This window comes from Arvicanthis niloticus, chromosome 12, assembly GCF_011762505.2.
Source record: "Arvicanthis niloticus isolate mArvNil1 chromosome 12, mArvNil1.pat.X, whole genome shotgun sequence".
In the NCBI taxonomy this organism is placed as follows: Eukaryota; Metazoa; Chordata; class Mammalia; order Rodentia; family Muridae; genus Arvicanthis; species Arvicanthis niloticus.
In genome coordinates, this window is record NC_047669.1 from 39,945,320 (window position 1) to 40,017,052 (window position 71,733).

General features: G+C 36.0%; 1 protein-coding gene across 1 annotated transcript; it reads right to left on the bottom strand.

Annotated features, from left to right (window-relative positions):
• Nucleotides 1-23,139: 23,139 nt before the first annotated feature.
• Nucleotides 23,140-60,701, bottom strand: Zpld1 (zona pellucida like domain containing 1). The gene is made up of 10 exons (XM_034515767.2): nt 60,596-60,701; nt 46,397-46,617; nt 43,064-43,245; nt 41,500-41,572; nt 36,938-37,035; nt 35,751-35,831; nt 30,848-31,019; nt 29,603-29,711; nt 23,709-23,738; nt 23,140-23,315 (listed from the first exon to the last, which is right to left on the bottom strand). The coding sequence occupies exons 1-10, from the start codon at nt 60,699-60,701 to the stop codon at nt 23,140-23,142; spliced, it is 1,248 nt and encodes a 415-aa protein (XP_034371658.1).
• Nucleotides 60,702-71,733: the final 11,032 nt, after the last annotated feature.

A 71,733-nucleotide genomic window follows, 5' to 3' on the forward strand; every position in this document is an offset into this window, starting at 1 on the left:
ATTTAAAAAAAAAGTTCTGAAGAAAGACAGCATTGTTTTTACTCTGGGGGTCTAGAAAGGTTGCTTTGTTTTGTTTGGTTTGGTTTGGTTTGGTTTGGTTTGGTTTGGTTGCTTTGTTTTGTTTGTTTTGTTTTGTTTTCCTTTCCTTTGCTTTTGCTTTTACAGAAGAGCCATATGAAGCAATAGTTCTAACAGGTAAGTCTGGCAGTGTCATTTAAGATGGACTGGGCTTCACAATGCCTAGAGGTAGGGATGCCAATTAATCACTCAAGTTCTGGTTCTTTTCAAGGAATGCTAGAAATAACTAAAATTTTATCAAATTTAAATCTGACAAATCATCTCAAACACGTTCTCATTTGACTAAGACCTGACTTAATAGGGAATAGATATGAGCCCCCAGAGCAGCGGTTTTCAACCTGCGGGTCATGGCTCACAGGGGGTTAAACAACCCTTTCCCAGAGACCACATATCAGATATGCCACATACCAGATATTTACATTATGATTAATAAGAGCTGGAAAATGACAGTTATCAAGTAGAATTAAAATTGTTTGACACTTAGGGGTTGCCACAGCTTGAGGAACTGTATTGAAAGGTCACAGCATTAGGAAAGTTGAGAACCACTGCTCTAGAAAAACTAACTTGGAAGACCTGTTTATTATTAGGTTATGAGGAATTAGTCAGAAATTTCATCCTTAGTGGCTCAGCTTGATCACCAATGACATACCCAGGATGCACTGACAGACCTGGTGCTAGGAGTTTATACCAAATAACCTCAGCAAATCCTCTCCACGACTTCCACGGCACCTCTTGTTGTAGGTGAGGAAGCCGAATCTTCAAAGATATAAAGAAGTTTTCCATAACCACACACCTGGTAACTGGCAAAATCAAGACCTAGCTGAATCTGAAGCTGGCAAAACACCCTCCTATACAGTGTCTTCTATGACCCTAGTAGGTAATGAGAACCAAAGCAATCTCTTTAGGAATATCTTCACATGTTTATGTAGACATGTGTGTCTCTGTTTATATCTTCATGTTCTAATAGGAGATATGCAGATCTTCCAAAAAAATTTTAATTTGACAGCCCATAAATTATTCATTATTTAGTTAAAGAGAAGTGGTGTTTTGCTCTTAGCTACAATCAAGGAGCTGTCAGAGTTAATGATAATGATAGTAGGCTCCACCTAAAAACACATGATGATCTCTGGCCACCTTCTATTTGAATTACTATGATGTGCATATACTGAGAAACCTCTTGTCAAGATGCTGGAGCATGGAGATAGTCACTTTCACTTTCAGACACTGTTATATCAAACCTCCCAAGACCTAAGTGACCAAAATCGTTGTCCTTTTATCAGTCATTCACATGTGGCAAAATTTGCACCAAAGGCATCAAATACAGTCGAAGAAAAGGTTTCCAGTGCACCTGACTTTTAACTTTGCTGCATAAACTGCCACGGGCTAATGCTCAGGCCATTGGGACCACTTAGAAGGTCACTGTGCACCAAGTGGGCCAGAGGTGGCATGAAGTAATTAATGAGGTGTCCAAATGGCCTGGTAGCAGCCTGAGAATGAGGGTCTCCTTTGTTCCCTTTTCTACACTGTGCTTTTGTGTGGATATAAATGTGCACCTGGCCAACAGTCTCTGTATCATACCCATCTCCACTACAACTGAGACCACAGCATAGCTTCTGACAATTCTTTTTCTTTGCTTCATCATTATTACTGCATTTGATTATAGAATAACAGTTTCAAGAAAGGATGTATTTAGAATGGGCTCTAAAAAAATAAAGACTGAATGATCTTCAGTCAAATTTTTGAGAATGAAGACTCCTACTTCAAATGGAAAGGCCACATAAACACAAACCTTAAAGAAACAGTGAAGACCTTTGTCTTACAAATGAGCACTGCCCTTTTCTTATCTCTCTTTTCTCTTGTCTAACCCTTATATGGATGTCACTTTATTTAAATCATTTATCTGTCTAAGGGACAGGCCGATAAAACTGTTTCCCTCCCAGGGAAGCACTAACAGAGGAAATATCTATTTAATGCATATTGTCTCTATGGTTAAGCAAAAAATGAACTTGCTACAAAGAGTTGTGGAAGCCCAGTCTGATTGAACTGATGGTGATTAAAATCTGACGATAGAATCCAACCATTTAAATTGTAATTTAAATTGGTCAAATAGGATTGAAACCAAGCACTTGACAACCTCAAAATGGGGCTATAAGAGTTTCGCTGTGTGCATGTGAAATGTTTTACTTCCTCTCAGTTGAAATTAGCCTTGCAGGATGAAATGAAACCATTTCTAAATTTATATGACTTTTCATTAGTAATAAAAGGATACTTGTGAAGATGTACAACTTACAATGTGTAATGATAAAGAAAAACAGGCAGAAAATTAAAAGCTTTAAATAACAAGCAAAGATAATTAGATCTTTTCTCTTTATGAGATGTTGTTATTCCAGATTTTGTTATTATATAGAGCCTGAAAAAAAGTGTAACTTGGTAATTTAAAAGCTAGTAAGTGGCTACTAAATTATCAAGTTACATTTTTTTTTTAGCTTAAGTTCATGTAGGTCAAAATGTAACTCTCAACCCAAGCACAGAAAATTTAGTTACAAAATGTATAACCTACATGCAATTATACTATTTTTATTAAAATTGATATTTTAATGTATATTAAAATTATTTAACAAAATAAGTAGAATAATAATTCACACTTGTACAAAAATTAATAAAGTTATTAACAAGGTCTCTAGTGGAATTTTGGAGAGATTAGAATTTGCCAAAGTAAAAATAGCTTAACTTTAACTTTTTAACTTTCACACAACAATCTTTCTAGTAAATTACTCATTCCAACTACTGAGAACATTAGCAAAACTGCTTAGTGAACTGTTCTTCATACAGACCACAAGGTGTCCAATGTCACTGATGATATGATCCACTTTACATTTCTGTCAGGCTCTGTCATGTTCCAGAAGGCCACCATGATAAGTTTATATTCCTCACTGTTCAAGTAATGTCTAGATCTCTGAACCCAGCAATGAATAAATCGCACTGATGGGAAAACAGTTAAAATAGCATTAATAAGAGACAAATTCACGGGGCTCCGTGGTTGAAAGTGCTTGCTGTCTGTTAGAGAACCCAAGTTCAGTTCCTGGTATCACAACCACTTGTAACTCCAGCTCCAGTAGAACACACACCTTCCTCTGGCCTCTGAAGGCACCTGAGCATTTATGCATGCAAACACACAGGCACATACACACATACACACACACAATACAATAAATCTTTGTGTCTTTAAAATATATATATATAACCGAATTTGTATATATGTCAACAGCTTTCCTTCTAATTGAAATGATTTTCTGAGAATTTTTGAGGAGTTATAATGCATTTATATATTGAACACATGCACATACATACACACACACACACACACACACATACACACCCCTTTTAAACATCTGTAGTTTTCTGAGGAGTTTGATTCTCAGAGAAATGTGTATTTAATTCATATTAAGAAATTCATAGTGAGCCAGGTGGTTGTGGCACACATCTTTAATCCCAGCACTTGTGAGGCAGAGGCAGATGGATATCTGAGTTCAAGGCCACCATAGTCAACAGAGGAAGTTCCAGGATAGGCAGGGATATACAGAGAACCCCTGTTTTTGCAAAACAAGAAGGAGATGGATTCATAATTACAAGAAAAAAATCACTATTCCAAAAACTATACACAAAGAGGAAAAGATGGTAAGAAGGAACCCTCTGCTTCCATTCTTCAGCTTCCCTAAAAAAAATGAAGATAAGCAGATGTTCATAAAAGACAATGGATTTATGTATTTTTCCATGGAAGTCCTGTTAAAATTGAGAGTCCTGTTCTTGACAAGACTTGGCATAAAAGTAAGCCTAGCTTAGGCCAATGGTGCTATAAAAAACAACTATAAAATTCTTCCATATATTTAATAGTAAAATTATGCTTAGAGACCAATAAAATGAGCATAAATATCTAATACGCATGGATTATACAAGAAGGTACTCTAGGCTATAAAGTATACATGCTGCACATAAATAAAGCTGTATTATCCTATAAATTAAACTACTTAAAATTAATATGCTAGCTATAATAAAGATTAAACATTTAATTAACAATATTTTTGCTTGCCCTCTTATACATTTTATGACTTGAATGGCCAGGGTATCTTAACTTGATGTCTAGAGGAGCTTGAAAAGATTTCTTTTCAAAAGATTCCCTGTCTCAGTCACTTAGTTCAAGTAGATAGAAGCTGTGAGCATGCCCATAGACCATGTCAGAAAGGAAACAGAGATTCAGTGTGTAGAGGAACACCACACACTGGCAGGATAACAACACATCTAAAATTCCAAGCCTAACCCTACACAGACTGAGGTGGAGCCTAGACTAGCATAAACTTCACAGCAAATAAGTGAAAGAGATGACTCAAAAGAGTCTAACATTAGTGGCACGTTTCATCTGCCATTCATGATTCCAGCTGGGCACCATCTGATAGACAAAGACAAATGAACAGGCTAGGCAGGTTGTCATAAAAGTGAATAAGTCAGGGATCAGAAATGAAGTTATGACAGGTGACAGCACGAACGAGTTCATCTTGATGGACCTGCAGAGGCCCAGGTAATTCCAAGAGACCCAGTGTCAATGGGTCCAGAGAGAGAGCAAGGTAAACAAATGTAAGCCCCTCTCATTCCCTTTGGTAGAGAGAACCCTGAAACATAATTAAATCTGTTTTTTCACCACTGACTTTGCAATAACCTTCAGCTAGGTAGCTCAGAGCAGAAGCAGACTGACATATCCTCCAGACAACTGGAGCTCAAGTATCCAAACTTGATGATCAAAACAAATTATTTTCAGCATCTAATCTTTATAGTAGCTTATCTGGTCTACCAGAACAAAATAAGATAGCAAGTTGTATGTTATATAAGCAAAAGAAATATATTTCTCCCATTTCTGGAGACTGATCACAAAGATCTAAGTAAGCCCTCATAGATTCAGTGCCTGCAGAGAGTAAATCTGCTTGTTCTTAGCTCCGTCTATCTTAGTTCTCACAATTGGGAGAGATAAACATGAATATGAATATGAAGACCTTATGAGAGAAGATCTTCCAGGTTTGGAGGCTTGGAATTTAGCAGAGCCATATGCTGCCTGCTTAGAGTATATGAAACCCCAGGTTTAGTCCTTGGTATAAAATAAGACAAGACAAGACAAGACAAGACAAGACAAGACAACACAACACAACACAACACAACACAACACAACACAAGAAGAATCTTCCAGTTTTGGCAATACACTAATGAAGATCAAGACGGAGTTGCTTCCCAAACCACCTGGTAAAACCTCACTACTCATATTAAAATTGATTTTCTTTCTCTGTTGCTATGATAAAATACCTTGACAGAACTAAGCAAATCCGGTCTCCAATTTTGTATTTCTTTCAACAAGTATCTACCTCTTAAAGGTTCTACCATCTTCCCAAATAGCACCAGCATCTGAAGATCAAGTATTCAAACATAATGAGGGGGTGGTGGGTCATGGGAGGGAGACATTATTCACTCTAACCATAATAATATTAATTTCAAAAGTAAATTTCAACATATAAATTTTGAGGGGGACACAAACCTTCAGACCACAGCAGTCTTGGAGGTTTCTAAATGTTCCTCCTAACAAATAACTTTGGTGATGATAATCAGCACTTTGAAGTGGTATCTCAAATGTCAGTTTAAACACATAAAAATGTTCACACCTTTGTGAGCTTGCTCTTTCTAATTCGTTTTCTTGTTTGAGAGGTCATTTGTTCTTCCCTCGTTCCATTAAGAGTGCAAAGGCTGCCAGACAAATGCAAAAAGCAGTGTGGGGTGCATATGGGAAGGAGGGTCCCTTAGGCTTCTCTGCTTCTGTGCTGTATGATTTGCAAAGATGGAGCAATTGTGGGTCTGGTTTGAAGCTTGTCACTTCTGCATTTGAAATCATATTCATTACCTCATCTTATTTACTGAACTCTACCATATCCCTTGAAGGAACTACCATTCTATTTTACAGATTAAGAAACTGATTTGGAACATTTGTAAATTATAATTGCAAATCTGGGCTTTTGATCAATGAAGCAAGTGATTTCTGTGCCCAAGTCCTCTCACACAGTAGGTCTGCAAAAATACATGTTGAATGAATAAATTATGGGGTGATTTTTTTCCATCAATGGACCATGTTCAAGAGCACAAATAAAACAGGGATGAGAAGTGAATTAACATGAGAGTTAAGAAACGAAGGAACCAATGAGAACCCACCTTCATTACACATTTGTAACATTCTGGTGTCCTGATAAAATGTACTACTAATGTCTTAGATGACCTTGCAAAATTCAGGAGTAAAAATACTCCTGTATTTTTTTACTTGCTACATACAAGTAAACCATACGATATGCCTCAGCCAGAATTTAAACGGTGCTAAACAGACACCACTCACATGGTCTGAACACTCTGCAATACCATTTAGATTAACTAAGAAGTGACAATAGTGACTCAGAATGGGTGCAGTAGTAAGAGGAGATCAGGAAGTGTAAGGTTGTTATCGAATGTGTGCTAGGTCTTAAACTGGCTAGCTAGATCATCTTTGGTTTTCATCCTAATCCAAAATGCTACTATGAATCTTTCATTTCATAGGAACATTGACGTTCAAAGAAGCTTCCTGACTTTCTCAAGGTTGCACAGCTAACAAAGAATAAAAAGGTGAATCAAACAATTTCCAATTCTAAATCAATGCCCCTTATCTCTCATTTGTAATATTGTTAGAAGCCAAACTACACTGTCTAGAGAACCACAATTTTTCATTGTTGGTAGAAATTTGTGTCTCTAAGCCATGTGTTAGAGAACAGAGAAATCCAAGTATTTATGTTTTGGTCAGTGGAGTTTCCAATCTGAAAAGTTGATTCCATTAACCGAAAGTATGCCTTGGAGCTTACAAGAATAGACAAGGATCCCCAAGAGAACACTCTTATCTTACCAGGTCAACTGAAACAGCCTTGGTGACCAAGAGGTCAAAGGTTAGTGTTATCAATAAGATGAAAATGCTGTGCAAAAATAAAAAGTAAATGAATTTCATAATGAGGACATAGTTCCAGTTTTGGACAACAGGTAGAATATAACTTTCTGGATAGTTGAGAACACACAGATGATGCCCATTGCCTATTGCCTATGGTGGTCTCCTTTAAATCTCTGGAGCTATTGTCATCCTTGTTTTAGAAAGTGCTCCACAAGTTCAGGAAGTCAATAGAATTGTGAATGAGTGCAGTTGGACAACATTTGGGTGAATGTAAAGGCAAAATAAACATGGCCAAAAGATAAGAGCAGAAAATGATCCATTTAATGTATCAGATACGGAGTTACTTCCAAAGCAATGTCCTCCCCTCACAAAGAAAATAAAGCCAAACTGTTAAATATTCGATAGAATTTTCATTAGGAAGTCTATATGTACTCATGTTGGAAAGTACTTTACAGACAGGCACCTTCCTCAGGATGTCTGGCTAAGTACATTCCCTGAGCATGTTAAGTTTAAGGTTATAGTTAAAGAATGTAAGATAGAGATGCATGCTTCTCTCAATAACAAGGAACAAATATGTTAAAGGCTGACATGGAAGTCAGGGACACTTTGAGGTTCGGTTTATATCATAAAATGATAGCCGGGAATGTACTAGGCATGTTCCAAATAGCTTGAGTTGAAAATAATAAAATAGGGGCCTGAGCACTGAGCAGATCCTGAGAGGCAGCTCTGCCCCCAATCTCACAGAACCCAGAGGAAATAGGCCTCCCAGGAGCTCTAACCTGGGAAGTATCTTAGGTAAGGAAAAAACCAGCCCCTAACAGGGAGTAACTGGGACCCACTAGGACCCAGGAAGTCACTCTTGGCCTGGAGCACTGGTTCCTTCCTGTCTATGCCTAAGCACTGAGCAGATCTTGGGCCCCAGCTCTAACCCAAGTAGTAACACCCACCCCACACAGTTCTGATGCAACCAAAATAATAGGAAAAACAGGCTCCAGTCAGAAACAGGGTAGGTAGCACTAAGGAGATCCAGATGGCAAAAGGCAAGGACAAGAACATAAGCATCAATAACCCAGGGTACTTAGCATCATTAAAACCTAGTTCTCCCACATAAGAAAGTCCTGAATTCCCCATATCACCAGGAAAGCAATATTCAGATTTAAAATCACTTCTAATGATGATGATAGAGGACTTTAAGGACATAAATAACACTCTCAAAGAATTTGAAGACAACACAGGTAAACAGGTAGAAGCCCTTAAAGAGGAAACATAAAAATACCTTAAAGAATTACAAGAGAACACAACCAAACTGGTGAAGAAGTTGAACAAAACTATCCAGGACATGAAAATGGAAGTATGAACAATACCAAAATCAGAAAGGGAGACTACCCTAGAAAACCTAGGAAAGAAATCAGGAGTCATAGATGCAAGCATCACCAACAGAATAAGAGATAGAAGAGAGAGTCTCAGGTGCAGAAGATACCATAGAAAATATTGAAAAAACTGTCAAAGAAAATGTAAATGCAAAAAGTTATTAACTCAAAACATCCAGGAAATCCAGGACGCAATGAGAAAACCAAATCTAAGGATAATAGGTATAGATGAGAGTGAAGACTCCCAAATTAAAGGGCCAATAAATATCTTCAAAAAAATTATAGAAGAAAACTTCCCTAACCTAAAGAACAAGATGCCCATAAATATACAAAGTGCCTATAGAACGCCAAATAGACTAGACCCGAAAAAAATACCTCCCATCACATAATAATCAAAACACCACATGCACAAAACAAAGAAAGAATATTAATTGCAGTAAGCGAAAAAGACCAAGTAAAATATAAAGGCAGACCTATCAGAATTACACCAGACTTCTCATCAGATACTATAAAATCTAGAAGATTCTGGACAGATGTCATTCAGACCCTAAGAGAATACAAGTGTCAGCCCAGGCTACTATACCCAGCAAAACTCTCAATTACCATAGATGGAGAAACCAAGATATCCCACAACAAAACCAAATTTACACAGTATCTTTCTACCAACACAGCATTACAAAGGATAATAGCAGGAAAGCTCCAATACAAGGAGGGAAATTATACCCTAGAAAGAGCAAGAAAGTAATCCTCTTCCAACAAATCCAAAAGAAGATATCCACACAAAAATAATTCAACCTCTAATAACAAAAATAACAGGAAGCAACAATCACTGTTCCTTAATATCTCTTAATATCAATGGACTCAATTCCCCAATTAAAAGACATAGGCTAATTGACTGGACATGTAAACAGGATCCAGCATTTTGCTGCATACAGGAAACTCACTTCAGTGACAAAGACAAACTATACCTTAGAGTAAAAGGCTGGAAAACAATTTTTCAAGCAAATGGTCTTAACAAACAAGCTGGAGTAGCCATTCTAAAATCTCCAGCCCAAGAACACAAAGGGAGGGACTCATGCCTCCACCTGTATAGGTAGTTGAGGGTGATCTTGCCAGGCATCAGTGGAAGTGGAGGGCCTTGGTACCCAAAAATTTGGATTCCCTAGTGTTGGGGAATATCGAGAGCAGGGAGGCAGGAATGGGAGGATGGTGGGAGCACACCCTCATAGTAATGGAGGAAGGATAATGTGGTAAGGGGTTAGGCATCAGTGGAAGTGGATGGCCTTGGTGCTAGGAAGTTTGGATTCCCTGGTGTTGGGGAATTTGAGAGCAGGGAATGGGAGAATGTTGGGAGCACACCCTCATAAAAACTCCCAGAATTATATGGATTAGATATGACAGAGGCAGGCCACCAGAAGACTAGATTCCATAATTCAAACAAAAAACTATCTTGATACTAAAATTTGTTTTGAGAATTGTATACTGCAGAATACACAGCCTCAGTGTATCTACTCATCAAGAAAGCTGAGCAAACCTGCTTGAACCTCTGATGTCCTGGAATTCCAACTGGATGCAGTGAATACACAGTGTCAGAGGCTTATCAATTTACTCTTCCCCCTGCCCCTCTTCTAATATCTCAACACCCATAATCAGCTTGAAGAAGTTAATGAAGAGTCAGCGCCCCTATTCCCTGGGCTTGGGGACTGAGGTGGTTATTATTAATATTGGGCTGTCTTTCTAGGGAAAAGTAGTGGTTTTGTTGGAACAGGGGGGATTAGCTAGGATTTACTGCATAGCCATAACCTATTGGTATAAATATGTATAATTGTTATTAAGATAAAGTTATAATTTCCTAAATGGTACAAAATTTACTTTGATTTCAAATTTAAGGTTTTCATTGGTATGAGCTTCTTATTGATATAAAAGTGAGATTAATATTGTTACTCTCATAAGCATTGTGCCTATATAACACATTTAGGAATACAAGGCTTAGACCCAGTTCTTCTTTAACTTTTCTAATTGATTTGAGATGGTTAGCCTGTGAGTTAAGGGCCTACAGCCAATTCATGGCTCTGAGTTTATTGTTAGGGTGTTTTCCATATTTTATTTAGAAATAGCTGAGAGGAGTTAACAGACAACAATCTAGATTGCCTTTCATGGATAGTTGGTTTTCAAAACGTCAGAATTGATGTTACAAATATTTCTGTATTAATGTTCATTTTGACTAGAGACCTGTCTGCTCCTGACAGCTTCCTGTCTTGGATTCTAAGAAGAAATTGAACATCTTTGGAGATACTCCAATTGTAGTGAGACAGTCACTAGGCAACAATTGCCTCTTGTCATCTACAGAAAAATCACTGTTCTGAAAAAGACACACTTGCAGAATAGTTGACTGATTATATCTGCCAAGACAGAGAAATCAGCCCTTAATAATTCTGCATCACTAGGTCTGTCAGATGATCCTGGGCGATAAGGCTGATTATTGGATGCTCCAACGTTTTGTAGTATAGGGACTGTCCAGGTGTTCAGCAGTCTCTATAATTTGGCTAAGTTTTAAAAGCTATGCTTTGTGCTTCCCATAATTTCAGTTAACTCAGTCATTCTGGATTTCTAATGGGGTTGAAGACTTATAGTCTCATAGCCAATCCTGGTTATTTACTTTGAGAGAAAAGATTTGAGTGGATGGTTTTCAGCTGACATTCATTCTGAAGCCAAGAAAAAAGCCAGGTTCACAACTAAGGCTTTTAGTTAGGACTGATGACAGAGGTTCTGGTTAGTCAACAAAATGATGGACTGGGTATTAGGTCTATCTTGTACCTTAATGACCCAAATTGGTATAGTTATGCTCTAATTGTATTCTAAGAGAAAAGTTTTATTTTTAATAAAAAGGGTGATATGTAGGAGAAACTAAGGTGGGAGGAGTAAGTAGAGGAAGAGGAGGAGTAAGGAGAGGAGAAGGAGAAGGAGAAGGAGAGGAGGAGCTAGGTGACAAAAGGGGGTGAGGAGAGAACATGGAGGTGAATATTAGCATGTCTCTGCCAGTCAATGGTAGTTGGTATATCTAGGTTGGGTATTGAGTTATACTTCTGATTGTATGGGCATCTTGTTATTGAGCATTACCAAACTTATAAAGCCTTTGATTAACATTAAAAAAATAGTATAAAAGCAAAAAGGAGGAGGGGGGGGGACCCAGGCGGTGGTGGCACAGGCCTTTAATCCCAGCACTTAGGAGGCAGAGGCAGGCGGATTTCTGAGAGTTCGAGGCCAGCCTGGTCTACAGAGTGAGTTCCAGGACATCCAGGGTTACACAAAGAAACCCTGTCTCAAAAAACCAACCAAACAAACAAACCAACAAAAAACAAAAAAAAAGGAGAAGGGGGGATGGGATATGGGTTTTCTAGGGAGCAGAAATGGGGAAACAGGGATGGCATCTGAAATGTAAATAGAGTATCCAATAAAGGTAAAAAATTTTAAAAAATGAATAAGATAAAAAAAAAGAAAGTAACAAAAAAGGAGTGAACTGGAACAAAGTAATAAAGGACTCCAAGGGATTCCTGTGCCAGAACTTTCTCACTACTCAAATCCACTCCTGAAGTTTCCCCCTGTAGTATTATCTCTGGGCTTCTTTCCCCCTCTGACTTAATGTGGTCCGGGGAAAGCGGGATCAAGCCTTACCCTAGAAGATGTCTATGCTAGGAAAAGGAAATTACAGTCTCACCATTATCAACAGGACATTTGCTTGATTTTGAGAGTGGAAATCTTTTTATTTAAATGAACTAAAGAAGAAGCAAAGTTAAAAGCAACAATTGAACATTTTTCCTTCCCCTTATTAGAGTACTAGAAACATGCTCATTTATCTTGTTTATAGAAAAACATGGTCATTCTTTATGTCAGATCTCAATTGGGGGAAGCATCTATTCTTGACTGTCTACTATTATTGACATGGATCAAAATGCAAAATTTGTAAAATTATATTAAGTAAAAACTTTCTCTTCAAAATTGAAAAAAAGAAAAGAATAAAATAGATACTTTGACAATACTTTGGTATATGATTTTGACACCAAAAGAGACTGCCTTTCTTAAAGGCTAAGAGAATTGGTTATATTAATCGGAAACTATGGAATTTCTGAATTGTATTTCTGATCAATCCTTCGATAGTAGCAAAGGGTGCCAGGCATGAGCACAGACTTGAGAATTATTAAGGACTGTTGTTCAAGAAAGAATATGTTTCATTTGAAACAGAAACTCTCCATGTATCCTTATGTCCCATGACTTGCTATCCACAAGCTTGCAGCTGTCCTCATGCAAACCAAGTGATGGGATGACAACTATGAGTCACCATGCTCTGTCAGGCCCTAAAATTCCTTCATTTCTATTCACCCTTCTTTTCTTCAGATAGATATTATTCATTATATGATACCATTTATCAGAAGTCAACAACATGCTCCTTAAACAAGTGTTCAGTTACTTGTTTTTAAGTTGTCAAGGCCCCTAGAAAGTTCCAAGCATGATTTGCAGAGGTCATGCATTGCATAGTGAGTTCCACACTTTTTCTGAGCGGAGGAAACACAGACACCAATGTCAACTGAGATTAAAGTTAAGAACAATATTGTCCATAGCTTTGTAAATTATGCACTCATCCTACTAATTTTAAATTCCTGGGGCACATCCTACATAACCAATATAATCTAAGAGGCTTCCCTTCTTCAAGATTATAGAAGTAGTTCATTTACCTGTCAATAATCAGGCAGAAATAAAATTTTGCTCATGTTTTGCAAATGGCTTTTAAAAAAATAATTTTCATAGCTTCACTGTGAGCTTGAGTCTTTTAAAGCTGTCAGAACTGAGATAGGCAAAGTGATGACTGACTGTTTCATTCTGACAGTTCCTTTGGAGCAATTATTTAATGTGAACGTTATTTAAATGTGAGAGTGGAATGAATCTGTCCTAGTATGGTTTTTAAATTTTAGTCTCAACATCTTATCCCCCCCATCTACATTTAAAGCAGCAAATCATTCTTTGCTTCCTGCCTTCCATTTAGAGTTAGCACAGAGCTTAGATATTGGAAAAAGTAATTTTGACTAAAGAGCCATAGATAAACACATTGCTGTGCTATCCTTGGCTCTGTTATTCTCTTATCCCATCATAAGGGGAAAATGCTGAATTTGAACTGAGGCAAAATGTGATCGATTTTTGGTTCTGTACAGCTGACAGTTTAGAAAACCACGTTGTCCTCCCAGCTTTACTTTAACCCTGCAGGATACAAATAAAACTACTTTTGTTGGATGCCATTTTGAGGAAAGATCCCTATCTGGGAAGAAGTTAATGAAGAAGCTAATATAATTACCACTTTCTCTTCAGCTTGGCAAGAATGATGTTTACATTACTATGAAGTGATACTATAGCTGTGTCCTATACTGGAGTCCTAAATCGGGTATCTTAGAGAAATGCCTAAGAGCTAGTGGAAGGAATATGGAAAAATGGCAATGCAGTTATTATTATTGATGTGAAGATAAGGAGAGGTGAAAGTGTATAGGAAATAGTTACATTTTTACTTCAAGAAATGAATCATGCTGAAGTGTGGTTATACTCTGAAGAATTCTGGTACCTTGTTCCTGTGTCGCTTTTCTCAGAAAACAGCAGAAAGTCGTATTTATTCTGGAAATGGTCTTTCATACAAACAATATTCATTACACAGAGCTACTCTCAGCTCTAAAGGACTAGGGGAACAGACTACTTGAAAACAAACAAAAATTACAATCATCAGAATGGTTGTTGTTGTTGTTGTTGTTGTTGTTGTTGTTGTTGTTGTTAGGAAAATGCATGGGTGATGATTCCAAACAGTCCAGTGAATGGCTCCTGGGAGTATGGGCAAACATCATTTTCATTGCTGATATGATGATAATGATGGTGCTTTTCAATCATTTCCCAGAGTTTAACTCATTTTTCTGACTGTGCGCACGGTTGTGTGACCATAATGCTGGGGATACAGGGATAACAAAGGCGTAGATGAAAAACAATGAGTCAAAGAACTCTCACATCGCTGTCAGAGTTCCCACATCTGTTTAGAATGCTACCATGGTGTGATTTGAAGCATACTGAAGATCATTTATGTGTTGTACAAATCGTTAAATTGTTTAGGAATGAACAAAGCCATTGAATCTTAACTACCTCTCAGAGGAAACCAATGTTCAGAAATTTGATTTCTTTGTTGATACACTTTGGGGTACAAATCTTTTGTTTTCTAGTAGATAAACCTAAATAAAGTTAAGAACTGGTATGATTGTGACAATAATACAGACAAAATACATTCCCCAAGCGCCTCAATTATATAGCAACTAAAAAAGGTTTCCAGTTTAAATGACCTAGATACTCTGCAAGGAAACATATAAGATGTAGTATTAAAAAATTAATTTTTATTTGATTATAGTTATTTCTATCAGCTTCATTCTTGGCTTTTTCTATTTGAGCTCATTGTGTTTGTGTTCTGTTTTTATTTTATTTTAATTTTATATCATGGCATAGGAGTTTTCTTGTTTAATAAAAAAAGTCCATAACTAATTTTGTGTTTTTATATTATTATATCAAATAAAACTACCATAATACATCTAAGTTACAGCTAAAAATTCTGTACTTGCGAAGATGTATCATTTCATATTTTTGCTACTAACGCAATAACAAACATCATTGTACATAAAGAAGTTTATGTAACTTTTCATTTTGTGTGTGTGTGTGTTTGTTTGTTTTTCGAGACAGGGTTTCTCTGTGTAGTTCTGACTGTCCTGGAACTCACTCTTTAGACCAGGCTGGCCTCGAACTCAGAAATTCGCCTGCCTCTGCCTCCCAAATGCTGGGATTAAAGGCGTGCACCACCACTGCCCAGCTTATGTAACATTTTCTAGGCACAAGTAAATGATATCATATCTGAATTGGGTCCTCTGATAGGCTGGTCCTCTGTACATGTTAAATAAAACTACATTTCCCAGATCCCCTTGCTGGTACAATAGACATGACTAAGTTTGTTCAGTGTGTAATGAAAGTACCCTGCCAAAACCCTTCCTTAAATTACGCAGGCTTCACAACTCTTTTTTATTACTTTTCTCTGTTTTGAATCATAGAACAAGGGCAGCAAGCCCAAAGCAGAGAGACAAAAAGAGGCTCAATCTGAGGGCTATGAGGAGTAGCCTGCTGTGCCAAACCTGGCAGTCATATCAAATGTTTTTCTTATTTAAGCTACTGTGTTTTGTAACTAGTACATGCAGTAGAATGCAATTCTAGACAGTAAAAGTGTACTTGTTGTATAATAAAATAAAACCAGAATAATCATCCAACACACAGAGTAGAAGTAGTAGTATCTATAAATAATTATAAGGCTACTGCATATTACATCCAATTTGGGGTAGTTTGATTTGTCATCTATTAATGGTATGATATCTATAAAAGCATATCAATCATATTAACCATAATAAAAGCCCATCAATCCTGATCTGTCACAAGGATTGGCATATAAAAGAAAGAACATTTGTCCCAAGTAATGAATGAGAATTTGAAAGGGAAATACTTTATCTTTAACTCTGAAAGGTGAATTAACTAATGAAACAAACCGGGAAGGCAGGGAATCCTTCAAATGTATGCAAATAATAAAAGTACTTTAAATTACTCACAAACAATATTTATAATCTGAAATCATCATTATGAGAAATACTATACAGAGGCTTCTGTAAATGATAAATATTCTTATGGTTTCTATTCCTCTTTATTACAAATAGGTTTAAAGATATCACTCATGCAATAGAAAAAGCTAAGAGATTATTTTGTGGCTCATAATTTTCCTAAAATCAAGTGTATAAAATGTGAGATCACACTTGCATTTTATGAGGCTATTACACTGTTATCACCTTAGAGTACCCAAGATATTATTCAGGGATTTAGTTTTATTTTTAATTTTATAAACGTTATTATTTAAGACTTGCAAATAAATAAAGACCTCATATAACAAATTAGCCATACCTAAGCCCTTCCAACTCAATAAATACTATACAGTTAGAAAGGTATTCAGATCAAAAGCCTATAAATTAATTTTAATGTAAAGATTTTATTTTTAAAAGTATTTTTTTAAGTTGAAAGATATCTTCTAGTGTTTAAATTTCAAATTTTTTTGGGGTAGGGGTGATCTTGTTTTTGTTGTTTGATATTTTGCTTTGTTTTATTCCGAGGCTTCTAAAGGCAGGATTGTTTCTAACTGCCAAGATGAGTCTCTTAAGAATTTAGTGTAACTTATTCATAGATCTTTTCTCTCTTAAGTTCAGAAAGTCAGGAAATTTGAAGATTTCAAGGTAAATGGTTTTTGCAAATCTGTAAGAAAGACAACCTAGTTTAAACATCTCACAAATTTCATTTTCAAGCTGAAAAAAATGTAGCTAATGTGTAAATCACTACATTAACTGCACGTTTGTAAAGACAAAAAGCCTGTGTTTACACCCTGGTAATATTAAACCAGGAAGCCAATCAGTCACACACTCACAGAGTCACCCAAGAGCTACACAACTCAGCTCTGCTACTTAGGAGGAGTCCATTTGTATCAGAATAAAGCGATTTTAATCACATGACATTGATGTTAGAACTCAAAGCACCAAAGAAATGAAGCAGAATGCACTTTATTGTCTCAAAAGTATCCAAATGTTATAAATAATTATTGATAGGGACAATCACCAGATTTAAAAAGCAATTCCTTCTGTATACCAGATGGAATAATTAGATCAGAAAGAGAAACGTAGTGGACTTTAACTTATGAAAGTACCACTTTCGATATATTCTATCCAATTAAACCAAAATATGCATATGTACTATTCTAGGATGGTAAAAACCCTGAAGTATGCATTTTTCTGTAAGTTTACAACTCTTTAAGAAATGTGTAAAGAAGTAACATTATAGAGCTCCCTATGCTATCCAGTTAGTCTTTTGCCCCCTCAAACCACAGCTTTATGTTTCTAATTCAAATTACCTACATATCAAAACCTATATTGACTTTTTTCAGTACATTGAATCTTATAGGAAGAAAATAGAAACAAGGTTAGAGAGACATCATCTAAATTGGCAGCAATACCAACCTAGAGAGATGAGTCCATGGATTTAATAGGCATTGGGTGGAGGCAAGTTTCTTCATAGGTAAAATTGTGAGTGTAACATCAGTGGTGTGCACACTGCTTTAGCCAAAGAAAGAATCTCCGCAATAGTTTATCAATTAAATAACCATACCATTCTATACTTAACCACTCTGTTTGTTGCAATTTTAAATGAGATTGTGTTAGAGCTGTAGGGACGCAAATCATTTATGACAAAATGCAAGTAAAATTAATTAATTTGGAAAATCTGAGAAAGTGTCATTATACATACATACATATATATATATATATATATATATATATATATATATAATACATATCTACAAACTGCAAATGATTAAAATTTTAAAGAACTTTTAAATGAGAGAGAGTGAGTCAGTTTGCCCCACATTGTGTTCAGAGGCTGAGGTGAGATACAAAACAAACAAACAAACAAACAAACAAACAGGCTCCATCTCTGTAAATTTTAAATGAGCTCAATTTCTTTCAGAAACAACAAGCTGAATTTTTCTGTCTATTCCACCTCCTTGGTAGCAAATAGCAACTTTTAAATCAGTTGATTCTAATTCCAAAGAAGTAAATTATTGCCAAAACATTTTCCCCCTAAGGTAACTATTCATGTGAGTCAGTTGTTCACACCTTTAAAAACACAGGTGCAACACTATGTAGGAAGGGAGACACGGCCCCACAACTTACACACCCTGGATTCAGAGCTGAAGCAATTGTCAAGCCATCACTCTCCAAGAATTTACCATGTTAAGTTGAATAGCCTAAGAAGCAAGATGACTAAGTAATGAGTTCTGTTTTGTGCAATGCAAACACAGCTTTGCCCCTAATGGAAATGAACCCCATTGCTTTTGACTGTAGCTAAACACTAAAGCAACACTGCTTTCTTCTTTGTAGAAAATGAAAGGGAAATTTTGAGGTAGTTATGTTACTAATGTAGGTGAAAGAGGAAATATCCAGATTCTTGAAGCAAAGTGGAATTAGAGATAATAATGATAATTCTCAGTTTCACTTCACAGGGGTTTAAAAATGGAGACTGCTTAGCAAAGGTCTCTGTTATGTCGAGTACAAATGAACAAAGCTTTATGCAAGTCTTTCAAATCAAGTCTTTCGTGGCTGTTTCAGAAAAGTGCATTAGTCAAGGCTGTTTTATTTCTCTTGTGTTACATGGAATTGCAGACCAATACGGTTCACACAAAAGCTGTCAGGCAGTACATTCTCACAAACATAAAACCATAGTATTTTATCTGGTTTCCATTTACCCTGAGCCTGTGCAAGAGGTAAGCTGCATTGTATAGCATAAGGGTAACAGCTATCAACTATTCTTGTTCTGTCTACTCCTGGAACTAACTGGTTTGGTCTAACACATTGCCTCTCTTCCTTGTGTCCAGGCCTGTCCTGCTACATTTGTCCCCAGTTATGTCTGCTACCATGTCTGATGTTCTTCATTGCCCTGACCTATGGCCACTGCTAACATCATTTCTCTTTTCATACTAGGACCCTCGAGCCACATATAACATAGACCCTGAGTTAATGCTAGGCATTAAATCCTCTATTCTATCTACCCTCATATCACAGGAATAACAACATCTTTTATAACTCACCATTGCCCTCCTACTCCTGGAACAGTCTTCCTCGCATTTGATCCATATTATTCAGTAATTGTAAAATAGAATTCTTTGCTCATGATCCTTTATATGTAGATGATAAATATTTCAAACTATCTTACATAACTGTCAAATTTTTGACATGTTTATGCATTCATTCCCTAATACCTACGACTTAGTAGGAACTTTTGTTGCTAGCTGATGTGATACATCCAATCAGTTCAGTGCCTGACTAGAACAAAAAGGGAGAGGCAAGCCTCCTTCCTTGCTGCCTTTCAAGCTTTGACATTGTTTTTATCTTGTCGTTGACTTGAAGGAACACATTAGTTCTTCATGGGTGTGTATTATGCTTTCTGATTGCAGTTATAGATACCATAAGTTTCCCTGGAACTTGCCTTCCCTACAGCAGGCCTTAGGCTTGTTCAGACTCTACAATTCTGTGATGCTATTCCTTTTTATGTATTATATTACTTTCCAAAAGATATAGATAGATAGATAGATAGATAGATAGATACATACATACATACATACATACATACATAGAAAGATACATAGATAGATAGATAGATAGATAGATAGATAGATAGATAGATAGATAGATACATACATACATACATAGATACACACATAGATAGATAGATAGAAAGATACATAGATAGATAGATACATAGATACATAGATACATAGATACATAGATAGATACATAGATACATACATAGATAGATACATACATAGATACATACATAGACAGATACATACATAGATACATACATAGACAGATACATAGATATATAGATAGATGATGGACGGATAGCATTTTACTTTATATTTTGTATATAAACACTACTTGTGTGCATTATTATATATTGCCTATATATGCCACTGATTTCATATAGAATTCTGATAAATATTTCAACTTATCCATGCATTTCTTTTGTTTAGTAACCAAGTCTTAAAGTTCTATTCCCAATTATAAAGTGGTACTGTTTGTATTAAAGGTCTCTCCAGTTGCAGATAATTGAACATTCTTGTTGTCAAAAGCAATAGATCTATGGTCAGCTTCTTATTTTACTTATAAATATGGAATGAAAGTATGTGTTCAGGTTCTCCATTCTCTCATAATTTTCTCCTGCCAAATACTCTGAAAATTCAAAAAAAAAGTATACTTCATATGTGTTGACAGCAGGTGTTACCCATGAACTTCTGCTGTTGTCTTGCTTTTGATGTTTCCTGCCTGGAGGTACACAGAGGGATGCTACAGGCTCCACAGCCCTCAACAAAAACCTTGGAGCAGTGATGTTCACTAATCTAACTCCCCATACTTAAGGTTTCTGTGCCATGCCCAGTAAGACTGCATTCTCACTTAGACCTGAAAAGAAGTTCTCTTCATTACTGTTTCCTCCAGTCTCTCCTTCCCAGAGGAGAGAAGATTACATCAGAACCTGTCAGATCTGTAAGTACAACACAGAAGCCAAGGTCCATCTTAGTCAGAACTCAAGTTCCAGGTAAAGGACCATAAATGAAGACCCCAAATCAGCTCCATGGCTAGGAAACTTTGTGTTGCTAGGACAGACTTCATCTGTCTACAGATAGCACCCACCTTCCTTGCTGATACTTACTTTAGAGGCATTCATTCTCAGCACCCCTGAAAAGAATAGGATACTCGGAGCAGGAAGAAGAAATACAGTCTTAAATAAACAAACTAATATTTTTAGAATATTCATTTCAAATTATTTTTATTAATTTTGTACATGTTATCAGACCTTACCCCTGAAGCGCAAGAAAAAAACAGTTTGAGGTATTAAAACTGAAAAGACATTTGCACATATTTGTAAGGTCTTCCTACTACAATAATCAAAATAATAATAACTCAGAGTAACTAAAACAGAACCTACAGTTTGAGTATTCCGGGGCAAAGCTGAATGAAGCAAACCTGCTTATAGTTTTGCTTCTCTTGCTCATGATAAAAGGGCAGCAAAAGGAAAGATGAGACTTGAGGTGTTTCCAAAACGGTGTGTGTTGCTTATTCAGTTCTGTGACATGAAGTGTAGGGTTTGTTGATTATCCAGTTCCATGAAAGAAGTGTAGCACTTAAGAGACAAAGGTTGAAGCAATAACCAACCATCCAAAGGCAAAAAATTCAGACAACCCAGCCTCAGTGATCTCCTGCACTAGTCACAGAACTTAAGCTTGAACTACTACTAACCCAAGGCATCTGAAACAGATTCGTCACAGTATTTCAGTACTGTCCATGTACACAGAGAATCATATGATCAGTTAATCATGTTACCACAGAAAGAGGGCAGAATGAAAGGGGAGATTGACTTTTTAAGTGGCTTCATTTTTGTTTATTATTGAAGAAATTATCCAGGATTTTTTCCTTCAGATTCTATTTCACTTCATGCCACCCACCTTGAAATAGAAGAGTTGAGGTAATTATATAGCTAATTATTGTAATATAAACACTTGCTCCTGAAATATTCAAGCAAATTGGAGAAAGGGTGGTCTTTTAACTTGGTGATTGATTTAATTATTATATTAATTTGCAGTGTACATACTCCAATTGAAGCAAATCTAAAATTGTATATTGATTTACATATGGCATATTAAAATCTGTCCTGAATAATGGATCTCAGTGTCGTGACATAAAATTTCTACAGTCAATACGGCACCACCAGGAGCTGTACATACCAGACTTTGATATTTGGCATTGGGTTCTTTTACTTGTTCAGTTTTGGAAATAATTTGAACATAAAATGTTTTTTTGCTTTTGTGTTGAACGTGACTTGTTTAAAAATTGGGTTAAGCAGTATTCTTTTGCAAATCTGTTAAAGCATTGAATGCTCTCACCGTTTAGTATAAGGTGAAGCTATTGTTCGTTGTGTAGTAAGTTTAGTATCTAGAAAAGTGGTGTCTTATAAAGAAAGCCCCTTCGGACCATTCATTTCCCTACTTCTCATTAAAAAAAAAAGTTTAGGACAAAGGAACATGTTTTTCATGTTGGCTCCTAAAATGTTCTGCAAACAACACTTACTCTGTGTTTCTTCTTTGCTCTAGGATAAAAAGAACACTGGCCTGCTGGGAAACTCTAACGGGAGCATCATGCTTGTATTGCACTGACAATGTCTGCTTCTCATGTACTGACTTGTGAATTAGCAATAACCTTCCCACAGTAGCCTTGATACTAGACACATGGAAGCTGAATATTTAACTGCCAGGTGAGTTACCCTGTGCTGATGGCCCCACATGAACCAGGATGAAGCTTCACAAAGAATAATTTGCTAACACACAATGAATCCCTTGGACATTAAAAGAAAAAAAAAAAAAACACTTTTACTATTTGTTATGTGAATAGACTTTCCAAGAGTATTTGTAGTTTTTTTTGATGTTTTCTTTTTAAACAAATATTGTCAGGATTAAAATCAATCCATGACATAGTAGGAGAGTAGAAATAGTAGTTAACTCACAAATGTCCCTTTAAAATGTAGCCTTATGCTGGAATTACCTGGAACTTAAAAACAAAAAGGTAACTTTCAATTTTTTGGACCAGATACACTAATTTAAAATCATTGCTTTGGGCTTTGCTGCTTAGAGAAAAATGAAACAATTCTCCCCCCCCACCCCCCCGGTTAGATTAACCTCTTACACCAACAATCAACAGAAATTACAAATGAAGTGAAAAATGACTGATCTTTTAAGGCCCAAGTCCTGAATATTTTTATTTATAGTCAATGTGCCCTTTGATGATAAGAAAATAGGGTTGGCCACTTACATAGGTGGCAGTAGCAATACCATCAAAAGTCTTTCACTATCTTAACACTCACAAGCTACAACCAGAAATCTACCTAACCTAAAAAAATATCAAGTGTGGCTGTCAGTGAACTCAAATGGACTGCTCACCACAGTCACATAGAGTGGTCAGTGACACCTTCCTCCTGGAGCAGGACCAGTCACTGTCACTCAAAGACAGGATTTCTTACACCATTCAATACCAAGCTGGTGGATCCCTTTCTGTGTAGAAGGGCCAGTGAACACAAGAGGAGAGAGAAGCACATGACTCCCAGAATGACCATTCCTGATATCAAAGAGCTGGTGACAGCATTCAGCTGAAAGGGAGGCACACTCAAGGAACCTGTAAGAAACACATAAACTGTTATACAGTCTTTAAGATGTATTCTACTCACTGCCTTCCCACTTTCCTCCTATAGAGCATCCCTCACCAGTATTTCACAGCAGCACACTGGAGTATGATATAAAGTATTAACTACAATTCAACCAAAGATCCAAAATATTGTATGGATCAGAAGTTTGCTATCTCAAAAATGAAATAAAACAAAATGAAAGCTAAAGGTTTTATAAAAATTGACCAACACATCACATATTGGTTTAAAATTCTTTTGTGAACTGTTATTTAAAACCTAGCAAATTGGGGAAGCTAGAACTCATTATGCCAGTCAGCTACAGCTTCCTAACAGATGACCAAAACATTTTGAAACATAGCACTTTTATTTGCTAATTATCTTACCAAGCTGTGAATTGTTGGTTGGAGTCTCATCTGAGGAGAGATAACAGAAAAATAGAAGTGAAAATGTCTGCACACACATTTCTTTTGTGTGTTCCAACTCTGTCAGTTTTAAACTCCATCCCTATCAATTTTCTTTACCAACCCCTCATCCTAGCTCCATGGAGTATTCATGAGTGAAAGCCCATAAACCTTTCTGTTTTCCAATTTTCTACTCCTCCTATATGGGATTTCATCCTCAAGTCTACAAATACAATCTCAAAATATATTATACTGTATTCTTTTCTGCCAACATTGTTGCATTATTTTCTCTCTGCCAGGTTAGGGAGGGCAGTAATTGTTAACAGCTATTACATTTTTTATGGGCCTATAACCTGCCGTTTGTTATTCTGCTACAGAGAAATAGTCATTATTTAGTGTCACTCTGTTTCAAGTGTTGCCCATTTGCCTAACATGATCTCCAAAAACATCATTCTGAGATCCAAGAAGATAAATTCATACTTAATAACCAAACAAAAGGCCAAGTGGACCCCTGCGCTTGAGTTGGAGTTCTCTTGGTACCTGATAAGTGGAAGGTTGGAGCTGTTGACTTTCACTTTTCCATGGTGAACATCACAGCAGCAATGAGCACATATACTTAGTTCCCCCAATCCTATTGCACAGTTTGCAATCATGTTAAAATTAACCTTTGAGCCTGAAACCATACATAGTATTTCATATTCATGTTAATGTGTATATGTGTGCTTGCAATTGTTACTTAAATCATAAGATTTGCATAGTTGATTATTTATGGGTTAAACGCTTTTTTTTTTACAATTAGTACATGTGCAACTGTGTAACTTCATTGAAACCATAAACTGCTACCTCATGTGTTGCCATATTAACACACATGTTAGGTGTGTGACTTAGATATAATTGCTACACCCATTTTACAGGTGAGGAAATTTCAATCTGTCATTGCCTCTATCACAAAGTAAACATATGTTAACATCATAATTCTAGCTAATAACATAAATTTATGTTATTTTAGGAAAATAACATAAATTGACAAAGTGTAGAAAATATTTCATGGTTGAAATATTAATCTTCGTAAACACAATTATTTTATATACTTGCCTCCAGGGAAATATTTTTAAAGTATCTGATTCTGTTTTCTTTCAGACACTTGATTCATAGCCAAAAATATAGTTCTGTTATCACATCCTGAAATACAGATTAAAGCTAATATGTCATTCACTCAGAGAACTCTTTACAGTGTGCATGAGTATTCCTTTTGCGGATGCTTTACAATGTACGTTGGTACTCATTCAGGGGATAGTTTACAAGGCTCACTGCATTGTATTAGGACAAAAAAGAAAAAATGACACTCACAGGAACATCCTAACCCCCACCTAACATCTCTATATAAAGTTATTTCCTTTCTCATGGAAATAAATGCAATGAATGGACTGTGGCGATTCATCCAAAAGACTTCCATGTCCTGTTTATAAGATAAGCTGAAATCCTTTTTATATGTCCTTTCTGGGGTACATTTAATTCCTTTTAGATTGCTTTGAGTAAGCAGCTCCTTCCTATGAAGTGTCCAGAATGAAGCAGAGATGCTAAGCATAGAGTCCTCTAAAACACACACACACACACACACACACACACACACACACACACACCACTCACTATTTTCTTCAACCTGAGGCTAAAAGAATATCAAAACTTCTGCATTCTCATTAACACCCACTACTGAAAAAGCAGTATTCTGGATACCCCCAAGAACACTTTGGTATGGACAAAATGTCCTTTGTGTTAGGACCAAACCCCTCAAGTCAAATGGAAGCACTAGTTCCAGCTTCTGGAGTAGAGAAGATAAAAGCATTGTACCACTGTCAGATAGCTGCAATCAAACCATGTATTGTTTGGAAGAAGTTTGAAGTTTCCTTTGAATAACAGTTTCTAGTAGAGGATTGGTGTCCCACTTGTTGTTTTTGCTATCCTCTAATATATTGTGTCGTTGTAATAAAAATCACTGTGTAGCCCCCAAAAGGAGGCAGATATTTTCTGAGAGTGTTAAATCACTACCCACTTCTGTGTTCCCTCCAGTCCTGTTGGTCTTGATGTGTACATATGTGCCAAAAGCAAGGCATGGAGGCTGAAGGAATTAGGTAAGTTTGAATATTAAACTCAGTGAGATGCACCAAGAATATTCAACTGCAGGAAGATTCACAGGGCAGAGGTAATAGTAGCCGTACCACAGCTGTACAAGCCAGAAAATACAAAGTACAAAGTATAGAAAATATTCAATGGTTGAAATATTAATCAAGCCAGAAATGGCATACACATTGCAATGATGTGTTCCTCCTCACACACCAGCTAAAAAAAACTGTACTAAATATGTAAACAGTGCTCACTAGGAAGATATATGCAGAATGAATATTTCCCTTATCTCTTGCAAACTTAAAAAGTATTTAATTACTTCTGTTGCCTAATGAACCCTATATTTTACATTTAGGAAAGCACAAAACCTTTGAAATTTTTCATTGTATAATATGAGTTAATAGTCTAGCTCTGAACTCAACAGTCCTCAAGGGGCAACTTTGTGGGTTAGCTTCTAGGTAGAGTTTTCTACCATACTATGTAGAGACTAAATAAGTGTACATTTATAAATTATCAACTACCCCAAAACTTAATGATACTATTTGAACAGGAGTTCAAGATTTGGGTTAGTCATAGCAACTTTTGTTAGCAAAACAATTAAGTGTTATTGTTTTTCAGAATTTGTATCAAAATTATTCATCACAGCTCATTGTCTACATTAAAAATGTTAACATTTGGAAGCTTTTCAGTAAGAACATTGCAGAAACTTTAAGGATTTTACATTTCAAAATATATGGACATTCTTATAAATGAACTAACAAAAAGGATAATGTTATTGGGCAAAAAATAACCAAAACAGATTTGATTTCATTAAAAATCAGAATAAAGAGGCTTCCTAAATTTTTTCAACTATGAAGTGACTTAAGCTGGAAATTTCCCCAGCAAGGACTGACTGGCCCACTTAGTAAATGGAGCAAAACATCCAAGGATGAGGGCTTTGCAACAGGCAAACTAAGCCTGAAATGGACTTTGCTATAGAAAACCCATCACTGCACCTGGAAGGATAACTTTTAGAAAATTCAAACAAAACCTTAGTGAACCAAAGGAAAAAGGATAGCACCAGTCATGAAGACGAACATTAAGTTTACATGGGATTTATCTGAGGGTAGACATGGGTTGAGTTCTGGATTCTTATGAATTTTTTTAAGACTACACGGATCTTGTAGCATTCCAGTGGTGATATATCAAACTGTAAGCTATGAGGCCATTGTAAAGACTAACCTCATGCCGCTAATCAAAATAATAGCACAGTAAAATGAGTTAGAGTGAGACAGAAGGACTCCAAAAACTGTCACAAGAATCTGAAGATGGCCCTTTCAGGCTTTGCCAGTGGAGAAAGCTAAGTTCTCATGTGTCAGATTCTGGACACTCTTGATGTGGAAACAATTCACAAACCAGAAAGAAGGAACTTTGGACATGACAACAGAGGCAGTCTGCTAGGTTTCTTGTGCTTTCAGGATTAATACTTTGGTGGCTTTGAAGATAGCACATCAATTAAGAGTCCTTGCTACTCTTCCAGAGTATCTGACTTAGGTTCTCAGCACTTAAACCAGGCGGCTCACAACCACCTGTGACTCTAAATCCAGGGATATAGATGTTCTCTTCTGGCCTTACACATACGTGCTACACACAGAAAGATTCTCACTCACGACATAAAAAGGGTTTTTAAACGGTGAGATACTTAAGAGGGTTAGGCATGGGACAGGTGAAATCAAAAAATCTGGATAGCTAACTTTAATAGGGTTTGAGGGTCTTTATTGTTTTCTTTTGAAAGTTATCTTACACTACCAAAATATTTAAAATTTATAATGTTTAAATTTGGGGGGCCTAGGTCAAAAGGAAACAAGCTTACTAATTTGTTAAAGCATCTATCCACGACGGACACAGGAGCCTCCTTCAAAGTTCTTATCTAATAAGAAAATACTGTACATATATTCCATAAATATAAAAATAGTTTTGTTTTGCCTACCCTAAAGCATTCTTAATTATTGGAAATAAGATCCGGATTTCCTTTCAGTGTAATTCCATCAGCAATTTTTTATAACTAGATAAAGACAAACAAACCTCCAAATAGTCATCTTCAACCCATTCAGACAAACCCTCAGAATAGAGACTAAGCTTGAATTCTCATATTTAATAATCTTCTGCATTATTTAAAGGTCCTATTGGTTTCTTTTTCAATAATAGGATGCTTATACAAACACAAAGAAGTTAATAATTAACTCAATTTCAAGTATTTTTAAGCTAAAATACTTTTTTACTTAATTATTTATGTATTTCAAGAAAATGATTTTTTTCTATTAAATGGGTGACATTGGCAAAAAGGTAAAGAATTTAATTGAAAGACAATAACAGCCTTTCAGCTAATATAAAATTTAGAAAACATTATTATCATATAAACCAAACAAAAATTGTTCTTATTTTTTTTGAGGACATTTGCAACTACTTTTTAAAGTATCTTTAAACCTACCTTTAAAATCTCTACATACTAAACACAAAGAATCATATATCCAGCAAAATGCAGTAATTAGTAGTCATGTGGCTTTTTAGAATAAAAGCTAGACCTGGAGTCAAGTGTGTCCAGCTTTAGTTTCATTGATGTTTACCACGTGTCTGTTTTATCCAATCAGTTCTGGAAGAGTCTAGATTCATACAGAATTAAACTCATATCCTTTATTGCATTTGTGTAATTTTATGCATAGACATGTGTGAAAAAATACTTGTGTCCATAAGAATGTATGCGTACTGACAAGGTTTTCAGATACTCATATAAATGTGTGCTTGTGAATGTGTATCACTTGGTAGAGAAGGAAGCAATGCAGCAAATGTTAATAAACCTGGCAACTCAACAATGTTTAATTACAATGTTAATGTTACAAAGATCCACATCTTTGTAAGAGCTCACAAAAAAAAAAAAAAAAAGTCATGTTTCTTAGGCAGTAGGTTAAGAAAGGATTTCCAGAACACAGAAAGTGTAACTTTAGGGAAAAAAAAATGTTACTTTTTAAAAAGATACTCTTTTTATTTAGAAGCGTGTGTGTGTGTGTGTGTGTGTGTGTGTGTGTGTGTGTGTGTGTGTGCATGTACAGATGTGTGCACAAGCGAGTGTTTGTGCCAGTGAAGGCTAGAGGCTTCAGAACCCCTGGATCTGCAGTTACAGGAGATTGTGAACAACCACCTATATGGGAATTGGGAACCAAACTTGAATCCTGTGCAAGAGCAGCAAGTGTTTGCAACTGCTGAGCTATCTCTTTAGCATCAAGGAAACTATTTTACAGGAGCCATTTTTACTTCTGTGTGGCTGCCAGGTCTCTGACAGTGCCAACTCCTCATCCAGTTCAATGCAAAGATAGGTAACAAGGGAACCAGTAGACACAATCCTTAAAGGTGTGCTACAATGAGGAGAGAATAAGCAGCAAGTGTAGATAGACGGGAGCTACAGGGGTCATGGAACATTTGTTCTCTCTCTCTCTCTCTCTGTCTCTCTCTCTCTCTCTCTCTGTCTCTCTCTCTCTCTCTCTCTCTCTCTCTCTCTCTCTCTCTCTCTCTCTCTCTCTGTGTGTGTGTGTGTGTGTGTGTGTTAATGTATAAAATAAAGAAATATATAGAAGATAACACCGCTTGTTGTATAAACACTAGGTATTTGTTCACAAGTCTCGGGGCTAAGTAGTGCTCTTTAGAAACACGGAGCTCTTTTTAGGGGCCAAGTAGCCCGCCTACCTCTTTCTACATACAAAAGGAGGGGTCCTTACCGCTCCGGGTGATGATCGGTCCAGCAGACAGGACCGCATTTCCAGAAGTGCTCTGCGGGGCCCAAGTTGTCCAGCTCTGAGCATCTCTCCTTTTTCTGTTGCCACAAATCTGAGGTGTTAATGAAAACAAATGAAATTCCAGCCCAGCACAAAATTGTTTCTTTATGGCCATTTGGAAAGCAGATTCTTTTGGAAGACATACCACATGTTTAATTTTATTCATTTCCTTCTGTGCATTTATTTAATTACTTTGCATATAAATACTACAGTGTTTCTTCTCCTAGCTTGGACCACATTTCTTATTTCCTCCCCGCTGTAATTGTGCACTGCCTCATTAGTTTACATAGCTCAACAGCTCTCCTGGAAACGAGCTGTGTTTATCAAATTCTGCCACTTTTATTTCTCTCAAGCCTTTAATAAATTCTTCCCTAAAATGTTGGTCAGCACAGACCCAAAATAATGTGGACTCTGCTTTTGCCTCCATCTGATCCAGTGAGTTAAGACCAAAGGAATCAATGAGTGGAAGAAATAACTTCATATTTACACATATAGTGGGGATAAATATAAGCATTAAAGCTAATTTAAATGTGAAAACTACTTATGTTTGTTCTCTGGTTAATATTAATATAATTCTAGGGAACCTGATTAAATAAAATTCTGAATTTCTACAATTTGATGGTGGCTGCATTCCATCTGACCCAGATCTTTTCGAGACTTTAACTTTTGATTGAAAGTATTCCTGAACCATCTGGCACTAATCTATCTTCTAGAACCAGCCCAACCCTCCTCATGTTTCCCTCCACCTTCTGCCCCTCCTACCTCCTTACCTGTGTCTGTAACTTCTGAGCATCTTTGGTAGGGACTGTCTCACACTTGGTCTTTTCCCTGCTGGAGGAGGTTCATCTGTCCTCAAAATTACCAGCCAGGTCATTTCCTCTTTCTATCCCACCAATTGTCCTCTACTTTCTCAAAGGACAAACATTCTACTTACTACAGCCCACATACCCATCTGCTTTTGCTAATAATGCTTTTGTTTTGTTTTTCGACCATTCTTTCATGATCCTAATCCAAATCCATGATAGCTCCCTCACTTGCCCAGCTTGGCACAAAATAAACAATCGATAAATCCTTACTGAATGAACAATCAACTCATAGTTCACCCTGACCTATGACTTTCCTGAAATCTAATAGTCTTTCAGCTTAGATTAATTCAGTGACTGAAAGCAAAATTGCTTATAGACTTACTGGCATGAGGAGGGGACAGTCATCAGCTCTGCAGAGTTTCGTGAGGCAGTGCAAGAAGACAGTGGACATCTTTTGATTCTTGTGTTTCACAAAACGGAAGACTTCAAATGAAAACCTGCCCCGCTGGCTTCTGCCATTTTCGATGACAGTGGTCTGAGGATCTTTGTCACAGCTACATTTTAGGGGATCGGAAAACAGGGCATCATTGGAAAGTACCAACCACCTGGGACTTGTGGATTAATTCACGTAACATGAAGGGCACCCTCGTTACGTTATAAGCTAGAAACACGCTTTGCCTGAGAGAATAGGAAGGACACAAGCAAATCATGTAGTTATGACAACTGTAAATAGATCATAAAATGTAAACAGAGCAGTGTCTGACCACAGGATAACGTCAAGTTTAGGAGCGCCATATTATTCCAGGATTCAAAGATCCCAATAATGTAAAATAAACACCACAAAACCACTCTCCCATCTCCACACCACACTCACATGTATACCTTATTAAAAAAATTATTGTACATATTTTGCATTCTCCCAGGACATTTGAAAATAAGGACATATTCATATAAGAAAACATTATTTTAGTGCACTTTATATAAACCATGTTTTTTTTGTTAGTACTTCATTCTACATATCCCCATCATCATTTTTTAAACAATAGTAGAATGTTCCAGTATACACAAAAGCTAGAATTTATTCAGGCAAGTCTTTATTTAAGTACAATTGATCTCTTTGATCATTTACTGTAATAAAAAAACTAATGAATATTAAACTTGTACAAAATATTACAAATATCTCTAAGATAATTTAATATATTTACCACATTGCCTTCTATGAATGTTGTTTCATTTGGATATATATATATATATATATATATATATATATATATATATATATATATTATTGGATTGTTTTCTGCTTGATTGACAGTAATAAGGAAATATTCCCACATAATTTTAATGTATGCTATTCATAATTTAAATGAGTTTGCCTAATTTAAATGTACGCTATTCATAATTTAAATGAGTTTGCCTACCTTTTCTTATACACTGCAAACTGTACTTCCTTTGCCAAATTCAGCTGTGGCCTTCCCCTTTCTGATTCATATAAGATTTTCATGTAGTAGGGGGGATGGTTCCTGATTTGCAAGTTGTTATTCCAAAGTTTTAGAAGTATTTTATATATTTTATTCTGCAACTTCTAAAGCTGAATTTTATGTATTTTAAATTAATAATCAATTTGGGGTTTACTATGCTGTATTGAGTGAGGTAAAGAACTAATAGTTTTCTTACAATTATTATTTATTGTTCAGATTTTTCTTTTCTTTTAAATTCCTGTTCATCCCCTCTCATTTGGAGCACAGTACTGCACTGAAATCTCTTATTCTGAGGTCTACTTCTAAGCTTACACTCAGTGCCTTGTGTCTAGCAAACTACCACATCCTTTGCTCACATTAGAACTATTTCTGTGAGATCTAATGGACCACACTCTACATCTTACTCCTTATCTCACATTTTGCATTTACTATGTATCAGTCAGACATTTTTTCTTTACCACATTAGACTGCGACTTCTTCTTTCAAATAATCTTTCCTTCAAAGTATTTAAAATTCTTAGTGTATTTCCTTTTCAACCCAAGTAGAAGTTCTGCATTTTGAGAAAATCCAAGTTACAAAGACATTTTGTTTTATGATATTATTGTAATCACTCTCTCCCTCACCATATATATCATTGTGTATTCATGTGTGTCTACTTATGTATATGTATATGGGCTTGTGTGTGTGCATGTGTGTGTACTTACATATGTGGGTATGTGCATGTGTTTATGAGTGTGTATATGCTTGTGTGTGCATGTATGTGTGTATAAGTATGTGTGTGTGTCTGTGAGTGTGACTGTGCGTGTGTCTGTGTATGTATGTGTGTTTATGAATGTACATGCCCACAGAGTCCAGATTTTAGGATAAGGTGCCTTTCACAATCACAATCCAACTTATTGTTTGAGACATATTCTAATTTTCTGATCTCAGTTAAGTTTTCTCAGGGGTAAAGTCCTCACCTCTTTTTTTTTTTTTTTTTTTTGATTTTTAAATGCTTTTTAAAAAAATCATTTATTTAGTTTATGTGAGTACACTGTAGCTGTCTTCAGAAACACCAGAAGATGGCATCAGATCCCATTACAGATGGTTGTGAGCCACCCACCATGTGGTTGCTGGGAATTGAACTCAGGACCTCTGGAAGAGCAGTCAGTGCTCTTAACTGCTGAGCCATCTCTATAGCCCCAAGTCCCCAGCTCTTATTGCAATCTTGACTATGTCTTTCTCAGTTTTTTCTACTTTCTACTTTAGGAAACATTAAATTTTACCTAGCACATGTTTTCAGTAACTCAACATTATGATTTTTTTTCAGTTTAGAAAAGTATTCTTAAATTATATTTTTAAACAATGTTCTATTATTTTAGGTTCTTAAGGAGGAATTTCATAGTCATATGATTTATATGTTTTATACAGTATGTACACACACAATGAAAATAGATATACATAAATACATGTTTTAATACACTTTCCTACCTTTTTGTCTGTCATTTCTACACCAGTCTCCTCTTTTTTGTCTTTATTGTTGTTTCTTTTTATTTACATATATTTTTGTCTTCCATGATCCATGTTCTATTGCTGTGTGGCTCTATTCATGTGAATATATTCTAGTCACATCTATTTCTACCTAAAATCTATCCAGTTCCCCTTTTCCATCTTCATTGCTTTTCTTTTCTTTTTTTTTTTAATTTTCATTTTCCTGGGTTCTAACAGTTTGATCATTGCTACTGGAGTTTTTTTTTTTTTTTTAATAATTTTAAAATTAGTATTGAGATGTTCAGTTACAAATGTCTTCTATGATACTTCATTATGATGAATTTATATTTAAAATATTTTCTGCCATTTTCAATATTTTTTTTCTTTTGGTGCTTTGCAACATTGCAAAGAAATTATTTCTTTGATATGGTTTCTGTCTTAAGTATTGGGATTTAGCTGGACTTGTTACTTTCAGAGGCTCCTGAAGCTGAGTAGAATGCTAACGACCTTCTTCATGGTTTCTCCAGAGAAAGAGCTCTGTGCTTCTGTTTTAAAGTGATAGAAGTGTTCAGCTACATTGCAATGCTATTGCAGAATCTTCTCTACCCTGCTGAGCTTTAAGAAATTCAGAGAACTCATTGACTCTCCTGGACTCCAACAGTAGGCAAGGACATTCACAGGCGAGTCTTTTACCTTGATAATGAGTTCCTTTCCTTCCACTTAACAAGATCTACCACTGTGGAGTCTCCAGGAACAGCCTCCAACATCACTTCTGATGTTCCCCAGAATTGGCAATTGTTGGACCTCAGCCCTGCTGCTAGCATCTCCAATTCAGAGGAGGCTTTTTCTAGCCACATTCCTTAGAGTTGTTTTTATAATTTACCATCAGCAGCAACCCTCTTTTATCCTCTAAAACTTCCAATAAGAAACCTGAAATAATTCAGGAAATTGACAAAATATTTATCCCATAAGTCTCACAATCATCTTCCATATGATTCATTTGTGATGGTCATAGAAATGTTGGTAAGCAAATGACAAATCAAAATGATACATAATCATTCCACTTATAAGTACCCCCCCCAGTGAATGTTTTGGTTTATAGTGCCTTTTATTAATAGTGGCTTTTTATATGAGTCTTACTATATACAAAATTATATATGTCAGTTCTTAAGCTTTACTTCTAAATATACTTAAATTTTTAATTTTCAGGAATGAAAGTATCAAGAGGATGAAAGGTCAAAATTATAAAATAATTTCCATTTAATAGCTCACCACATGATAGCTGCATCAGTGTGAACTCCTGACTGACTGGTTCTCTGTCATTCACTGGGTCATTTTTTTTTTTATTGCTGTATATGCAACTTACTCCTGTGCTTTACAGTTTTACTAAAACTGGTAGACTACAATATCATAACTACTGAAAAATACACTTCTAAAATTGGAAGGGTCAAATCAAACAACATGAACTCCGTTAAGCCTTTTCATATACACTGACTTTTTTTTTCTCCAAAACGTAGCTGAGATTACCATTTCCAGCAATCTAATATATTAAAAGTGGTAATTTGGCCATATCCTCTGAGCACCATCTTAACATTGATTAGCCAATAAAGCATATTCTTTGGTTTCCCATTATGCTTCACCCATCATGTGTCAATAACTGCAATGATCTGAGCCAAGTGCACTTCACAAGTGTGATTAGAAGGCATTGCTTATCTCTCAAGTCTGTTCTGCTGTCAGATAAAAATGCTGAAAGGGAGCTGCAATGATTGAATGGCTTTATGATCAATGTCTCCTTTTCCTAGACATAGATTGCATTCACTCTATCACTGTCTATTGGGGAACCAAGTTGAGGTTATTGGCTCTGGTTAAAAAAAAAGAAGAAGAAGTAGCAGGCTACATTATATTTTCATATTAAATACTGATAAATGAACAAAAGTGCTCTTGGATCTAAATTTCCCAACCATTACTTTAGTTTTACTGTCCTTTTGACATATGATAAGATGGGATAGCTGCCAATAAACAATGCCATCCTGTTGCTCTCTTTTATTGAGAATGATAACCTATGCTCTTCAGTATATAAAATTGTGAAATATCCTGTCTCTCTCAAACATGAATAAAACATTGTTAGTAGGTCTAGCTTAGTTACAATTCTTATTCTACAACAGACTTATTAATATGTTGTGCTGCCAAACTGTTTTTAACTTTTGTACTGCAATGTAAAGTTCAAATTGTAAAAGTATAAAGTGCTCTATAAATTGTCTGTCTGACTTATAATTACATTTTAATTTATTTATTATGGGGTCTTTGGTTTCAGAGCAAGACTTAGACACCTACCTAAGGAAGAGATCATACCGAGTATCATCATTTGGATTCCCAGATGGGGTTGTGTAGCAATAATCCATCAATACATTCCATCTGCAGAGAGAAACAAACATGATCTGGTGTCAGTCCTCCTAGAGTGTTGGTAATCAATCCAAGGAAATTATTAGCCAATTTCTTAACATTTGGATTATATTTCAATATTTGTTACTTACAAAAGTCTCTTGTTTATTAAACATTTCTCAAAAATCTATGTATTTAGAATTTTGCAACAATTGTCAATTAGAATGGAGATGAATGTCCCAAATAACAGGAGATAAGGCAGGTAGATGGTCAAAGCCTGAAGGAGCAAAACTGCAAAGTGAACTGCACTGCTACCCAGACATTTCAGTATGAATCATAGTGTTTAAAGATGTTTTAGTATGAATCATAGTGTTTAAAGAAGTTACACTAATGCCATAAAAACATCGTCACACAATGCCGTAGACAATGTGTTTGTATATGAATTGACTCAGTAGGGATAGGAGTGTGATTTCCTGATAGCATTTAATTAGTAGAAGCCATGAGGATACATAACTTTCAACTTTCTTCCATAGAGTTATATTAGAGTAAGATTTATGACTTTCATCATCCCAGTACTTTGTAATTACATATATATATATATATATATATATATATATATATATATATTGAGGTGTTTTATTTTCCCAGAAAGTTGAAGTGAATGTTTTAGACAGAATAAAAAATACAGATGTTAGTTTTTATTTATTTATTTGCAGAGTTCTTTCTAAAAACTGTTTTATATAATTTTAGTACAGATTCTTACTATGACAGTTATTTTATGAATTTTAAATACACAGACAGGGCCAATAAAAAAATCACAGGTGTATCAAATGATATTGGACTAGTTATCTTTCTGATGAAGAAATATAGAACATTCTGGCATCGCAAACATCTCCACATGGCCTCGTTCAGACACTACTCCCATTTGTTTATGGGCAGCCTTGTTATTTCCCAATTAATGACATAAAATGAGTAGCACTCCCTTAGCCCTTATAATTTTTTTGTTTATTTTTATTAGTATGACTTAATGGGGTGGCAATGACCATATATTTCATGTAAGGCTTCAGAACGAATAAGCTGACATTATGACTGGGGAGAGCTAAGTAATTTAGCTAATCAAGGTAAGGGCGCACAATTACCTGCCATCCAGATTAGTAGCTTGCACAGCTGCAAACACTTTGGTTTTCAAGGGTAATCCTATACTCGGGATAATTAATTGCTCTCTGTAGGTTGAATCCTAATGATGAAATAATAAATAATCCACATGTTATTACCTTTCTATCAATAGAAATGTCAATACTTAAAACTGTTAAAGAAACAAAGATCATTCAAATCAATATATATTTTACATAATTGACTTCAAGGGATTTATTTCACCCTCATGTTGGCAAAAATGCTCCAAACACAGATAAATACAAAAAGTTGATTTTGGTGCATATATTGTTTTGTTTACATGATTTAATCACATATGATGTTAATGTTTAGTACATGTAAATTATATTAAATAGTTAATGGTTAGCATTACTTTGTTTAGTATTCAACTCCCAATATTGTGTTGATTTAAATTAGGACTCCATTTACTTTTATTAGTCTCTAATTTAAGTTTTCTTTAATTAAATGTGCTTCAACTGAAGCCTTTCACTGTTGGAGTGCCAGGTGCTCACTTTGTGTAATCTTTCATGGATCTAGAATCACTTCTCATCTGATAATCAAAAATTACCGAAATTTAACTTAAAGCCAGAGGGGGGGAGACGAGAGAAAGACAGAGAGACAGAGAAAGACAGAGAGACAGAGGAGAGACCAACATAATCTCTGAGTTGTCAAAATTTCTGCAATAAAAGACTTGTTCAAATTTTTTTCTTAAAAATTTTAGAGCAATTCTAAATAACTTATACCTACCAACCCCCCACATTGCAGTGAAGTAGCAAAGTAGAAATTCAAAAGTTGTATCTATAAGTTGATAGTAAAGAGAAATAAAGAAAAATATAAAATGTCAAAGGAAAAATTCCTCAAAATCTAAGTAGTTAAATCATTTAACTTTCAAAAACAAGTCTTCCAAAAATTAATAACTCAAAATATTTCTTGCTTTACAGAAAACTCAGTTTTACCATTCAATGTGAAATTTTAGTCACCAAAGGATATCCCATTTGTTTGGTTGGACAAAAGCAGCATATTAGAGTTTTTAACATTAAAACAGTAGGGTTTGGATATAAGACATTTAAAAGAATTGCATCCATAAAGGACATTCCATTTTTGAGACAGACAGATACACAAGAGACTGCATGCCACAACTGGTGAAATGTAAGCCTCTGTATTTCTAACTATTGTCTACACTTTTGTGATAAATAGGGATTGCTTCTATATCCACAGCAGAGAGCTAGTATTTTTACTCATAATGTTTCTGGATTTCTTTTCCAATGTCTTCAAGAAAATTTCAATTTATTACCCATCTTCCTCTTGCATCTTATATTTGCATTAATTTTGTCCCAAAGAATGCTGATTTTCTTCACAAGAAATAAGCTCATAAAACATTTGCAAATGGCGTACATCTCTTGGTGGTTTGATGATGAGTCATCAGATTTTTCTCATCATTGTCTGTGTGCCCCTATTTATTTACCCATTTGTCAAACACTAATACTTAGGTACCATTCAAATATAAAAGGCATCTTGCTTTCTGTTTTACAGGAAAACAAAATAATTACTTTTTTGTTACACAAAGAGAAGGCCACATTTCAGTCAAAATAAATTTAATTCATAGAAACTTCATCTTCAATAAAAGTTACTTTTTAAAAAATATACTTTTCATAAACATTTTACATAAACATGACAGAAGGAAGAAAGCTGTATCCAGACAGTGTGCAGCTGTTTCTGTTCTAACATCAAACCGGAGAAGAGAGTTCAGCATTAGGCATGTAAAATAAGTTGTAAGTGTGCATGTGTGTGTGTGTGTGTGTGTGTGTGTGTGTGTGTGTGTGTACATACTTCTCTAGAGAAAGTATGACTCCTAATGGCTATAAATGACATTAAAATTTAAATACTACAATACAATTACATTTGAGTGACTAAATAGTATTATCCCAAATAAATAATAAATGAGGTTTTGAATTAATGAAAGTATTCCAACATTTACTTTTCTAATATAAATTTGTAATTTTTAATGTATTGTTATGTAGCAAAATAATATGATGTTAAACTAGTTTGGGACAATGATATTTATGCATGAACACAACTAGTGATACATGTCCTCCTATGATTTTCAAGATTCTTAGAACATACACTAACACAGGTGAATTAAACATAATGTTCACCCATAGCTAACAGAAATGTGTCTATACTGGTTCATTTTTTTAACGAATAAACCATACTAGTAAAATATATAATAAGAGAGGAAAATGTTTACAGGGATACAGAGATGTGTTGGAATATCCTCTCTATTTTTTTAGTCAAAATGTCTATAAGACTAAATTTGCTCTAAATATAGTAAATCTGTTAACTTTAAAGAAAATGTAAAACCTGTCTACAGAGAGGGCTCAGTGGTTCAAAGTCTTACTGCACTTACAGCATGAGAAAAGGGATTCATCTCCTCCAAAGGTAAACATGATAGCAGAACTGTAATTTTAGCATCCAAGAAGCACAAACAAGGAATCCCTTGAGCAAGCTAGCTAACCAGACTAGCCCCATTGGTAAGCTCTGAGTTTAATTGAAAGACCTTGACATAGTAAATAAAGCAGGGAAAAAAATGGGGCAGGATTAACTATTGACAAACTGACACTAATTTAGGATTTCCACATTAACTTCTACACACACATATGCATCACAAATACACATGCGTACACCACACATAGAGACACATAAAAGAAAATAAAACCTATTTTTTTTAAGAAATGATTTAATTTTAAAATGTAATGGGTAAGGAGTTACTTAGTTTAATTTTATTTAATTCAATTATATTTTAGTGACAATTAATGATTATAACTCAACTTTTGACACCTTTTTATTTACAGTATGATAAAAGTGATTGCCTTCTACTATCGAATCAAAATATGAGGATTATTAAGTTATAAGCTTTTATTTGGCATCAACAAGAACTCTGTAGGAATAGGCCTGGGCCACAAGACTGCCACAGTATTTCCAGTAATAAAAATATTTTAACAGGAAGATTGTCCTCTCTCAAATGTTTGATTTTTCTGCCTTTCCAGTGGGGGGAGGAAATAGTTTAATTTCACAGACAAATTAAATTTGTTTAATTTAATTACCATCTAGTAGTATATGGATTTTGGTTGGTTGGTTGGTTGATTGATTGGTTGGTTGGTTGGTTGGTTGGTCGGTTGTTTTTCCAAGACAGTGTTTCTCTCTGGCTGACCTGGATTCACTCTGTAGATCAGGCTGGCCTCAAACTCAAAGATCCACCTACCTCTGCCTCCCTGTGCTGGGATTAAAGGTGTGCAGCACCATGCCTGGCTCATATGAATGTATTTTTTTCACTATGTTAATAAAGGAAATCCTCATTTCTATCTCACTCAGTAAGGATTGGTGACTCTAACATGGTCAACCTCAATTCTTCCTCACAGAATTTACACACAGAACTCAACAGAGAAAATCCTGCAATTGAAGGCTACTTTTCTAAATATTGAACACAAAAATTATAAATAGATGGTTACCTTCTGAATAAAATGTCTGTACATAGTTGCTAAATATACAGAACCAAGTTGATTTTCAGGAAAAAGTTTACAAATGACAGTAAGGCAATCTTCAGTACCACACATTTTAATGTGTTGTTTAGAACTCTGTGGTGTCAAACTACAAACTTGTAAACAAGATTTTTTAAAATGCCTTTGCAAAATGTCCTACTACAATATTTATAGCTCATTATATTCAACGGATAAAGCGCTGACTTTTAAATCAGTTGCATGAATTATAACTCAGTGCCATGATGACATGAATAATAATGCAAAAATCAGATTCATAATTTACAAAAATGTTGGTTGATAGATTGAAAAATTGATATGTAAATCAGGCATTTAAAATGTATGAATAAAAATTTTAATCAACATGAAAATATCATTTGGTGGATTAATGTTACACTTATAAATAGAAACCCATGTATTTTTCACGTGTTGCTGCCACTCTCGATATTTACATGACAAAAGTTCAGACAATGCTATGTCATCAGTACAAATTATTTCAGATATGACAGAAACTGTCATCAGCCAGAAACCATGTTCAAAATATTAACACATTCATCACCAATGATGCCTCTGAGAGATGTATCATTAGAACTGTGTAGTGTATGTCTTTGTCTCTTACAAGCACACTACTCCCCCAAACCTTAACCCTGACTATGAACACACACACACACACACACACACACACACACACACACAGAGAGAGAGAGAGAGAGAGAGAGAGAGAGAGAGAGAGAGAGAGAGAGAAATGCAAGATGGATTCTTGGAGTAACTATTACAGAATCACATTTATGGTATGAAATTTCAATCATCTATCAACTTTTAGAAAATTTAATGGAGCTTACAGCACACCTTTATAACTAAGATATATGAAAATGAAAGCAAGATGGATAAATGTTACCAAACTGTCGCAGGGATAATGTGACTTTCAGTAGGTTTTTATAGAAATGCCATTCACATAAATGACTCCTCACAATAGTGAAAGGGAAAATAACGTCTTTCGCCCATCAACTTACGTTATAAAGGAGCAAATTCAAAGTGCTGACAAATGTCCCATTGTTCTCTCTCACAGAAATAGCAGCTGAGGACCTAAAACCGATATCAAAGAGGGGAAGCAGGAATGAGATTTTAAATTAAAAGTTTTATTTATACCCAGATGTTAGATTTTAGTCAATAAACTCTTGAGTTAACTTGACATACTTTTAACTAGGTCTGTAATAGGTATGGAGTTTAAATCACCAATATGGCAAGTTATCAAAAAGCAAGGGAAATCAAATAAAGATAGATGGTCATTTATGATCCCTTTTATTGATAAAAATCATGTTTTTATTTGGCATTACATATGTAAAAATTTTTTCAGGAAAACTAATTTCCTAAGAACTTAAATTTGAGACAAATAAAATTTCATCAATTTTACAACTCTATCAAGTCAGAAATTTGCTCAACTTTGTTCACACCAGAACAAACAGTATATGATGAATAATAGAGGTTTAATAAACATTGATTAAATAAATGAACAGATTCTTTAGATATGCCAGTTGAGGATAGAATGAAGAACGGTTCTTTCTACATCTTTATCCTTGAGGCCTTTCCACACTTAAGATTTTCCTTTGACTGCGGTAGATACCATCAATGTGCTATGAAAAACTTCTCTACTTTAAACCCTAAAACAAAAGTAGCTTCCATATGCTCATGCACTAAGATTAAACAATAACTAGAACCTTATAATATAGAATGTCAAAACAGGGAGAAAAACTTTTTATTCAGTTATTCCATTTTGTCAAAAATAATTGACAAATTTAGGTGATTATGTTATGGACATATTGCATCTTCATGTGTGTATTTTTGGAAATGATAAATAAGGACATAGATATATTCCATAGCTTCATTTTTTGTCTAGAATTCCTTGGACCTGTGTAATTCTGTCCTTCTCCCTTCTACAAAAGCCATAGGAATTCAGAATCTGAAGCTATGGAATCCAATAGTGAAGGAAAGTGACAATTGGGTCAAGCAGGACCCGGCAGTACAGTGAGCAGGTGCCCTATGCCTTGGAGACACGTCAACACTTCAGAACTACATAAGCACCCATGGCTTTTGTGCAAAAGAATTAAGAATAATGCTAAAGAGATAGATCATAAATACATAAATAGATGATTGATGACAGATAGATAGATAGATAGATAGTAGATGATGATACATAGATGATAGATATTGATTGATTGATTGGTGGTTGGTTGATAAATAGAAAATAAATGATAGATAGATAGATAGATAGATAGATAGATAGATAGATAGATATAGAAGAGAGATGATAGAGATTATTTGAGAGGAGTTAGGTGATGATGATAAATAGATATAAATATATTGACTAATAGGTGATAGATAGATAATAGATGGTAGACAGATAGATGATAGATAGATGAATAAATAATAGATAGTACATAGATTATAAATAGATGAGAGATAGCTGAGTCAATATTGTGCTCCATTACATTGCTTTTTTCTGACTACAAGTCCATCAAAAATAAGAAGCAAGCAGAAAGACAATATGGGGAAAAAAAAGAATAAATATGAACTCACGAAGCAAGCTGGGTGTTATTAACCAGGTATTCCAATGGATAACTACAACTAAATTTGTAAAGGAGCCCAGGAAGATAGCTGATAACTGTTGGCGGGTCTGGAGTATCAATATATCCAGAAATATTTCCTATCTGTACTGAGGTTGCATTTCCAGAAGCACCGACACCAGGAATTGTGGACACCTATTAGAACAGCAGAACACATTCAATAATTAAATGTTTGCATATGCAAATGTGTACACTTTACATGCAAATAACACATTATAACAACCTATTTCTCATTTTGGTTTCATTGCAACGTGCTATAGACTTGAAATTATACGTATTTTATAAAATTTATAAGTGACAACATGTCTTTTAAACTCAATGGAACTTTATAAGTACCACAGACACTTGACTCCTATTTATTTCATAAGAAAGGGAAATTAACATATACAGAAGTCGACGGTTCATTTTTTAAACCTCATTGATAAATTCCAATGTTTTGGGTGACTTAAAACATTTGTTTTGGCTGTGTTTAACACATTAGTTTTGTGGCACCAGACTTTTTCACACTGTTACTATTGTTGCTGTGGCTGTTGCTGTTGCTGCTGCTGTTGTGTGCATGTGACATGAAGGCCATGACACGTTGGTGGGGTTCAGAGGACAACATTGTGTAGCTGGATCTTTCCTTCAACCTTTCTGTGGTTCTTTCACTAGAATGCAGATCTCCAGTCTCCACCTGCTGAACCATCTCACCAGCCTACTAAGACTTCCACACTGGATACAATACCCCTGCACCAAAGCTCTCCTTGCTCTGGCCTTTGAGCATATTCCTTCAGCCTTTTCTCTCCTTTTCACCTCATCAGTACCTGTTACCCATTTAAAGCACCTCATTCCCCCCCCCAGAAAGCCCCCCAACTTACTCACATCCTCTCTGTATCACATGGTTACCCTGCTTCCTTTGTTTTCCCTCTGCTATCCTCAGAGCATCTGGTGGACAGGATCCACCTGGGTCTTACATTTGTGTCTTCAATGCAGCATCGTGTTGTGGGCCTTACACATAATTTTGAGCAAATAAATGCAAGTGCTAAATTTACCAAGGATTCAGCTTTCTAGTGTTTTCTTTGGAGGATCATGGAATTCCCATTCTCAGACAAATTTCAAGGAGACCATGAACTCCCAGAAGTTCTATGGAATGTTCCTTACATTTGTGTTTTTCTAACACTGCTCAGCTTTCCCTGTAATCTCAAATCCTACTAAAATTGGAGCACAATCATTTTAGGAATAATGTTTATGATTTTCATGAGACTAAGAAAGGACACCATTGTTTTCTCACCATGCCATATATCACACTGTACTCACTGAGTACTTTGAGGAGATATTTTTGAGATAAGTAATATTAGATATCTAATAATAGAATAAAGTCTATATGCATGAGCCTAATGGTATACAGGTAAATATCTAGCTCATGCATGAGGCAAAAATCGGTAGGAAGAGAACACTTGTTTTAAAACTAACCCAATGATATAGTAAACTATTTACTTTTTGTTGTGAAGGAATGTCTTCCAAAGCTAGTGACATCCAAAGTAAAATACATAAATTAAGAAAGTTTTCTCTTCCTTCAACCATTTGCTTAACTTACTAGGTGAGGATGTCAGTTCAGTGACTCTCTCTCTTTTCTCTTTCTCTCTCTCTCTCTCTCTCTCTCTCTCTCTCTCTCTCTCTCTCTGACACACACAGTCACACACACAGACACACACACACACATATACTTTTTGTACTAGGTAAGGATGTAGTTCTGTGAATTATATACACACACACGTTTACACATACTTTTCTCACTAGGTTAGGATGTAAGTTCTGTGACACACACACACACACACACACACACACACACACACACATCCCACTTCCCACTTCCCACTTTTTAAATCTACCAGCTTTCCCCCTGCTTCCCTGGAGCTGGGAGCTGAGGGCCAAACTCAGGGCCTTGCACTGAGCTGAATCCCCAATCCACCAACTTTTTAGATGTGGAAAGCACACATGTACAGAATAGTATTTCCCCTGACTTTTCTTCTGAATTATAGCCTATCCAGTGAGGCAAAAGTGACTTCAAAGGGAGGCTTTGAAACATGACAAAGGAGATTCGGACCCTCCAGGTGCTCTCACCACTAGGAAACAAAGCATACAATAATCAGCTAACCACCTTCTCCTTTAGGCCTGCTTCATAACCTCTGTGAACACAACTCAGGGAGATGAATAAACGTTTTTAATAAAAAGAGTAAACAATACACAGTCTGCAGGCTTAGAAATGGTCATGGGCACAATATTCTAACTGCCCTTTGAGATAAGATAAAGAAGGAGATTCAAATAAATCTCTTTTCTCTCTTCTAGCCTCCACCAAATCCTAGAAACCATGCCCAGAGAACAATCAAGCCTTCCTCTTTCATCCATAGAAATAATTTTTAAAGACTGAATGCCAATTTTGTCTTTTTTAATGCATTGAGCAATTGTGTGTATTATACCACTTTGGTTAAGATTTATTGATAGATGATATTTGAACAAGCTCAATAAAACATAGTACTATGTAAAATGTAATAGAATTAATGCTCCCACCAGATATTTTTAATTTCAATTAATTTTCATTCCCTTGAGTGTCAGGTTTTTTTTCTTTACTTCTATTTTTGGTGAGTGAATGCATAAAATGGTGAATGATACTAATTATGAATTCTCAGTCAGAGTTAAAATGTTCAAAGCACTGCTTTGGTTGTCAAAATAACTGGAAAGGGGTGCTTCCAGAATACTATGGGTAAAACTGGGTATAATAAGCATTTTATACATGCAATGGGAACTCTTACACCATGAAGAACTTCACACAAGAAATGGCCTTTTTTACACAATATTGATGGCGACCAGTCAAGGGTAAACATGGCAAAAAGCCTTCAGGTTTCTCATTCTGTCTTCAAGTCTTTCTTACTGAATGAGAGAATAAGATCTAGATCACAACAAACGAACAGAAAACATTCCTATGATCTGATGTGCCCATAGACGCACAAAGAATATGGCTCATTGTTAGAGATGTCCATCAATGTCTATCTAACAGAATGATGCTTAGAGGACCATAGCCGGCCACATGCATCTCCCCAGCTCAGCTCCTATCAACAGAACCAGTATCAGAAGACAGAATTGTGTATTTGGGAGTTCAAACTTCAGACACGCAAAACAAAATGATTTGTTTGGCTTTATTGGAACTTTTTTCCTGACGATAGATTGGACTCCTGATTATTTCATGAAACGGGAGCTTGTTTATTTATGACCTCAGGTATAGCAGAGGATTTCATCGTAATCTTACCACTAAATTGTTTCCACAACCCTCCAAGGTGCTGAGATTAATGATGAAAATGACCACTGCTGGAAAGGTGTTGTTATTGATGAAGCCCCTGCAGTGGGAATCCCCATGCCTTCCATTCAGGGCCAGATCCGTTTCAGAATATCCCGAGAAAAGGACCGTGCAAAAATTAATCTTCATTGTAATGGCCTGCACTCCACAGTAGACACTGATGTCTCTTTCCGCTGAAACAAAACAAAACAAAAAAAAAAAAAAAAAAAACAAACAAACAAAAAAAAAACCACATAAAAGCAGAAGTGAGTCATAAAAGCACAGTAGAGAGCAGGTGAATGACTTACGTGTTCTCTTCTTTATTTACCATCTTCTTTGTGTCTTGATCCAGTGTGCAAGTTATTAAGAATAAGTCATTGATTTAGTACATAATGGGAGATCTTGGACACATTGAGTGTCACCTCTGTTTCCTTGAGCCTGCTGTTCAAAGAATATATATGCAATGCCAGTCTAGCACTGTTGAATGACAGGAGAACTGAGTGGGGAAAATCAGGTTACTGAAAAAAATTTAGAACCAAAGTAACTAAATTATTCAAATTTCCTGTCTAGAGTGAAGTGGTACAAACGATGTGTTTTCTCAAGAGAAAGGAAGAAGTTAAAACCTGCCCTCCACCAAATTATTCAGTGCCTTTGGTGGCTCATCCTATCCAGGACATGGAAACAAAACTCACCTTTAATAGCATTATTTTACTTAGAGTATAGTAAAGCATTCTTAGAGAAAGAAAATGAAATATAGTATGCTGATACCGTGTACAAAATGCATAGCCTGCTTTGAGAGAAAGGTGCCAGTGATACTGCAGGCATTAGCTAGGCATAGAAAAGCAAGATATAATTTGCATGCTTCTCCATGCCTATGTGATTTAGCAGGAAACATTCTCGACATGAGCACATACATAAACATACACACGTGCACATGTGCATGCATGCATGCAGGCAGGCACGTGCACACACATACACATGAAGAGAGAGAGAGTTTTCATATCTCTAGCTGTTTTCCTACAAATAATAAAGTGCATAGAAAAAGGAGAGTTCAGTGGATAAGTAATTCCTAGCAGCAGATTACACTGTTGCTGGGTTGTGTCCCATCCCAGGAAACAATGTAGCAAAGCTCCAACCTCTCATGCTCCAGGCTTTATTAGAAAATGGGATTGCTACAAATTTAATTAGTTGAGTGACGATGAGGTCACTGCTGTAAAGTGAGTTCCAGCTGGAGATGACAGATGCAGTTAGAGGATGCAGGAAGAACATGAGCTGATGGTAGAGAGTAGAATGATGTGTCTGGAAGCCACGATGCACCAGGAATGTCTGAACATCATCACCAGGCTAAAGAGGGTCCTGAAAGAATGCTTTTCAGATTCTTGAAAGGAACCCACCCTGATGTTGAGTCTCTAGCCTTCAGAACTGTGAGATAATCATCCATGGTTTTAACTGACTTTGTGAGACAATATGTGTCCACTGTTTTAAATCATTTTCTGGGCGACACTTTGCTATATAGGAAATGAGTACCACCGTACATTCTTTGCTTTTAATGTGGATTCCCAGTAAGATGAAGAATCAAATCAGGTATCAAATTTACAAAATGTGGAAACAAACAAAGTTGATTGTGCTACTTGGATAAATTACCTTGATTATTTAAAACAAAAAAAAAAAAACTTAAACCAAATAAAATAGTTTTGACATGTGATAATGTTCATCTAAGAATTATGTAAATCTCATTCAATATACTCAGCAAAAAAAATTTGCTTAAGTAACTCAGTCTTCTTAATAATGTATAATAATAATAGTAGATATTTTTAAAATATTCACTATACTTTTTTACAAGTAAAATAGACTGTATTTTGAGAATGTGAATAAGACGATATGGAAGTTTGCATGTTTGATAATAATTTCAAATTCATTTCAATTATATGGAACAACCAAAAATCTTTTTGTGAACAAAAGGAAAATAGAAGACTAGGTGTATGGCAAAATCCTAATAGTCCATTCAGGGAAGTAAAAATGAAATCAAGGAAGGTATGCTTTGTCACCATAGAAGATAATAAATACACTTAAATTGGGGAATAGGACTACTCAACATTAGCCATTTAAATGCAACCACAATTTTTAAATGTTCCTCTTCCTTAGAATAAAATAGCACCATTAATTCAGCTATATCAACTTATTTACAGCCTAAAATGTTGGTTCTTTCTTTTATTATTATTATTCTTTAATCTTTTTTTATAGTCCAGACTTTATGCCCATCCTGGTCTGCACTCTGACTGTTCCTCATCCCATACCTCCTCCCCCGACCTGTCTCCATGAGGATGTCCCCACCCCCTACCATAGCAGAACTTCCCACTTCCTGGGGCCTCAAATCTCTTAGGTGCATCTTCTCTCACTGAGGCTAGACCCAGCAGTCCTCTGCTGTATATGTGTTGGGGGCCTCATATCAGCTGGTGTATTCTGCTTGGTTGGTGACTCAATGTCTCAGAGATCTCAGGGGTCCAGATTAGTTGAAACCGATGGTCTTCCTATGGTCGCCTTCCTCCTCAGCTTCTTCCAGCTTTTCCCTAATTCAACCACAGGGGTCAGTAACTTCTGTCCATTGGTTGAGTGTAAGTATCTGCATCTGACTCTTTCAGCTGCTGTTGGGCCTCTCAGAGGGCAGCCATGCTAGGCTTCTGTCTGTAAGCACACCATAGTATCAGTAATGCTGTCAGACTTGGGGCCTCCTCTTGAGCTGAATCCCAATCTGGGCTGGTCACTGGACCTCCTTTTCCTTGGACTCCACTCCATTTTTGTCCCTGCAGTTCTTTCAGACAGGAACAATTCTGGGTCAGAGTTTTTGACTGTGGGGTGGCAACCCCAAGCCCCCACTTGATGCCCTGTCTTATAGAGCCCACCTCCAGTAAAAAGTTGGTTCTTTCATTTAGGCCAAAGTTCATACATCAAATAAGTCTGCAAGATACTCCGTCCCAGCCTCACTCTGCATTCTCCTCTTGTACCATGCCTGCTCCCTATACTCATTAAACAAAATGGTGCCTATTTGTTTAAAAGGATTACACTGATTGATAGATGCCAGAATGTGTTTACCTCCTGGGACAGAAGCTTTCTGTCACACGAGCATAAAGAATGTTTGGGGGAGTCATAATGAGTGATCTGACAGGGAGTTGTATAAATGTATCCCAGGTAAAAAAAAATGTCAAGATTTCAAAATGCATCCTCAAGACCGGCACATCTTACTACATATGCTTTAATACTCAACAAGGTACTATCTCTTCCCATACTCAAACTTAATATGAGTAACACCGACTCACCCTTCAGAGCTCAAATTTATTTCTTTTCTCAGAAATTTCCCTGATCCCAAATACAAAGTATGCCACTTTAGTTTCTGCTGTCATACAGCATTAAAATTATGCATGTATTTTGATATTTGTCCAATAAACTGTATGTCCCAGAGGTACCACACCTATTATATTCACTAAGGCGCTCTGGAGAGTATTTAATTAATTATATAAAGCATTGGAGCAATAGACTGCACTGAGGATTTTAAAAGCAGTAGTCTTGTTTATATCAATTTATTCAGAAAAGCAGGCACAATAACCTGAGTCACAGAAAGATTGGACAGGGTGGGTGAGGGCTGACAGAGAGAGCGAAAGTCCCCCAGATGAGCTCACTATGAATAGCTTTCTGGAGAAGATGGCTCTGAGCTTGGTTTTGAAGGAGTTAGCCATACAAAATAAAAAGAATAAAACATATATAAAGCCAGAGGAATTGCGTGAGCAAAGAAATAAATTCTGAGAGTTTGGAATGCAGGAAGTTCCGTTTTCATCTTGATTTTAAAATACAAAGCAAAACAAACATCAGGAAATGAGGCCCGTGTGGCAAGCACAATTAAGATCTGGGCGACCTTGACCTATAAAATGGTTTATCTCTTTACCACAACAAAATGTCTACCTAAAAGTTAAGTAGAGTACTCAACTATTCATGAGTTCATTCTTAGCTTGATTTATGCTCAATGCACAGGTATGGTTACATTACTTTGTATATCGTAACTATACTAAAGAGAAGTGCACACTGATATACATGTCCAAAGAGGCAGGTTTTCTTTCCTTGACTTAAGCCAGCCAGAGTCTTCAACTTCAGCACCTCTATTTGAGGGGATTAATTGCTACTTAGAATTCACCTTAACAGACAGAAACGGTTTCTGTGTCCAGATGTAAGCTTGTTTCCATTTTCTGCTTTACCGCCAAAGTCTTGTAACCCTGCAGTGGAGCTGAATTTGCTACAAGCTGATTCCACTTGAAGATATGGTAACAAATTAAAGGACTTTTGCAGAGAAAGAAAGGAGATCTGTTCAAATCCATTCTCTGGTGGTTTTCTAAAGACTTTCACTGTCCCTCAGAGAAACACATTTTTTTCCTTATTTTTTTTTTTTTTTTTTTTTTTTTTTTTTTATTTATTCCGGTTGTAGATACTAAAGACATCCATTCAGCTCAACTTTACCATTTGGGAAGCTTTGAGACAGAGGGAAGAAAAAAAAAAAAAAGATACTTCAAGTTGCCAAAGGACAGTTGCTATCAAAGGAAAGATATTTTTTCAGCTAGTAAATAACACTTGTTTTCAATAACTAAGCTTCTTGGAAGCTTTGGCTGCCAGTGACTGGCCTGGATGACATTTATTTGCATGATACTTGAGTATTAACCCAATGATTGTGAGTTAAAGACAACAGCAAAACAGTGATTGTCCCTAGGAGATGACTTCTAATGTTTTCTGTTTAAAGATGTTAAATGCATTTGAGCCGCAGACCTGCTACAGTCTGTGTGTAGTTACGGTGTCAACAGGCCACTGTTTTTCATTGAGATCTTTCTTAGACAAGCTAAGCTTCTCATTAAAATATTGTAATATATATAAATAAGCCATACTGGTAAAAAAAAAAAATTTGCATATACTTTTCACCTATCATTGTGGCCATGCCTTAGCCTGGAACAGATGTGTTGAAGTCCTGCAAAGTATAAATGTGCCATCACCCTGCCAACCATCTAACTCCTCCTGTATATATATATATATATATATATATATATATATATATATATATATCCTGATTGGGAGTTCATAGACTATACTTACCATATGAATAAATTTACAGATATGATGGACCACAGTCTATTTGTGTGAATAAAGATATTGCACAACCTCTTTCCCATGAGTACAATACCATTCCCTGAAAATGTAATTGCACTTTAGGTCTCTAGACCCCACTTCCTAGTCACATGTTTGCAGGACATCATTTATATATTGAATAAGTAGAGCTGCCTTTGTTCTTTCTCTCAATGATCCCATAGTCAATTTGTGTTAATCCAGCAGCATACAGTTGAAGCCACAAATTCTTAGCCTGTGACAGCCTGACTCCTTCTCAGCCCATCTTAATCATTTTAGCTTGGAGATCTACACCGCCTTTTAGTGCCTTTCAGAAAGCTTAACATTGTCAAACTATATTATTCAATTATAAGATCATGGATCAGTGGAATTAATCACATTATCTATACACTTGTATCTTCTGATACTAAGATAGCAATATTCTGAAACCTGGCTGCAAAGCAGTGATTCAAATTGCTCATCTGAAAACATAAGCATATCAAGAAAAGTTCTGGAAGTCAGTCTTTACTATATTTTTAAGTTGCAGGAGACCCTAGAGTTGATCCTAAAATTAAAAAAAACCCATCTTTTTTGTTCTAGACCAGAAGCTATTGGACTTTATTTTATCCAAACTGAATGCTACCTGTGTCATTAAAAGATTCAAAAGTGCATCTGTCTTTTACTTATTAGGCATCAGTCTTCAAATCGGGGTAATGGTGCTCCTCTACTTGAAGAAGCTTGTAGATTTTGTAGATTGTGGTTGAACCAAGAAAAAATGGGGTTAAAGGTTCCTTACAACATGGCTTCCTGACATGGAAGCACTCTCTGAACATCATCTACCACTGGTCTTGGCCAAGTCAATGTGTTTGGAAAAGGATTTTCAGTAAAAAGTGACATAATCTTAACTGTCTGAGGTTTAGAAGAAATTGATTAGGTGAAGGCACAATGAGAAGTAGGTGTCAATCACAATCAGTCATATATATATATATATATATATATATATATATATATATATATTTGGTGGGGTGACAGCTTAATTGCTGAGTGAATTATTCTGTGAGGTAAAGGATTAAGGGAAAGTAAAAGAGGATAGAACTAGTTCTTGGGAGGCTGGGGTCTGTATGGGACACTCAAGACAGAAAGGACAACAGGTAGTCAAAAAAGAAGAGTACAATGATTATTGGATAGGAAAGAGCAAAACTGCTAACTGGACTGTAAACTGCTGTCTTTATTAACAGCAAGCTCTCCAGCTACTCAGGAGAACATTCAAGTCAAAAAGAAAAATATTCTAATAACAGACAAAGCAACATCAATGCTGTCCTTTGGTGTGACTACCTAGTTTCTCTGGTTCTTATGTGACCTGTTCTATAATGTTTTAAGAATGAGATCATAAAATCACTTTTATATTATATGTGAGTGGATATTTTCTTTTCCATTAGATTATAAACTTATCAGAGGTTCCAGGTTTTTCCCAGAGTGCCTAGAAATACTAGCAACTGTTTACTGATATATTTGCTGTAATTCTTTCATAAATAACACTCATGGTTTCTAACTATTTAATATAGGTTCTAAGTTTCACAAATAAAGAAAATAGATGGCAACCAATAGATCCACCTTGACTGTCCATATCACATTTCTGTCTTTGCCAGCTGCTTGAGAATGACTCTGTCTTCAGAGTTTCCAGTGATCATCACTTACCTTATTGGTAGCTGTTATCTGACTTCACATTGAACAACTTAAACAGTATGAAAACAGTGGGGGTTTGATATTTGTATACATATTGTTATTTATTTTTTAATTTTGTCTTGATAACTTACTAACTTACCTTTCTTCTAATAATTTTAAAATCATTTTCTCTTCCCATTGACATATTTGCTAAAGCCTGTCATCACTAATAGTAGCAAGTGTCAGATAGCCAGTCTTGGAAGGAGTCGGCACTCACATGACGGCTTCCATACATAAAACCCAGCAAGACCATCATGAGCTCTCTAAGTGTCACCTCTTACACTTTATGGGATAAAAAAGAATGTGAATTATTGACGAAACTCATTAAAATACAGGTACTGCTTCATGTGGATGTAAGGGGGGCCTGCACTTCTCATATCTCTCCCAGGCTCCCAGTGATGCTCATGTAAAGAGTCTCCCAGTCAATTCAGTTGCTAAGATACAGGTAATTATTTTGATTGGGCAGAAGCTCTCAGGATGATTTCATCTGGGAAAACTAAGCATGCCCACCAAACATGTATTGGTAGAATGCACAAGCGTACAAGAGAGAAGGTTCAAATAGAAAAGCAGTAAGAGGAAGTGTGTGTGTGTGTGTGTGTGTGTGGTGTGTTGTGTGTGTGTGTGTGTTGTGCATGCGCATTGGGCCCCATTTCGGCCAGTTGACTGGAGAAGATGGAATGTTTTCAACACAATGAAGAGCTCATTAAAGTCTTATAGAAAATTTCATCCGGAAATTACTGAACTCCTGGACTGCAATAAATATTATAATACTAACTTGTGCCATCATCATAGGCTTTAAGAATAATCTATATAACGTTTCCATTTTTTTCTATTCTAAAATAAAAGGGGTAGATTTTCATACTATCCCCGCTTACAAATCTCAGCTCCTTGTCATTACCTAGAGAACAGATGTGTGTGTTTCTTTAACTCATTTTTAAAGTTATATTTCCTTTCACAAAGTTTTTATACAAGTATGAGGCTTCGCGGTACTAAAACAGCAAGAAGTCCTTAAGGGGTATTGATATTTCATCTACGTAAAATACCAGCAGCTGATGAAGAATTTAAAGTGGATTAGGGATTCAAGTTTCCTCTCTATATTGAACAGGTTTCTCACCACCTTATTTTTTCATGGCAACATCTGTTTCTCGTTAGCAAATACAAGCTGCTGCTTCCTGGGCTTTCAGATATTCATGTGGCGTCTGAGGCAAACTTGAAGACTTATAATCACATTGGCTGCTGTACTTTGTAACCAGAGGAGTCTGATAAATGTTTTAAGAAAGAAAAAAAAAAAAAAAAAAGGAGGGAGTGATACAGGTTTTACTTTTACGATGGAAATGCAATTTTCATGTAGTAAATAAACTTGCTATTAAAGAGGGGTGGACCCTGAATTATTCAGTTGCTGCTTCTTCTGACTAATTGCTAACTCCTCCATGATGCTGTATCACTGTCAATTAACAGGACTGTGACTGGTGTTTAATACCTGGCTTAGTTCTTCAGCCTCTTCTGTGTAATAATTATGATCACAGGTACAAAGAAAGAAGCAGGCATCCTCTTGACAAACAGGAGACCAAAATCCTGCCCCCAAGTAGGAAGACAGGATAATTGGCTTTCTTTATCTTCACAGAGGACCAGACATAGTCCCTGAAATTATGATTCTACTCCCTGATCCTCAAAAAATGGAACAATGCGACAAGCAAAGCCAAACACAAAAAGAACTCACTAATTCAACCCACGGAATGAGTGATTCTCCATTTAATTTCTTGCAGGACACTTAGGGTCATTGAAATATTTGATAGACATTGCCAGAAAAATGTTTTATTATTATCAACCAAATCTTGAAAAGGCTATATATATATATATATATATATATATATATATATATATATATACTTGCTATGTAGCTCTTTTCTTCTTTAATGAAACAACATTTTACATGTGATTCTACTTCCTAATGTCATCTTTGAATTCGCTATCCAAAGGCTATTGGAGGGCAGTGGCTTCAACATTTGATAGAGTATTTGCTTTTCTATCACTGTTGACTGTTAACGTGATGTGATGGCTATTCCTGGTTGTCAACTTGACTACATCTGGAGTGGACTATAATCCAGAAATGGAGAGCACACCTATGATCTAGATCTTGAAGCTGAAAACACAGGCTTCTGACTTGAAACTTGACATGGAGATCTTGTGGTACATTGGCAATGGAAAGCTTAGGCCCAGGCAAGGTAGTACATGCCTTTAATCCTAGCAGACTTAGGCAAGCAGATCTCTGGGACAAAACAAGTTTCAGATCCAGGCATGGTGGTACACACATTTAAACTGGGCCACACAATCTGCTGGAGGCCTATATAAGTACATTAGAAAAACGAAGACTCTTCTTTGCCTGCTTGCATTTACTTACCAGCACATCTGTTAGAACCTAATTCTTCAGGGTTCCAGCTTATACAGAAGACCGGGTGAAACAAGTAACCTTGTGGGACTGAGCAACTACTAGATTTTAGACTTTCCATTCAGAGCTGTGCATTGTTGGGTTAGTTGGACCACAGACTGTAAATCATTACAATAAATTCCCTTAATATAGAGAGACATTCCATACATTCTGTGATGCTAGAGAATACTAACGAATACACTTGGCAAATATAGACAAAATCTAATTCTGTTTTTCTACTACAAAATGACATTTTAAAATGGCTTTACTTGTTTGTTGTAAAAATACAAAAGGGATGTATCTAACAATATATAAAACCTGTTATTGTTATTAGTACTATTTTAAATGGAATGTCAAGTTAAAAGTTGTGAAGCATCAACTTTCCATGGTTTAGTTCACCCTATGATAGTGTCAGAATTTAAGTGATCTAGTCCCCAGCAGTCTCTTTGGTTGTGCCTCTATCACTAAAATCTTCTTCACAAGGCTATAAATTTTGTCTAACATTTCCCCTCTAATCCCTTCTAAATCAGAGGCTGGTTCTAAAACGTATCACTCAATCTCAAAGGACAGTGCTTTTATCTGTCTGTAGGTTTAGTCTGTCCCAAAATAGCTTTTAGTGTCTAAAAGTCACCTATGAGTTTAGTTTGACAAGTGCGCAAGTATCATCTCGGTGGCTCATAAGTCTGCTCCTTGTCACTAGCTAGGATAGCAAAGAGTTCAACTACTTTTAAAATTAGTTGGTATTTCTTTAAACTTCAACAAATTAGGACCATGGTAGCTATCGCCACCCCAGAATAAATGCCATGGAAATTAGAGAAAATAACTCCAATATCCTGAAAAAAAGAAAAAAAAAAAGAAAAAAAAGATGATAATTCCCATCTTTATTAACATTGTTTTGCATTTAGATGGTCCTCTCTCTCTCTTGCCAGGCTCATTGCCATCTCAGTGCTTAGGATTGGAGTAGATCCGGGGACTCCTAATGACCTCAAGAAAGATTCTGATTCAGAAACGAAAGCCAAAGGGCAACGAGCAATTAACTTTTAGGCTTTATTTGCTCACTCTGCTCCTTCTGCAAACAGCCTGCAAAGCAAGAAAGGATGTGAAGCCTGAAAGCCTAAAGCCTCTCCTGAGATTTGCGCTCTAGTTGGGTTTTAGGAGGTTTTGTTCCTTTAATACAAATTTTTCATTTTAACCATGGGTGTGTGGGGGTGACTGTATAGAAGTATGTATATTTGGAAAGTTCTGGCGTCTATCACCCATGACAGTGTTAGCATGTCTGAAACAAGAGATAATCAGTTCTCTCTGTTGAAAATGAGAGAAATTCTTCTTCCTTACTCTTTTCAGAGAATTTACTTTAAATAACTTAGAATTGTATTTTCTGTTCTCCTTAAAATGTATGCAAATTCTCTAGAAAAAGGTACATAGCATATTGTTAACCTTATGATTCAGGGATATCTTTATATAAAAGGAGAGAGAGACAGAGAGAGAGAGACAGAGACAGAGAAAGAGGCAACGAACCATCCCTATCTACTACACAATGTGAGAAGGGTGAGGCTTACTTTTAGCACAAACCTGGCTTCAAATGTCAAGGCTACTCCTGTTACAATATGAGAAGATAAATTTTCCTCTGAATAAACCTGATAAATTAACACAAGCAGCCAATTGCCAGGTAAAGTCAGGAAACATGACTAGCAGTACTATCACAGTCCTATGCAAAAGACAGTTGTTTGTTTTAAATATATTCTATGGCTGTTTGAACTGGCTAGGTTAAGAGTGCAGAAATCCTTTAGTCTTTGCACTCTGCATGCTTTTGACATGCTACACATGACATGCTGAGATTAATGCTCATTCAATGCCAAAAGTATTTTCTTCTTTACTATGTAGGCACACTGGAGTTTTAGATGAGGAGACTCTATTCTCAATAAGTTTCTCAACACATGATTGTCCTTTTTAATGGAATAGTGGACTCTGGAAGAAAGCAAAAACACATGGTCAGTTATTATTAATCACAAACCTACATTAGGTCCTTTTGCCTTGTGTAAATACAGATGTGGGTGCTTAGGATGAGGTAATGGATCCTACAACTACTCAAACTAGTTTTGTTGTCAGTTGTCAGTATATACTACTAACCATTATAAATGAATGTTTTAAGATAGTTCTTCATTTTATAGCATAAAATGAATAAAATCTTTTTCTGTCCTAATTACTTTATGGCCCATCAACACATTTTATTCCACTTAGAGGGAAAGGGTGTGGTATTGGGTGAGTGGGACTGTGGGAAGGATCTGGGAGGAGTTGGAGGAGGAACAACCATGATCAGAATACAATGTATAAAAATTCCTTTATAAAAAATAAAAAGAGAAAATATATAAGCATAGAAGAAGGAGAAGGAAGAGGAGGAGGAGGAGGGAGAGGAGGAGGAGGAGGAGGAAGAGGAGGAGGAGGAGGAACATAGAGTTACATCCGCCAGATTGTCTCTGCTGAGCAATCCATTGAAGATGTGAACCAGCCCCCTTACCTACCCAGGTAAGCCTGTCCAGACTATCCTGCAAGGCCTCTGGTCCCTCAGTTCTCACAAAGGCTATCTCTCACTGCCTGATTTGGGCAACACAATCAGTGCCTCAGCCCTTCTCTATTTGTGTCTTTATTTTTCCTTCTTCCTAAATAAATAAATAAAAACAGTTCTTACACTCATGGTTGCGTCCCCTGCCTACAGAAGACTATGCTCCCTTTCCCCATTACATTACCCGTTTCTTCTTTAGTACTTCCAGACTCTGAGGATTTTTCACTGTGAGAGCTCAGGGCTCAGTATCCAGAAACACTTTTTCTTACATTTCTGTCTCAGGCGACTCTTCCTTTTCCTTCATTGTAAAGAGAATCTTAACAGTAGCTTTTTTTTTTTTTAACAAACCTGCCATACTTATTTATGCTCACCCCCCATTTCCTGCTCATACTCGAAACAGAGACACAGTTCTGATAGAGCTGCCTGCCTTCACTTGGGACATCCCTTCTCAGACCTGGTCTGAACTCTCCATTCTCGAGAAAGTTTTCTAACCCATTATTTCCAGACCCCAACTCTCTTTTTAAATTACACAGTGGTTTTTTTTCCCCATTAGTTAACAGCATCAGTACCAGTTGCTCGCGGGCAAAGACCATCTAGCCTTCCCTTTCTCTCCCAAATCAAATCAATCTCATGCTCTGCTGAGTCCAACACAAACATTTCTCTTAACAAAGATGTCTCCTTCTATTACTCCCACTGCCAGGAGCTTCATAATCTTTCTTTCTGCCTGTAGTTTTTGTTCTAACTTGACTCCTTTTCAAACATGTCTTCATGAAACAAAACAGACCATATAACACCTGTCAAAAAACATGTTAAAATGGATTCAGTGTATTTCTTCTGCCTACGAAATAAAGTAAGAACACTTCCCTTACATAATATAATAGAGAACATTCATGCCAAAACAACTGAACATAATTTGCTCAAAAAGTGAAGCTTTAATTAGTTCTCAGGGTATGCAAGAAGTGCTTGCTGACAGCACCTTGGACTTGCACTCAGCTGAACCCAGAGTGTTGGGATCCTGTAGATTCTATAGTATAGAACAAATGACCAAATTAGAGGCAACTTGGCTGGGCATTTAAAGTATATCAAGGAATTAATAAGTATGTTAGTCATATGCATAAATTAATGATTTTTTAAGTTATTTCTATTAGATATGCATACCAAAGTATGAAAAATAAGCTTGCTTTTAAATAGTTCAGGAATAGGAGTGAAAGGAGAGATGGGATAAAAATTATAAGTGCTCATAGTGAATTAATCTGTATGACCAATTTGAGCATGTGTATTTTTTAACTAATCTAACTTACATGTAGGTTTGATGTTACCCATTCTAAAGGTGATTTTCAAAGAGAAGTCATTTGTGACACTCGAGACTATTAAAGCTTCACCTTCACCTGCTCTACAGATTCACCTTTGAGCATTTGCCACAATAATTTTGCCTCAGTGGAAGAAGAGCCCAGAGAATAGATCTGAGTTTATGAAACCATTTGGCCACCCTCCAGTCTTGATTCTGATGCAAAACTATCACTTCGACAAATGAAACCATCCCCTGATTGCTCTATTCCAGTTTATTGCCCTCTCATCTCCCCAAAATGGGAGTTTGGCATGTATTAAGAATGCAGAAGCTTGCAGTGCACAGGATGGACTTGAAAAACCATTTTCTGATTCTCTGATCTTAACTTTTTAGAGTGCAGATGATGCAACTCTTGCAAATGGATAATGATGCTGACACTAGGTGTAGAGTACCTCCTTATTACGTGTGGCTTTATTAACCTGCAGGATTTACCCACGAATATGGCCAAAATTTCACAACCTGTTATATTGATAGGTTTTTGTGAAATTCTTTCAAAAGTTGCAACCTGTGCAACTTTGATGGTGTCAGACATCATTGAAAGAGTATTTTAGAAGTATCACATAATATTTCACAATTATTTCATTAAATATGACTCCTACATAAATATATTCGCATGTAAAGACAGTTTTTAAAAGACTGAATTCATTAGTTGAAAAAAATCATCGATTAGGCAAATATTTTTGAAATAAATTCGATTCACAATGTATTACCCACTGGCCAATATTTTTCACATTTGTCATCAGTCATTATGATATCATTAACTCAGATGACCATTCTATATATTCTGTATGTTAATATGTATATAAATTAAAATTCCAGAAAAATGTGTCTTGATCTCATCTTCCATTTGTTAATATCCATTTAATGTAAATGGATAGACCTCATTTTCTATATGTATTTAGATGATTGAGTATTCATATATAACTGTTTTTCTAGAAGTAATAGACAGTAGATGAAGGGCAGACTCACCAGGAAATCTGCTGTGGAGGTTGGCATCACAGCTGTAACTGTTGAACTGAGCAGACCCTGGAAATACTCTAATCGCTAGAAGGACCAGCAACAATATTCGTTCCATGGCAAACCTAAGAAAGAGTAACAAGCATGTACATATCACCAACATCGCTCTTTCTTACTGACAAGACTGAGGCAGATCTCAGCATTTTGCTGGATTAGCAACTTATGGCTATACAGTGAAAGATCGGGGTCCATAAAAAGTAGTCACAAAGTGTGAGGACAGATTTTTTGGATAGAAGATTATTTTATTTCCTTGACCTCAGTCTCAGTTTGATAATGGTAAAAGTGTTGTCTTTGTACTAAGAGAACTTGATTCTAAATCATATGAAGCATGAAAAAGAAAAAAAAAAATGTTGTAAATAGGATGAACTCAACCCCAGTATCTAGCCAGTTCACACAATGCAGCTAAACAAACTAGCAAATTTAGAGGCAGCAGTACATGTATGATACCAGTGCACAGTCTAGTGTATCAAGCATTCGGTGCACTATTCTGAGAATATTATCAATGACCAAATAACATCAGAAATTTTCCTTCTTTCAACAAAGCAATTCTAGACTATGGCCATTGTCTCAAGAATCAATGGTTTGTGTAATTCTTCTTAGAAAACACAGAAATGATGCAAAAGACTAGGAAAGCTGAATGTGTATGGGTGACACTGTAGTTGCTCCAATGAATGCTTGTTCCTTAATGGGATATGAAAACTAATAGCTTTGCACAAAAACACTGAATTCCCTAGGATAAAGTAAAGGAAGTTGTTCTGTAAGATGCCAATGTGGGTTTGGAAAATAAATGAGCATTGACTGAATGTTCAATATGTTTTCTGAGGTGAGGCTTTTATTGGCCTGATGAGTTAAAAATGGCTTCCAGAAATGTTCAATTTATTCCCACAGTATAGTTTGTACAGTGAAAAGATGGGGAGGGGAGCAGGGGGAGGAAAAAACTCATTTCAGTTAGTGGTTTGTGACTACCGCACAAAAGGACACACACACACACACACACACAACATAAAAAGCATAAATGTTTACTCAATCAAGTGCATTTTAAAAGCTTGGGCTTTGGGGGCGAAATGTTTGTTTGGAACTGCCTTTAAAGATCTGCCTTGTATGATTTACTAAGTCTTCATAAGGGAAGGAAATGTGCCTCTCTTTTGAAACATCATTTAGAACAAAAAGTTTATGGTGAACAGTAGTCACTTTGGTGAGGATGTGGGGAAAAGGAAGGTATGATTTTTCCTCTCAAAAATAGACTGAACAAATAATTCAACAGGAGCATCCTTCCTTTGGTGTTACACATTCTCAGTCACAATGCCTCCTCATGACTTCCGTAAGAACAATTTCTTCTGAATTCCTTGTAATATGCCTAAACAAAGGGCTCACAGGAATAGCTGCCCCACAGCCTGTGTTTTGCTGGCCACATCTACATGATCCACAGTCTAGGTCCTCAAGGCAATTAAAATAGAAACAGAGCAAGCCTGTTCTTTCATAGCTCTGGAAGAAGACTAGAAAAAAGAACAGGGCATTCTCCAGTGTGATGCTGCACTACCACGCCCTTACTACATTGATCCTATTAAGACCCCAAAGTACTGGAAAACTCTTAACTCCACACTGTTTTCTCACCCCCTCCCCCAAAAAAATAGTGTGGCTGATGGGTCCGTACTAGGAATTTTATCTTGTTAGATTATTTTTATTAGACTGAAACAACATCACCTTTTGTTTTTCAGAAGCAAAACACAACCTCCCAATCATGACTCTACACATGGGTGTGGCAAACTTTCACCTGTACAGTCTCATTTAATTCCTTAATGAGTACATGAGATTTACATATAGAAGAGAAAGACTGAGTCTTGGGGACTTTAACTGGCATGAGAAACTAGTGAAGAAAATGCAATTCCATTCCACAGTTCTGTTTCCAGTGTTTTCTTATAGCAAGCGGCTGCATGCGCTATGTAAGTATCAACAGTTAATGATAAGTCAGCCGCCATTCTCATTTCTGTTCAGAACTGTTGACTGTTTCCTTTGTGTTTTCAAGTTGGTAATATTTAACAGATCTTTCCTTCTGTGAATTTAAAACAAATTTTGTCTTAGTGATACAAGTTTGAAAACAGATATGGGCTTTTTTTGAGGGAGGCATCTTCCCCTCACTGTGGAAAAAAATTATTAGCTAACACACTCTAGCATTTTCAACAAATGGATGAATACTCCCAGCTAATTGAATCAGTATACCAAGGGCTAGTAGTAAATATTTGTCATTTCAAAAACCAAGGTGCTGATCTTCAAACCTTATTTTTTTTCTAATTCTAAACACACAGAAAGCTTTAAGATTACACTTCAGAGTCACCATACACTGTTTTATTTGTAATAGCCAGAAACTATAGTACTGTACATATATATTCCTAGAAGTCAGGAGATTGTAGAGGTTAAAATTATCATTAATTCAAGGCTGGCCCAAGCTACATAAGACTTTGTTTAAAAACCCAAGGAAAAGAGAAAGAAGTTGTAAAAGTCAATAAACAAAAGCACCCTGACATTTTCTGACAGTGTTAACAACACAAAAAAGTAGCCTTATGCTGAATGAATTGTTTTCCCACACATCAATATTTACATTATTACAATTTTCTTTTAAAAAATAGGAAGCTCTTTTAAAGGTTTGTTTTCTACTTTGCCTATTAGAATTAAATTTGAAATAAAATATAAATAAAATCTTGCTTCTCATTTAACTTATATGCATTGATCCATTCTTTCATAAACACCATTTCCAGATAACATTATAATATCATAGTTTAACACTTATTTTTCTTTCAATCTTGGTATGTTCTAACATAGAGTTGTGCTTAATATTCAGCTACTAGTAGGTATTTGGTTTTACCCATGAACAAGCATTAATTGAGTTACACAGGGTCACAGACTTAGGAAATGGCAGTTGAGAATTTAGAATTCAGCTTGACCTTTGCAATGTTTCCACTATAGTTTGATTTCGTTTGGGTTTGTTCAATAAATATAATTAATGTGCTGCTACTTTACAAAAAGTAAATTATATTAATAATGTATGCTTATATATGCCCTGAGCAAAATGATTCTGATGATTGAGGCAAAACATTTCTTAATATCTACATAATTTCCATAACACTATTTCATTTAGTCAGTGAGAGCATGAAGAATATTATTCTTTCTCCAAATTGACTTACTGAAAGCACAAGTGGGCTGTAAGGACTGACTGTGTACCAGAATGTTTTAAGCACTTTGTACATCATACATTTGGTTTAACCAAATGTGCAATTTATTCTCTTTATTCTTGGGGAAAAGAAAATAAAGAATCTGAACTGTTATAAAACTAGCTCAAGGCTAAACATCCAGCTTGTAGCAGGATTTATTCTCAAAGACTCTAGAAACTACCACAGTCATTATGTAACATACGAGTCCAAAACACAATGCACATGGTACCAAGTCAAATGAAAATGTAGTATTCACAAAGTACGCTTAATCAGTGTCATATTTTTCCTTTATTCATTTACCAAATAATTATTGAATGTTTTCACAAACTGGTGCTGTAAGAGAAGCATAAGACAGCAATAAAAAAAAAGTCTGCATAGGATTTATATTTTAGTAAAAAAATTAAAGCAATTCTATGAGTACAATATAAAATATATACATTATAAACACTATGGGGTAAAAATAGACGAAGAGGAAGGAATGAGAAAGTGGGGATAGCGTGCTGAAAGTAAATGTGGTGTCGTCAGAGATATACCATCAATCCATATGAACCGCTCTAAGTTACAAACATCTAGTATCTAACTAATACTTTTGTTTTCTGTTTAAGTAGTTACCCAAATTAAAAAGAAAGACATCCTTTTTAGTACGTAAATTATTCTCTAAGAATAACAAACACCTTAAAAAGCTGTATCAGCCTTTTTTGGGTATGAAAATGTGAACACCAAGTAGTGCCAAGAAATATTAAGTAGTACCTCCACCCCTGTGACATGGGGTGTGGGGGGGCTTTGCACCACCACACTCCTGAGACCTGTGGTCGGACCATAACCACCACCCCTGTGATCTGGCAACTGTGGGTCAGGGGTGGTGGTGGTAAAGGAATCAAACATGCCTGGAAATACCTTTGTCCTATACCTAAGAAGTAACTTTGCAAAGACAAATGGGCACAACAGCTTATCAAAGTCCATGCTTTCTAAATTGCATAAGCTTCCTATGTGCTAGATAATATTGCTGAAAAGAAAGTGGCACATGTAGCTAAATATTAATTCCTTAAATGAATAATCAGTCCCATGTTTGGTGCTTTTTCACTAGCTGTATCTGAGAGTTTGAAATGCACACCCACAAACACACACATCAAACATGCCTCACATCCCACAAACACACCACACAAGTCACAAAATTCTGCAGTGTCTTTTTTCAACATCACTGGTGCCAGAGACATCTTTCCTGCCCCACTTTTAGCTCTACCTTCCTACTACACAGGTGTGCAGTCTCCAGCTGGCAGAGGCACATCCCAACGTTTCAGCAACATCCACCATGGCCTCCTCCATAGAGAGCATCTTAGACAGTCCAAGCAGCTTTAAATTGCTGGAAACCAATGTTTCTAGGGAAAGATAGGAGATAATGTGTGTTATTTCAACATATGTCCAAGTTTGAGGTAAGAAATGAAGGGAAACTCCTTCCTCAGAAAAAAAAAAATCAAAAGCATAAGGAACCTACGTAAAAGGTGCTGATGCATTCCAGGGAAGCTACTGTCTCACTGAGTTATGAATCCTGCTGCTGCAGTCTTCCCACTAGGAAAAAGAAAGAATGTCTGGCTCACCCTCCAAAATCACCATTTTTAAAGTGCTGGAGTGGTAGAGATCCATATTTTTTAATAAAGAGAAAATGGTTTTGACAGAATGTCTACACTAAAGCTCTATATTGTTTATTTCTATTATGCTTGGACACTAGGTGCAACATATACATGAAAGCAAAATAGAAAATAATAAAACCTTCACTGAAACATCCATTATTAATGCACATATAATTCTTTAACATAAAGTGCCCTGTCTTGCTAAAAAGAATAAAACTCACCATGGCAGTTTTTTCAGATCATGCCTCAAAGAAAAAGGGAAATCTGTGTAACCATCAGGAGCCACACTGCAAGATTTTATGGTTCTGAAGCTACTGATGTATAGTACCTCTAGGAAATATTAAAGCTAAAGGCTGCTCCTATGAGAAAAACCTCTGCTGGTATTATGTGGCACAGAGAGTGTTCATTTATTTCTTTTTGCAATCTCCTCTCATTTGTCTATCTGCTGAGGTTGTTCTCAAATCATCTACTGATTAATAACGCACAGTATTTGGTTAGGCCATTTATTCTGTACCTTAGTTTGAGGGAGTAACCGAACTGACAGATTGAGCTAAACCATTTTAAAAGCTTTTTTTCTTAATAATTCATCAGGTTCTTTTGTAAGATATTTGTATATTTTATATTCTGAATGAGCTTTGAAGCAGTGGTAGTATAAATTGACTTCCTCCATCGTACCTGTAGTATAATCTAACCATTAATAATAAATGATAATTTTATTAATTAGCATAAAGAATCACTTCCCTCTAATTAGAAAAATGACTTTAGTATGACTATTGCAGAATTAAAATATTTTCTTCCTGATAGAGATGAGTTACAAAGTATTTACCAGAGGATACACAGGGGTCGCCAGTGACGGAATACTATGGATGAACTTCCTATAACTAATTATCAATAATAAAATATATTTTATGCCAACATTTTAAATGATTGAAATATACTGCATGCCTTAGTTAATCCAGTTATGACATATATTCTTAACATAAAAGTGTTCTTGTCTTGCTTACAAGACTTCATAAAAAATTATTGTCACTATTTTAAATTTCTACACCATTCATTCACTCTTTGTTTATTACATAATTATCAAACATTTTTATTTAAGTTTAAGACCCAGAGTTTTCTTAATGCATTGGTGAGCAAAGTAAGGGATGGTACTTAAATTTACACGAGTTCATAAGACTAAAGAGTGGATCACCATCATATTAAGAATCACACATGTGAGAAATACATTTTATTGCTGTAATGCAAACATAAAAGATTTTTTGGGGAGAGTCTAATGGAATAATGTAGTTTAGCTGGAAAGATCAGGAAGTGCTGATTTGAGGAATCTACTTTTATTATTATTTTATTTTTTTGGTTTTCTTTTTGTTTTTTTGTTTTTGTTTTTTTCGAGACAGGGTTTCTCTGTGTAGCCCTGGCTGTCCTTGAACTAACTCTGTAGACCAGGCTGGCCTTGAACTCAAGAAATCCGCCTCTTCTGCCTCCCAAGTGCTGGGATTAAAGGCGCACGCCACACCACCCGGCTAGGAATCTACTCTACTATTGACTAAATGGTTAGAGTTAGTGAGATTAAGACTGAATGCTCACTTTGAAAATTAATGCTTATCAATGACTGTAAAATTCTAGAAGTAAAATTAAACTTAAGATCCGAAGGAGGATTCGGGGGTTTTATATATTTTATTGATTATTAATATTTAAAAGAGTTTGAATGTATTTTCCCACTGTCATATGTATGCCATGTGACATACAACATGATGTTGTTCTGGCAAGATGGCTTATCAGACAAAGCCCTTGCCGCCAATCTGACAAACTGAGTTGATGCCAAGGCAGCATGGTATAAGAAATCAGAATCTCCCCCCTTTTTTGAACAATATGACATTGGCCAGGACAAGGAAGTAGGTTTCAGGCAGGAATCTGACATAGGCTAATCTAGACATTAGAATCTGACATTAGACAAAGAAGTCATTTCAAGTAGGAATATAATCTTAGGCTAGAACAAGAGTAATCTCGGCATGAATCTAAATTTTAGGCTAGAACAGGAAGTAGGCTTCAGACATGGAAATGACCTTGGGCTAGGACAGGGGAAGTAGGCCTCGATACTTCAGTCATCCCTGATAAGCCCTTAGAACAGTGATCACAGAGTGTTTTTTATATAATTAGGTTTAATGCCTTGCTTTTTTCTTGACTATTTGTGTTTATTGTATTGCTTGTTCCTTGACTATTTGCATCTATTTATTGCTAGACCCTCAACCTAGAACTGACCTTAATCCATGCATGTAATCAAATGGTATAAAAGCATAAAGGAGGAGGAGTAGGGATAGGGGGTTCTAGGAGCTGGGAATGGGGAAGAGGATGACATCTTTATTGTAGTACATAAAATATACAAATAATAAAAAAAGAAATGAGAATCTTAAACAATTACACTTCTGCATCCATGTACCAACTGATAGCACATACATATGTGTGTGCATGCTTATTCATGTACACATGTGCACACACACATAAAGATAACTACTGTTAAATTTTACACTAGATGTATTGTAATTACCAGTTACGTTGAAAATTAAACTCACTGACAGTGAAATCTTGAATTGTGTCCACATTTTACATAGTAATGAACCCAGTAACTAGGATAATAGGAAGACTATCACGTAGTTTTGTGTAATTGTGGTTGAATTTGTTGAGAGTGAATGCAGAATGTTGGTGACAGCGTCATGACACAGTGTGTGTTTTATGCTCTTAGGAAGTTTGGGATCAAAGGGGAAATATTTGAGTTTCCCCATCCTGTGTTAAGAATAGTAGAGATGGTAATATACTTAGAGTACATAACCCAGGTGCAATAAAAGATTCATTTTAAAAAAAAAAAGTCTCACCATCATAAAATGTAGTCTAGCATCTAAAATCTTCTCATAGCTTCCAACAGATATTTCCTGATACATTATTTCCTAGAATATGACATATGTGTCACAATTACCAAACAAAAAGTTTATAAACCTACATTGGTTGGATTCTGCTCTCTTCTGTACTATTATCCGTGTAGTCTGGCAAAGTTGCAAGATAACTTATGTGTTACCTCAAGTATGACTATGAGTCCACAGAATGGTGTCATCTAAACAGACTTTAACCTAGGAAACTTGCAGCTGAGGAGAAAAACCACCTATGCTCACTATACAAAGTCAGACTTCACTACATCAAAAGCTCTGGTGCCCTGCTTCTTCCTACCCGTGACAGTGGATGAAGATGTTTACATGCATAAGACTCTATCTACATGTTTTCATCCTAAGAAATGGCCTCTCCATAGTGCTTAAAGAGTGCATTAGTCTCTCATTTTTTGGGAAAGTTTAGTTCTTCCTCCATGAACAAAACATATAATATAATATAATTAATAATAATATAACAAAACAATAGTAAATAGTAAATAGTAAAGCTTAAATTATATAGAAAATGCATTGCCATTGGCTGCATGTGCTTTTAATGCCTCTTGCTATGACAATGTTGTTCTTCTCAAATGGCTTCAGGAAGCAATATTCCAAAATAAAGTAGGCCAATGGTATTTGTACTAATTTTTTATTTTGCCTAAAATCATATCTAGTCCCTACTCGTTATTCTTATATTATTTGTTAAGTTGTTTCAGGGGAGATAATAATGCATTTTGGGCCTCCCTTTGAATAATGCCAGAGGGGCAAACAAACCACCTTTACCTGTTAGTCATAGGAATTAATGGCAAGTGATTAATGCATGATTTTTTATGAAAATCTGAATGATGAGAACTAAGAATCAGTCACCAAAGTACTTCCAAAACTCCAAATGTAGTTGTTTGAGAATAGCACAGTAACATACATGTGATGAAATGATGAGCAGGAAAGAAGCTGAGGTCCACTGAAGTTATAGCTAGTTGAAGCAAGGATCATTTTACATAGAAGTTACTTAAGATAAGTGGTTGAACTCAAAGCAAATCTACAATTTAACATTTTCATTACATTTATTCAGAGTGTGTGTGTGTGTGTGTGTGTGTGTGTGTGTGTGTGTGTCAGAGACAGAGAGAGAGAGAAAGATGAGGTGGGAATGAGTCTTGGGCATATGTTTGAGAGTCAAGCCGTGTGTATGGAGGTCAGAGAATAACTTACAGGGGTACACTCTCTTTTTCCTTCCGCACAGATCTCTTTGATCTAACTCGGGTCATCCAGGTTGACAGTAAGTGCCTTCTTCTATCAAATTATCTCTCCTGCTCTGCTTAATCTTCGTAAGCCACCATTTGGTTTATTTTACTAGTTTTTAAAAACCATTCATTCATGAATGACTAAAGGTGACTACTGTATCAAATCTTTACTCTAAATTCAACCGAAATGACTACCTTTGTTAAAAAGAAATAATTATTATTCTGACTTTTAAGTAGCAACTGTATTTCTGTTTTAAATGTGGCATCAAAAAATAAGTGTGTGAATTGTACAAAATATTACCAATTAAGTTAGTTCGATGTTGTATGTTTGCAATGCCTCCTATGAAAGCTCTAAAGGAAGTAATCTCTAAATAACTCATCAGTGGCATCTCTAGGTCATTGCACATTCCTTCACGTCACCCTATTTATGAAACAAAGACCCACATGATTAAGTAAATAAATAGCTTACACAACTATATTTCACAAATTTGCTTCATGGCATTCCATTCTTTAGCTGGGTTATACACAGAGACAGAAATCAGGCTAATTTATTTACAGGATCAAAGTCAATACTGTCAAGGTTGACATGACAGTTCTGACAGAGAATGTAGTATAGTATTACAACTTAAAGTAATGCCTGTTAAGGTAATAAATGGCTTATGAGGTTTAGAGTCTGGATGAAATAAGCACAATTTTAATGAACTTCCAGTCTTGTAATAGACAGAGTTTGGGAATATAAAACATAAGTCTAGGTATGGCTATCAGCTCATGTCTCATCAACAGTAGCTTTGGAGATCTAAAGGACTGGTCCAGATCTAGATATACTCTCTTGGACACAAAGGGGATAAGGGATGGGATGTGGGTTGGCAGAAGGGAGACCTTGAAGGGGGATATTTGAAATGTAAATAAATAAAATAACCAATAGATACATCTGTGGATCACAGCAGGATGTGGTAAGCTCTCTAACCCCGAAAACGTGAGCATCAGGCCAAGTGGCCATGGAGGAGAAATGGAAGTAAGTAAGCAGGAGACTGATAGGTTTGGCAGTGCATCAGACTACAGATAATTTGCCAATTGTAACTAGGCTACTGGGGCATGAGATAAATTTAAACATAAATCCACATAGACATTGGGACCTCTTCTCCAAGCGAATTTACTTGACAATATTTTGGGAATATTGTACTAAGGACAGCATGAAACAGAAGCTCATCATGATGAAAATGTGTCTGTGAGAAGATGCATAAAAGATGTCACTGGCAGTAGGGAAATTAGTTGTGAAATAAACTGCAATAAGATTTTCTTTTACTCAATTCATTGGATGTCTCCCTTCAAAATTAGCCTACCTACAAGCATGAAGAAGTATAGGGATTGGCTCTTTAAATGGCTACAGCTACTTGCTTCCTGGGTTCATTTGTCTAGAATGCCTTTTCCATCCTTTCACACAGAGGCAATGCCTATCCTTGATGATAAGGTGTGTTTCTTGGAGAAACACAGAAAAGTGGAACTGGTTTTCTAATCCAGTCTATTAGTCTGTGTCAGTTTATTTGGGAGATTTAGACCATCCATTAATAATTTTCAAATGAGAGGCAGGAAATCCTCTGGGTAATGGAGTGGTCCTCCACCCTCTTTAAAAAGCAAAATCAGAGTCAGGGAGGGGGGAGAGACTGGGTAGATGACTTGGTGAATAAGAGCACTTCCTGTGAAAGCAAGAGGACCTGAGTTTCAAACCTCCAGGTCTCCTATACAACCAAGGCATGGCAGTTTATGGCTTTAATCCTGGGACTAGGAGGTGAAAGACAGGTAGACTCCAGAAGCTCAATGACCGGCTAGTCTACTCTAAATGGTAAACTTCAGATTTATTAAGAGACCCTGTATCAAAAAATAAAGGAGAGAGAGGGGAGGATAAAATAGGATGAAGGGATGGATGTATTCAAAATGTACTTTATAAATGTAAGAAATTATTAAAAAATAAACTAATTTTAAAAAATAGCTGGAAGGGATACAGGAACATACTGAACATTTTCCTATGGCCTCTAAATGTGCTTACTGCATACGCAGGCACGCGCGCACACACATACACACACACACACACAC

Excerpts from the sequence above, each read along its gene's own strand:
- Zpld1 (XM_034515767.2), bottom strand. The coding sequence starts at position 60,701 with ATGGAACGAATATTGTTGCTGGTCCTTCTAGCGATTAGAGTATTTCCA. Across the intron at positions 31,020-35,750 it reads CGGTATGATCTCTTCCTTAG|CTGTGACAAAGATCCTCAGA; the intron begins GTAGGTGTCTAA and ends CCTAAAATGTAG. Across the intron at positions 23,316-23,708 it reads AACCAACAATTCACAGCTTG|GTTCCTTGAGTGTGCCTCCC; the intron begins GTAAGATAATTA and ends TGTTTCTTACAG.